This window comes from Pezoporus occidentalis, unplaced genomic scaffold (assembly GCF_034315485.1).
Source record: "Pezoporus occidentalis ecotype Australia unplaced genomic scaffold, CSIRO_AGI_Poc_V1 ctg11, whole genome shotgun sequence".
In the NCBI taxonomy this organism is placed as follows: Eukaryota; Metazoa; Chordata; class Aves; order Psittaciformes; family Psittacidae; genus Pezoporus; species Pezoporus occidentalis.
Window position 1 is genome coordinate 5,605,974 of NW_026912886.1, and position 72,089 is coordinate 5,678,062.

At 44.6% G+C, this 72,089-nt stretch overlaps 1 protein-coding gene and 1 long non-coding RNA gene across 4 annotated transcripts; both read right to left on the reverse strand.

The window, feature by feature from the left end:
* Positions 1–6,439: 6,439 nt before the first annotated feature.
* Positions 6,440–10,137, reverse strand: LOC134168583 (uncharacterized). Its single transcript, XR_009966595.1, has 2 exons — positions 9,657–10,137; positions 6,440–6,961 (listed from the first exon to the last, which is right to left on the reverse strand). It is a non-coding gene; the product is annotated as an uncharacterized LOC134168583 (long non-coding RNA).
* Positions 10,138–17,234: 7,097 nt separating this feature from the next.
* Positions 17,235–45,958, reverse strand: MAPK6 (mitogen-activated protein kinase 6). 3 transcript variants are annotated; one of them, XM_062628379.1, is made up of 7 exons: positions 45,750–45,958; positions 35,556–35,693; positions 24,286–25,495; positions 23,425–23,569; positions 21,016–21,180; positions 20,213–20,414; positions 17,235–19,612 (listed from the first exon to the last, which is right to left on the reverse strand). In XM_062628379.1, the coding sequence occupies exons 3-7, from the start codon at positions 24,838–24,840 to the stop codon at positions 18,514–18,516; spliced, it is 2,166 nt and encodes a 721-aa protein (XP_062484363.1). In that variant the 5' UTR covers positions 24,841–25,495; positions 35,556–35,693; positions 45,750–45,958; the 3' UTR covers positions 17,235–18,513. The 3 variants fall into 3 exon arrangements, with proteins under 3 accessions (XP_062484363.1, XP_062484373.1, XP_062484358.1); XM_062628389.1 differs by lacking the exon at positions 35,556–35,693; XM_062628374.1 differs by lacking the exons at positions 35,556–35,693; positions 45,750–45,958 and adding an exon at positions 31,490–31,642.
* Positions 45,959–72,089: the final 26,131 nt, after the last annotated feature.

The following is a 72,089-nucleotide window of genomic DNA, read 5'->3' on the forward strand; positions in this document are numbered from 1 at the left end:
AGGCTCAAAGATCATCTTACCCAGCTGCAGGGAGTTAATTATCCAAAGGCCTCTAGTGCTGTGTCTGGGTGCCTTTGGCTCTACCCATGCAGTCATGGCAGGTTGGTGTTTCTGCTTTGCCCTGCAGGATGGAGCCCACCTGCATTGCAAGCCGCAGCAGGAAGCTTTCTGGGGTGCTGGTCTCTGCAAAGCCAGACTTCACCCTCCGTCCTGAGCACGGTTTGCAGGCTGAGGTGTCTGAGCCTCTTGAAGGGGTGTGTGGATACCCACGGGCACAGGGCAGGAGCAAGCAGCGCCCTGACGCGGTTAGGTCTAATTGAACACTGACCTAACCAACGAGGCTCCTGTTTCCACGCACTTCCCATGTAGGTCAGCTCACTTCTCGGCCGCACCAGAGAACAACTGAAGCGTTGTGTTGGGTGTCGCGCCGCCAGCCGGGGCCGCTCGGTGGTGGCAGTGCCAGGCTAGAGACAGCGCGGCGGAGCTGCCGGACGCGGGTGGGAGCGGCAGCCGGGCTTCCCGGCAGCACGGCTTCCTGCAGGATGCGGCCGCCATCCCTGCCTCCATCCCTGCCTCCGCCCCTGCCTCCACCCCTGCCTCCATCCCTGCCTCCACCCCTGCCTCCATCCCTGCCTCCACCCCTGCCTCCATCCCTGCCTCCACCCCTGCCTCCATCCCTGCCTCCACCCCTGCCTCCACCCCTGCCTCCACCCCTGCCTCCATCCCTGCCTCCACCCCTGCCTCCATCCCTGCCTCCACCCCTGCCTCCATCCCTGCCTCCACCCCTGCCTCCCTCCATCCCACCCGCGGGGTTCAGCGTGGTGCGGGCAGCGGCTCCTCGCGATGGCTGCGGCGGTGCATCTGTGTGAGAGCAGGAGCCAGCGCCCGCAGCCGGCCCTGCCCTGGGAGGCATGTGAGACAACCTGTGTACACATGCACACATCGCTTATATAGACACACATATGTAGACACATGTATGTGTATAAATGCATCTATATATTGTGTGCATTCGTATGTAAAATCTATACATACATATTACACATAAATATACATAGGTATGTATATGCATACATAAGTGTATATGAATTATATACATATGAATACATATACGTGTATGCATATATACATAAATGTGTATATTTATATAGATTATATATACATATATACATATGTACCTCTACACACGTATGCGTTTATGTATATAAACTATACATATATACACCCGTATACATACACATGTACATATACATATGTATATATTAAATCATATACATATGCACACGCATGTATGTATATAAATTTGGTCATGCATATACACACATAAGTGTACACACATTTACATACATGTATATGCATATATATACACATGTGTTTATGTGTATAAATTATACACGTATGCATAGATGTGTATGTGTACATAAATTATATACATATGCATAAATGTTCATGAATATATATATCTACACATGCACGTATATCTATGCACATACATGCGTGTCTCTGTATGTGGTGTGAATACCGCACACATGCATTCCGGTTACACGTGCTGATGTATGTGTGTAAGTCCACATACGCCCGGCAGGTGTCGCTGTGCGCTGCTCCTGGGAAGCGCCGCTGGGGCTGGGGCTGGGGCTTCTGCTCTGAGCTGGGGTCCTTGGAAGAGTCGCGCTTGCATTGTGGCGGTAGGACAGACACCTCGCACTGCAGAGAAGGCCTGAGGGATGTTTAATACATCAGTCTCAATTTGTACCAGTCTATTCTCAGCCCTAAAAACACTACACTTTTTACTTAGGTCACTCCACGCTTTTGCTGAAGAGGTAATGGGATGGGCACGATGCCAGGTCAAGTATGGCTTTGAAAAGATTGATACTTAAAAATCTTGCGTGATTCAGCTTTAAAATATGTCCCGGGGAAATGGGAAGAAAATGCCTTCTGGAGAAGTACACAGTTTTCAAATTAATTTATCTCTTTTAGAAATGAGTTTTCACACAAACACATCTTGCATCCTATTAGAGTTGCTCTGCTTATGTTTTCATACCAGATAATACCCTAATAGCTTGTCAAATTGAAGCGATTTGGGAAAATTTTGCCGTGCCTCGTAGGAGTGAGTGGCTAAAGAACCACTGGTAAAGCAGAGGTTGTCCTGGCTTGGACTGGAACCCACACACAGGCTGGTGCAGAGTGGCACTAGGCTGGAGCAGCCTGGTGTGGTGGGCTTGGGCACGGGCACACAGCCCACAGTGCAGAGCAGCCCCTTGCTTGCCTCCTCCTAGGCTGGAGTTCTGGGCCCACTGAGGCAGAACACCTCTATCTGTGTCTGAATGGGTCTCAGGGTGGTGGTTTAGGTTGGTTTGGGTGAGTAGCTGCAGGGTAACATGGGTGATGCTTTGCAGGAAAATGAAAATAAATGCTTGGGTTTTGAGCTCATTCAAACTGAAACAAACAGAAAGAACCCCAACCACACAGAGCACAACACAGCAGCCATGGATTTATGCCTCCTGCTGATTTCACGGCACTGTACGAGCATGGGGAGACTGAAGGGGAAAACTGCTTCAGCTCTTTGAAGCACAGGGGCTGCGCTGGTGTGCAGGGCCACGGCATCGCCCCTGTTAGCAAACCCCCAGCAAACGCATACCCTCTCAAGTCACTTCAGCTAACACTCTACTCCTGAGAAAGGGCTAATCTTTACATGCCTCGGCCGTTCCCAACACATCCTGGTTCACAAGTTCTGCAGCTTCAAAGTTGCATCTGATCATTAACCCTGAGAGACCAGAGATTACTGGGGTTTTTAAACTGCGTGTTTGGGATGGCTGAGAGGCACAAAGTTCAGGCACAAATCTGTGTCCAAACACCGGGACAATCTTCCCAAAGTTCAAGAGGCAGAGGGAGGGTTTCAGCTCAGCTGCGCAATGCCCGAGCTTTGTGTAAGCTTGGGTCTTCATTTCTTTGTAAAGCTGCTCTCATGCAGCTGTTTCAAAAGTGGCCATGAATTTTGGGTGCTTCTGGACTTGTGGTCTGTGGTGAGCATGGCTGGGCTTATAGCTCCTGTGGACTTCAACCAGAGGGATGACACAGTCCAAGGAAAAGCCCTGCAAGTTACAATTCCTATATGCCAAAGACTACTAGAAAATTACTGTCTTATTGTGCATTTCTCTGTCACTTTTATGCCTGATGTGTACAAAATAAAATGCTGTTTGTGACCATGCTCTGCACAAAGCCAGAAGACAGAAGCTCTGAGAAGTTTTCAGTTTTATTTCCATGAGATGGCTTTTGGTATTAGAAAGCCATCCATGGGGATACTTAGGTTGGAAGATGCCTCTGTAGGCCCTTTGTCCCTCCCTCTTGCGCAGCTGCTCAGTGGCAAAGAGCCCCTTAAGCCTAAACAGTGTGAACCATGGCACTTTGATAGTGATTTCGGAAGGATCTGAACAAGCACTGAGGGGCAAAGACATTGGTATTCTCCTTGATGGGATTTAATCTTAATGCAGCTCATTAGCCTTCAGGGTGGAAGTCCTGAACCTGATGGTGCCAAAGGATTAATTTAAATCTAAATTCCATAGGTATAGCCTCAAAGAACTGGAGGTAAAGGTCATGTAAGTGAAGGAGGCCCATGAACACAACCCCTCTGTAGAGGTCCAGCCCTGCATGCCCCCAGGGCAAAGCTGGTAAAGGGATGAACCATTTGAGCCCTGCTGGTGCTGGTGCTCCTGGGAGGGTCAGCTCGAGGCAGTGTGGAGCCCACATTTCATCACCGAGGAGAAACTACCAATGCCTCAGTGTCAAGCACGAGCTGAGGTTGTTGCTGGTTATGGGTTTTACCTGTTTATATTGCTGCTACCCAATAGGCGCAGATCATCAGGTAAGGTTGGAGTCTGCAGCGAGATGCTCTGTTCAGAGCAGGCTGAGACCTCTACCTACTGATGGACACGCAAGTTGAGCTGGTCATGGGCAAGCAGCACCATTTGGCGAGTCAGAGATTATCCCATCTGCAAACCAAGGCACCATCTCCGTCATGCTATGCCCTGGGCTTGGGATGCCAGATGTCAGCCCCACAACAGCAGCAGGCTGCCAGACAGCCCCGAGAGCATAAGAGCATGGTGGCCAGGCTCCCAGCACACCAGATACAAAGCACGAGAGTGGAGCTGCTTTCATCTTCTGTCTTTCACCTCCTAAAATTGCCCCACGTTGCCTGAGCAAGCTGGCATATTTTCAGCACTGAAAACCAGATGTTGCCAAATTTCCAGTTGTTGTTCTTGGTGCTTTTTGTTGTTACTTTAACAGAAGTATGTGTCATGCCTCTTGCAAAAACAGGTAGGATTTACACTTTTAACAGGGGTCAGCCCTGTTTTCAGCTGCCTTGCCCTCCGCAGAGATGTCTGTCTATCTATTTAGCTCAGAAATGTTGCTGTCAGCTTTCTATAAGCATGAATTCATCAGCACCCTCCATAGCAACACACAGTCCTCTCCCAGCCACTTGCTACCTGCTCAGTTTGTGCCTGCAAAAGTACTTGCCTGGGTATTTGTGCCAGTAATATGACTTCTTTTTCCCATCTGCAGTTTTAGACATTAAGCCCAGAGTTTCATCACCAGCTCTGTGACTCCCACCTGGCTGCAAGTACTGCAAAATATGTATAGAGAGATAGATAGATAGATAGATACAGATAGATATATGTATATACAAAAATACACATATATGAGTATATGTATGTAAGTATACACAATATATTTGTATGTATATTATTTCTATATGTACACATAGGTGTATATAAACATTATGTATTTTTGTATATACAGACATATACCTATACATACATAATGTGTCTATATACCTGTATGTACAGATGTGGTGGAGAGACCAGCACCAATGGGTTAACTCCATAAGAAAGTAACATAAATGTGGGAAAAGCATAGGGCATTTAAAAATGTGCACAGCATTAAAAATGAGCTAATATAGCACTATAGGAAACGTGTGTTAGGTAACCTGTGCTGTCACCCCACAGTGCTCACACAGTGGCCAAATGAAGGCCTCTAGCAGTCTCCAAGATACCCAAAGCACCGGTGCAGACCCACACAGACCAAGGCTTGCCAAGGGCTGCTGCCAGAGCTGCTGCTTAGATTGGCTCCAGTTTTACTGAGCGTGGCTCATAGTCGAGTGCCCCATCACCCAGCTTCAAACCAGGAAAAATAAGCAAAATCCTTTGAGCAGTTTTCTTAGCATTTTTTATTTTTATACTTACTGGAAGAGTCAAGTGTCACGTTAATAACAGTCTTCTCAGAAACAGAGAAAAACAGTGCAAAGAGAAAGGTGGGGGTTTTGTGACAGCTTAGTTTTTGTGGGCCGCTCACTGGAACTGAAATTACTTAATGAATTGTAAGCACAAATACTGGTAGGAAAAGAGCTCACTACATCTTTGCACACATGAGGTATTGGGCTGCCTTTTAACCTTATTTTAATTGACCCTGGGAAAAGTGACAGCTACCTTTAGGAGAGTGACCAGGTATGTACTGCTGTATACTGGGGCATTTGGACTTGGACTTGGGAGACTGTGGGACAGTCAAGGCTGTAAGGTGGGAAATACACCATATTCCCTTGATTTGGCAGGGCAAACACAGTCACTACAGCAATGTGGAGCTCTGCAGCATGTCACCCAAGCACTGTGCTGAAAGTGCAGGGGCTTCCGACTGCCTTCACATGAGCATTAGTGCAAATGCAGCTTTATGTTGAATCAGAGGTACAGGGAATCACATTCCATTGCAAGGGCCCCGTGTTAACCATCACTACTGAACTCCTAAAAGAACAAGCACTGGCAATGTAAGAGCTTTGGGCCACTGCCTGGGTTGCCTGCTCTGCGTCTGTGTGTTTGTGTATGTATATATACTCACATATATGTATACAGGCACCTCACATATATATGTTTGTATGTATACACATATATGTATACATAGACATTATATATGCATATATGTATGTGTATATATGGGTGTAGAGACAGATGCACTTAAACACATGTATGTGTATATACACCTATGTACAGGTGTATATATATATACAGAATCATAGAATCATAGAATATATATACACACATATATACATGATTCTATATATACATATGTATGTATACATAGATATGTTATATATGTACATATAGTTATATACATACACATATATGGATAAACAGACATCATACATGTGCATATATACATATATGTGTATAGAGAGCTGTATAACGTCTATGTACATATATGCATATGTTATACATACATATATAGCAAGGTTATATACAGTTATATTGCATATAATGTTACATATTGCTTATATATGTATATATAATGTTATATATGTTATAGAACTATATTTGTTGTTGAGATCAAACCATCCCTAAGGAGCCTCAGGGGATGTAAGTGGTTTGCAGTCCTGTGTGCATCTGTGGGGAGTTTCATCCTGTTCTTCAGCCCCATCACTTTTGGCAGAAGGGTTGTGGTTGCTTCTATTCCCGTCTTCACACAGACATACCCTATATAGACACCTCCCATTCAAGCTCCCAAAAGCCTTCCATGTACTTATGACAGCCATTAATTTAAATATAAAAAGCTGCTGCACCCCAGCAACATTGCAGCACTTGAAGGTACACCTGAGGCTCGAGCACAGCCTCTGCAGCAGGGCTGCTCTCAGTGCTGGGAGGCATCAGACACTCTGTGGCCACTTTGTAGGTTTATCTTTTGTTTGGTTTTTTCTTTCTATCTGTGCATGACTTTAATGGATAAACTCTCAGGGGTCAGAAGCACTTGTACTACACATGCCTATTGATTTCCAAAAGGGAAGTGACTGATGAACTGCTGCAGGTCCAGCTCTAGAAGACACCCAAGTGCTGCTTGACCCAGTGTTCTCCGCACGCCTGCAGGCAGTGACTCCCCCAGCAGAGCAAGGGCAGCAGAGACAAAGATGAATGTCTCATCTTGCCTGTAATGCACAACAGAAACAGGCTTTCATGAAAAACAGAGTGCAGACCAAGACAGAAAAGGCAACAGTCATTTCCAAAGGTCACACATACTGTTTCTTTATGGCAAGTTTGCCTTCTATGACTGACAAAAGCAGGACCGATCAAGTGTCTTCCAACAGACCTGGATTAAAAATGAAGTCATGTTACTTGGAGAGCTGACAGTCCCACCAGAAATAATAGAAGCTGCTGACAGTTCTGGCTTCTCGATAAAAAGCATCTTCCCACATCATTGTCAAAATTGCTTCTCTGGTATGGGCATAAAATAAGGCATTATTTGAATGGAAATGTTAATGGCGAAGAGATACAAATCATACTGGTCTGTGGTAAAAATACACTGTAGCTGAAAAATGTGTTCTTGTTTCTCATATGCATGAAAATATATGTTTGTATAAACAAGATTTGCATATCTATTCATATCTCTATATATTTATGTATAACTCTACGCATGTGTTGTACATGTCAGTAGCTAAAAATACTTGGTAATCAGTCCTTCCTCTAAGAGCGAACGGTTGGCGTGATGCACCAAAGGCTGTTGTGCAGGATTTGACTATCTTTCCATACATAAAGGTTGTAACATAGCAACCATTGTTTTCTGCACATAAGACACTATTTCTAAGCTAATTGTCACTGCCTTTATTAGTTGCTGCTGTTACGCTCCTGAGCTGGATGAGGAGCACAGCGGCTTTGATCGACCACAGTTTTGATGAAGCTGGCCATGGAGAAGAGCCATTGCAAACAAGGTCTTACCCTCTGATGGCATTTCAGATGGCCTCGCTGAGATGGCAAGCTGTGCCTGGGCATTCAAGAGCCCACAGCCTGAGGACATGCTGCAAACCCTGAGCTGCAGGCAGTCAGCTCTTGTACTATGCCATGTGTATATATAAATATACACATGCAAACTATATATAGACACACAATCCCTGTGTGCACATTGGGATGAAGAATTCCAGCTCTCAATATTCAAAACAACTTTCTTGCTTTGCTTAAAGGACCAAAGAGGTTGACTCCAAGGGACTGTAGCTGTAGCATCCAGCTGCTGAGTCTGGATAATCAACACTATCACAGCACTGCTGGTGGAAAATGGGGGTGTCCACACAGGAGCTGACACCAGCGGGAATACCATGAGAGTATCCTGTGATTGCTTCCGTGAGAGAGGAGAAGGAAGGGAGTCGAACATAACAAGTACCAACCAAACGATGTCCCTTCAGCAGGCACCATCCCTGGAGAGGCACTGGCTGGCAGGTTGGGGATGGGATGGGGATTGGCCTGTGGCTGCAAAGGCCAGCACAGTCCCACAGCCATGGCCAGGCAGGCGTCTGAACAGGGCATTGGGGCACCACTGGGCTGGTGGCTGGCGGGGCTGGCGGGTGCAATGCAAACAAAGGGTTATATAAATGTAAAAGCATTTTATATAAGCCTATTTTATCTGCACATCACATATTTAGAACACCTATTTCTACTGGAAACACTAAAACCGTGTTACATAAGAGCTCATGTAAGTCCTTTGGCTTAAGGTTTGGGCAGGGGGAGGGGTTGGTTCAGGCTTGGTGCATTCAGGCTGTGTCTTATAATCAGAGCAGCCAAAAGGAGTCTTGAAATCCTTTTTGCTTTCACTCCACACTGCCCTGACAATAGCAGAATACTGCACCTGGGGGGAGTTTCCCTCAGTGCTGCCTTCGTATTCAGAAACATTCATTGGTAATGCTGTGGATGTGTTGCCAACATAGCAGAGGCAGCAGCTCACACTGCCTGGCCAGCATCCCGACATCCGGGCTGCAATAGCAGGCAGGAACACCACTGACATCACCCGAGCGACTGCGGCGTGTTCTCAGAAATTGAAAACCCCATTAACTGGAACTGACTATTTAGCAATATAAAATGACTTACGTTGGCATTTGTGCAATAGCGTTTTCTAATGAATTAATGATTCCCCAAGCCCACCTCTGAGGGAAAAGAGGGAAGGATGGTGATGATGGCCATAAAATACATGTACAACTGCACTGGAGGAAGCTGAGTCACTCTGGATGCATGGCCACCTTGGGCTAGCTCTGCTGTGGCTGTGAAAAGGTTTGTTTCCTGTCACATGCCAGAACAAACCTCTTTGGGTTGTGATAAAACTGCACTGTACTGTGCTGCTGGGCCATGGATGCGCATGGGCTCTGTACGTTACAGCTTCAGCAGGGCTTTACAGCAGGGCTCTTGGAGGAAGGCAGTCTCTGCCTGCACAGAGGTGCTGTGGTGGCCACTGCCAGCAATGTGTGGTGGGCTCCAGCACCGCCATGGCAAACAAGTCCTTAAGCAGTGGCTGGATGCTGGTCCCACCTCAGCTTCCCAGCCCTAGAAACTCCAAAAAGAGAGAAGTGGAAGATCCTACCTCACAGTGGTGATGCCATCCCTGAGACCTCTTCACTGGCCCAGGTCATGAATGCTACCTGTGCCATAGGGCGCTGCTCCCTGGCACACTTTGCTCTCCCAAAGGAGCAGCACTGAGCTCTCATCTGAATGCTACCTTCAATCACTACCACTGCTGCAATTCTCCCTGCAACTGCTCCATATTCAGATGACGTGGTTCATTAGTTTCTATAAATGGCCATGACATTGCATAGATTTTAGGGACAAAGTAAGATCTGAAGCTCTAAATGACTTTTTCCTTACCTTAAGGCTTCTTGCAAGGTGACTCAAACTCAAGCATCTGGTAGAGCCCAGGTGTTTCCACCCCAGCCAGCACCCTCCTCTGGCACCTTCCATTTTCCCTGCTGTAAAGTGGAAAAGCCAAGATACAAATTTCCTAGGAGGAAAGCAGTTAACACCTGAGCATGCTGCAAAGCCTTTTGAGCCTTTCCTTCCCTCACCAGGAAGCGAGGGTGGCTTAAACTGATTGAGAACAATCTCAGTCCCTTATTTCTGTGGGCTCTGCAATGGGAGTGGGGTGGTGTGCGGCAGCGAGATGGTGTCCCTGACACCCGGAGGCAAATGCCCTGATGGAAAACTACCCAAAGGCAAGAGCATTGGAGTCTCTGGCTTGTTTTTTACAACAGCTTCATGAGCATTTTAAGGAGAAGGCAGGGGAAGACCGGTGTGCTGTGCTGATGCCCTGCTGCCACTGTCCTCACAGGGTGCCTGTGCTGGCCAGCAGGAGCTTTCCCAAGCCCCCCTGGCTGCTCAGCACTGTGCTCCCAGGGGACAGGGGCAGTGCCCTGCCTGCATGCCCAGCTTCCCACAGCGGCACATCCCTGCTCCAATAGCTGAAGCAAAGTCTTCTCATCCTTCACTTGAGGCAGACACTGCAAATTGGATTAAAGTGGTGCCTGGAGAGATTTCTACCTCCGAACATTTGAAACTAACATGAACACGAAACTGACTCCCCTCTGGCATGCAGGGGGCTCCCCAGCTCTGGCTCCCCAGGTTTGAAGCCAGCTCTCCTGTGACACTACCAGCAGTTGACAAAATTCATGTCAAAACCTGCAATAGTGAAGAATTTCAGCTTACAAAGATGCCTTTTCAATCTCTGCTTTGACAAACATTGTACTGGGGCTGACTGTTAAAGGAGCTGGGCATCCTCCTGAGCTCTTGGGCCTGGCAAGCCACCAACTCCAGCTGATTATTTCACTTTAAGCACTCCATCATCTTCTGTTATTTCTCACCTGCCATAAAAGTCAAGCGACGTAGTGAACATCTGTGATGTTCATGGATGAGCATTTTGACAGTTTTATGGACCTGTAGAGCAAATCTGTCTCACTGAGCATGGAAGAATTGAAACCAAGGCAACAGGAAACACTAATCAGGCTGGCATCCTCAGGACCCAGATCATCTGCAACACTGATGAGGAAAGTAACCTGCAGGTACACCAGGGAAAGCCAGTGGAGCCCAGCTGCAAAGCCACAGGACCCGCATGGTGCTGGGCAGAGCTTTCCTTCCTCTGCTGAAAGGCTGCAGAGCATTACAGTGATGCCTGTCAAGCTGTGATCCAACTGGGAGACCACCAGATGACCGAGGAGAATTGCTCTGCGTTAACCAGCCCAGCAGATTAAAGCTGATGACACGGTCCTCATCCAGGGACCGTTTTGCATTCGATTCTGCATTGACAAACACCCATGACTGGTACAATGTACACAGCAGATTCAATTTGACCGTGGAAGGTTAAAAAGTGGATAGCAGTACGGACTCATGGAAAAGATTCAGTTTTATTGTATCTTAAGGAATAAACCAGTTTGGTTTAGCCTCAGAGATTTTATTACGCATTTTCTAATGGCTCAGTGAACTCATACATTAAGGAGTTAGGGCTGAGTTCATGCTTGCTTCTGAGCATGGCCTACATGTGCTGGAGAATGGGACTTTGTAATGTAAAGCTCTCTCATGAGCCCACCACATTCTCCCAGGCTGAAACCAGCCTCTGGCACCCAACCTTTCCCTGCTTGCAGAGGAGCAGAAATGCCTCAGTGATGGGTGTGTGAGGGTTTCAATGAGCTGCCAAGCACCCATCAGCAGCAAAACCTCTGGTGGTCACAAACCAGCTACTGGCACTGGGATCCAGCTCCTTGTCTGCAGAGACCTGCCAGCCCTGCCGTAAATCTGCACCAGTAACTGCTGCTGTCAGCCCCTGAAAGGAAGAGACAGTTAGCAAGAGAAAAACACTGTTTGGTTTTTACTTTGTCTGCGGCTGGAAGGGAGCCATGGATCACAGCTCGGAGAGCAGGAGAGAAATACAGCTCCCTGGTGACAGCCGAGCTGTGAAATAGAGCTGCCTCTTGCTGCTTGGCAGCGCCTGCGAGGTCATATCAATTAAATAAATGTGATGCCAGGTTGATGTGCTGCAGGGAATGGTTTATGACCTTCATCCGGTGAGAAAGGGAGAAGGCAGGTGTTGAGAGAAGGTGAGCGAACACATTGGAGTAAATAGCCATAATCAGTCATATTTTGGGAACACAAAACACCAGCCTGCTGCCAGCACAGTCACGCTGCCTCTGCCTCAGGGCTTTGGTGGGTCCTATAGGCACATGGAAACCGGGTGTTCACCCCCGGACAGCCCCCATGTGAGAACCTCCCAGCACCCTCTGCCCAGGCAGCCCTGCAGCCCCACTCTGACCAGTTTTCCAACATGTTTTCACTGGGGTTATTTTAATCTCCCTGTTTCCCATTGTGTTTTTCCTCCTGCCCATGCCAACACAGACTGATTCCTGGCAGGCAGGGTGGAAATCTCCTCCCCGGGCCACACCAGCATTCTTGAGGATGAGCTGGACCCTGCTCTGGTCACTCCTGGCTCCTCTCCATGCAGGCACTGGTACCTGCTGCTGGCCCCAAACCCCTACCATGGCCAAATGCCTGCTTCACATCAAGCCATTCTGTGTGTGTTCATCCAGCTACTAAATGGCTCAAGCAGCTCTGTGCTTCCATATTTTGCTCTGTGACAACTGAAGAACCAAAAAACCTGCTTTGCTGCTGACATAGTTTGCTTCTACTGGGACAAGAGAAGGGATGCAAGGTACTGATGAGCTATCCAAGAGTCATACACAAATGCTAGCAGTCAGTTTTTGGCAGCTGCAAAGTGTGAGCTGCTCAGTGGCTGCCCAGTTGTTACAGCTCCACTTTGGACTTCAGGGTTTGCTTCACTCCTGGATTTCCTCTGTCCTGGATGAAGAACCTCCTTGACCTGTATAGGTCCCTAAGCCAGCCACGGTGAGGTTTTGTATCTAGTCTCGCTAGAAACTGATGCTGCATGCTGGGTGATGTGGTTAGCAAGGCCAATGGAAATATGGACAGAAGTGCCAGAAATACCCAAAGAACATTCCTGTCCACTCTGCACTCCAACAGCTGCATAGACCTGCACCTTGCTGCTTCACAGGGCTATGTGTACAAAACTGAGAGACTCAAACAACTGAGAGTCTCTCTGCATAAAGCAAGAAAAACAAAATGATGGAAAAATCAGTGAAATATCATACGCAAGGGTGCAAAAGATAATGTATTACATGGAAGTAATGCAACCTTTCAATATGTGTCAACATCAAATTAACTAAGAGACTGTAGCATTAGCAGAAAAAGATCTGAGGCAGACATAACAAAAGAAAACACAAACCTATCTACTTTCTTAATCACAGGCTTTAAAAATGTCTCTGCTAGCTATCCAGCTATTTAAAGAGCTGTACCATTTAAATCTATATCCAAACACAGAAGTCACAATAAATCTGTCATGCAGTTATTCAGGTCTATGGCTTTAAATGATTAAAAACGATAAAATTCATGACAGATGTTAAATGGAAACACTGTTCCTCTACAGCCTCTAGCACTGAAGATTTAAGCTCTAATCCAGTCTGAACAGCACCCGGAAGAACAAGACAATGTCCTTTTATTGACAGAGTCTGGGTTTGGAGCATCAGTTTCTGAAGCCTGAGCTGCAAAGTAAAAGCGTGTCTAAGGATCAACCATTTGGTAAAGCAGAAATTCTGCCCTGGCTACACCTGCAGTACAGACACCTTGGGAAAGATGCTGTGGGGATGGTGGCATAGGAAAATGACTGGGTTTATACTGACCTTGCACCAGCCATGGTGGGATTGGGATGGCAAAAAAGCTTCCATGCTGCACAGCACCAGAGCCTTGGGGTATGGCTTGAGGAACAAACCAGGTATAAAGGAAAGCCTATATCACATCTATTCTGAAAGTGGCCAGCAACCTTTAACCAAGCAGGCAGGGGATCACCACATGCCTTGGGCTGCACTCAGCCATGAATGGTTACTACAAGTCTATGAGAAGTCTAAACCAGAAGTTACAATAAATCATGTAAGATCCAGAGCAGGAGCCTTGCTGCACTGCTGCAGCCCTGCAGGTAATCACAGCCCAGCACCTTTATTCCATCAGCAAGGGAACCAAAGCTGAGGAGGTGAGTGGGTTGTCAAAGGCAATAGTATCACTGGCTCTAAAGCCAGACAAGTCATAAGTTTCCTGTCCCACATGCAACTGCGAAAAGCAGACTTTTGTATTTCATACCACACATAACAGCCAGGCCGGGTGACATAAAGGTTAAGTGATTTTGGCTGCAGTAGACCAGCACACAGATTACAAGAGGAATTTTATTATCAGAGTTCTCTATAGAAGGGCTGCTTTGCAGTCAGGATGCAACAGACGGATTCCAGAGAAAAGCCAATGATGTTATATGTGCCTGCTGCTGCCTATTGAGACAGCTATTTGCAGAGCACGGCCATACGTGGCTATCACCATGTCCACATGGGCTACCAGGGCAGAGCTCCCCCTGCACATGGTGCATGCAAATCACCTTATCAGTGATGTTAATTCTCAGTCAAAAGAAGTCATTGAACTTTTCAACAGTCAATATTTTAAGGAGTTCTCAAATAGCACTTGGAGTAAGCAGATAACCACTTTAAATATAGAGACACGGGAATGGAAGCCCAAGAGTGCTAGTGATCTGGATTATTTGCTTGTTGCTAAATACCCTGCAGCATTACTTCCCAGGTTGTTCCGCTCACTGACGCAAACAGTGGCAGAACAACAAACAGGAATTTGCAGGATTTTGTAAGAATTGAGGTAACTCAAAAGAATAAGGAGCAAATTGGTACAGGGTTGCTTTGCTCAGGATTGCACCTTTGGAGGAAGGAGGACAGTTTACTGTTCAATTACATATAAACCCTAAGTGAAGGCTTGACAAGCACTTCTAAAAAACCTCAGCAACAGAAAAGCAACATGAGTATATATAAAGATGACTTGCGAGAGCAGATTTAGTTCAAGGATGCTTTTCCCCTCTATTGATACCCAGAAATAACATGCACCACAGCATGTCACCGAATTCCTCAGGACCCCACGTACAGTTCTCTGTGGTTTGTGGTATATGTGCCTGTAGAATAGGGAATGGAAGTCCACATATGGAAAAACTTGTTACCTCTGACTATCACAGAGTTTAGAAGGGACAGAAAAAGACAGCAAAGATAGCCCCAGAATAACATCAGTTCCATATGGAAGAAAAACTCTCCAGGAAGAAGCCTCCCCTCTGTAAAAAAAAGGTATTAAAAACCTGTTTGTAAATTAACACCTCCAGGCAATAAGCCAGACTGAAGCGAGAACTTCACAAGGCTTTAAATGTACCAGCCACGCTTCTAAGAACTGCTACAGCTTGGAAAAAGCAAGGGTAAGGTAATAGAAAAACAAAGTAAATCAAGGCATACAACATCAGCTGTAGGCAGCAGAGCTACTGCTGCAGGTCAATGCTGTCCTGCTGACCAGGGCCATGAAGGAAACTCATGCTGTACTCATACCACTAAGTCGCATGGGCAAAGTCTCATATAAATAGCTAAGGTTATATATAGCAACTCTCATTTAATTATAATTAAATACAATTGTGAGGAAGTGACCATGACTGACAACTCCTGATCAGAACAAACTGTTCAGCATTGTGCCACTCTGCAATTATTAGATCCCATGTGATGGCAGAGCACATGTAAAATGCTCTGTCCTGGTCTGTTCCGTAAGGGTAAACATCACCTCTTTTAGCTGAAGCTCTTGTTGGATATATTTTAAAATGCTGCCTTTCAACCAAAGACCACAGAGAGAAGAAAAGGTATTTTGAAGACATTTAGTATCCTCATTCCTTATTGCTTTTTTGTTAAATAAGGGTGTTCCATTTTACTTGGCAAGTACATTGGCATGGAACAGCAGCCCCTTTATCTAGCTCATAATTAAAGCCTCTTCCATAATTTGTTTTTAAAGACATATCAGCTGCTAGGTCATAGCCAAAGGGTTACACATGTAACTGGCCTAGGATGGGCACAACTGGTGAGTGTGGGACAAAAACCATCTTTCACCTGCTGGGAGCATTCCATGAAAACCTGCTCTTTCCCACAGACTGCTCTCCTAAGGCAGGACTCCTGTGCCTTGTCAAGGGAGAAACCAGCACCACGCTCAGTATCTTCACTTTCTAGCAGTAGATTTCACTTTGCCTTACAAAGCACTTTTACTCTGTTTAACCATCTCCACACAGGGAATTACTCCCAAGTCATAGGCCTGACTGCCTAGCTGAAACCGCCAACAACGAAACCCATCTAGGAGAGCAGGGTTTTCACCAAAGCAGCCAGCAGTGCCTGTACAGCATTGCTTCCCCAGTGCAAGTAGAAGTCCAAGGCAGTGAGAAGCACTGTGCTGGATTTAAGCCCCGTGCTAGCATCTCCCTTTTTGAGTTTAAAAATGTTCCCTTTCCACCATTAGAGACTTCTTAAGTTCCACTGAGTGTCACTGGTGTGCTTAAAAACTAAACTAATAAAAAAGATTCATTTGCCAAAGATGTGTTTTCAAGCTGAAATTTGTTTCCAGTTTCTAAGCACTTCCCACCCACTGCTTTCCATCTCTGTAAAACCTACCACAGTCCCCTGCCCAGGAGAAAAGGCAATGAGCTATTTCCTCCTCCCCGCAGCCCCATACATACAAACTGATGTACCTAAGCATTCACATGCCATACCCAAAGACATACTTTGGGGCCCATCTCCCCAGGTGACCACTGTCTGCCATGTTGAAGGGCAGCTCCTTGCTGTATGCAAATTGCATCTGTGCTACTTACCAGAGGAGGAGGGATGGAAAAATTGGAAGAACTAAGATACCATCATGGAAAAAGCTGCAGTTTGCCAAAAGATGTAGCTTTATTGTGTAGCTAATTAGCTCCCCCAGGAACAGCTCTGATGGGAGGAACTGGAAGAGAAATACATCTTAGGGCTTGCTGCAACAGAGACCTGATCTGCACATTTTGAAAACCCCATAGGAATTACCTGGTTATACTCCTTGTGCAAAGTGCTTGACAGACTCTTAGGTGAAGGACCTGCATCAACACCTTCACTCCATGTTGCCAACAACATGAAGATGCTTACAGCAGCTTTTCTGCTTTAACACTGTTATGTTTAAAAAGTTGATAGAACAGTAAAGCTCACTTACACCTGCAAGTCAGCTGTATGTTCAACAAAACATGGTTATTGATGCTATGCACACTCACACTCCCATAGTCACACCATTACACAAGGTTCTCTTCAACACAGGCCATGTGCACTGGGACAAAGTTATATTTCTGGAGGCTCCTTCCACTAGGGCGCTACACCCCCTGCAAGCAACACATCTAGGGCAGACTCCCAGGGAAGGCAATTCCTCATGTTTCCCTGAGCATCTTGTAGAGGGAGTGCTGCCTTTCACAACGCAACATGACAGCAGCAGCTCTTTATCTTACATTGCACAAAGCAACACCAGTCGTTTTTGCTGGCCATGTTTTTATTTGTTCTTTGTTTTAAACAGGGGAGCCAATGATACATCCAGTATTTCAAAAAATCAGAAGGTGAAACAAATTTTCAGAAGACTGAGATGCTACATGCTATATTTAACCTAATTTTAGTCATGCTTGCTTTTGAGGGGGGTTGGGAGCGGGACAGGAATCATTCAGTAAAAACATACAGTAAAAACAAAATGTCTCACCATATAGAACTTTAACCTACAGTAATGTTGTACCTTAATTATTTCCATGCACACAACTAACATTACAAAATCTTAAAAAATGAACACAATTAAGACTTCTAGGAGCATTTGATAATAAAGCAGTTCCTAATTTCTTTTGTTGAGATCAAGCACCTCCAATTACAAATTCCTATACACAGTGAGTGCTTTCATTGAAATGAAAACTAAGAAATAAAAATAAAAAGAATGTATTTGATAGCCTCAGAATAAGCCGATGTTAATATATATCCAGCTATGTAGGCAATAAAACCATAGTGCTAAACAGAAACTTTTATCTGAAAAGTAACTCAAAAATTAAGTTGACTTTCTATAATTACAGAAATATACTTATTTGCTAAAATAAATAAAAGTGCTGCATATTAACACTTCACTATAAAGAATGCATACCAGAACATTTATAAATATTGAATGATTTTCAATAAGAATAGCTACTACAATAATGCTGGCTAAATAGAAGTGCATAATGAGAAGCACTATGGGTGGTTAATGTTTTGCCACATACTGCTGTTACCTTGAGGTAGATAACACATGCGTACCAAATTCTGCATTCATTTCAGTTGCTGCTGGTATCATGTGTCTAAGAAATGTGTACAGTATGAAAAACTCTAAAATACGCATGAATGAAAAAATGTTTTGGGAAAAATAGATATTTTCATGCAGTTATGTACAGTCTCACTGTGTAAATTTCAAGGCAAGGTTCTTTTTCTGCAAAACATGGACACTGTTTTACTGAGAGAATGGTTTTTTTACTTGGTTTAGTGCATTTTTTTTGTTACCTCCTGCATTTTGCATTATTTTGCTCTATTCTTTAATTTTGTGTGCAAACGACATGCCAGTTTAAAAACAAAACTAACTTATGTATAGAAAGTAATTCTGGATTGTAAAAACAATGGTAAACAGAAAACTAATGAAATCCATACCAAAATTACACCGTCTGATTCAAGTAAAAAAATTACTTACACTAGTAATAAAAAAAGACAAACACATCTCATGAATATAAAAGAAATGTCTGCTGAGTGTTTTAATTTAGATGTTTCAGAATGCTGCTGTACGTTTTGTGGGGAATCTGGGGAGATGACTTCATAGCAGAAGGCGTTAATGTGGCCTGTATTGATTTCAGCGGCGAACCAACGGGGCTGTGAAACTGAGGAATACCTATAGCTTCAAGCTGCTTGTTGAAGAGGAGCTCTCCACTGTTACTGAGAAAGCTCTCTTCTCTTTCCTTCTCCCCAAGCTTCCCCTCTTCTACTGGCTCAGGTTCTAGCATTTCAGCATCTTCTTTCTTACTAAAAAATTTGTCCAAATAACTGGTGTAAGTATTTTCTTTTTCAACTTGTTCATCCTTCCTTACTTCGCAACAAAACTGGTCTATGAGGAAGCACTCCTCCCCACTACTTACAAACTGACTGTCCCAGGAGGTTTGGTACAGAGCTTCTAACTGTGCCAAATTAGCCATTCCTTTCTCCTGCTTCTCTCTGCTTACTGACTTTGATATTAATCCTTTCAACTCTATTTGAGACACTGAGCTATTCAAGTCATTTAATTTATCAACATCAGTAGACTCGTGCTGTAAACTAAGCTGAATGGTTTCTGCTATAAAGGAATCAAAGTCAAATCCTTGATTCTTCTCCCTTTCTTTTTCAACAAGTTGCTGTGATGCTTCCTCAAGCGCTATCTGAGCTTTCACCAACCCATTCTTTTCACATTTAGACTTGCCTTTCTTATCAGACTTTTCCTTGCTCTGTTCCTTCCAGTTTGAAAGATCTATAATAAGCTTGGGCTCATAGTAATGGTTAACTTCACTGTCTCGCCAAACTAAATTATCTAGGTATGAAGATGACCTCATTTTGTAATTACAAGTGTGACTACATTCCAGATCACAATACTTGTTTTCATGGTGATCTGAATACTGCCAGCAAGGCTCAGTAGAGAAGTGGGTGTCAAAGGCAGGATCCTCCAGATACTTTTCACGATCTCCATCCAAGTATTTGCGAGGATCTACTTGCACTTCTTCCTCGTCAGTAACATCAGAGAGAGCCCTTGGATCACGCTGAACTTCATCAGCTTCATAGTTATTATGAATAGGCCAGTCATGGTCTGAAAACTGACTTTCATGGTATCTGTAAAACAATTTCCTAAGTGTTAGCAGCTAAAAACCAGTCTTCTCACTCCCAAGACAGAGAGAGTTAAGTTTAGAAATTCTCTTACAGAATAATGACAATTTAACACAGATAAAATTTTTTCCTCAATTCACTGGGTACATCCTCCAGGCTTTTAAATTAATCTGGCATAAAGCAATCCTCATACACACATCTGAGAGATTTATATCCAGAATTATGTATGACAACTCACTTCATTTACAGAACTCTTCCTTAAAGTGTGTTAAGCTGACTTTCAATGACTATTGTCAATCTATTAACTATAACATGCACTAAGCATTGGATGAGACATTCACGCTTAAAACTGTTTTAGAGAAACATTTTTGGGGAAAAAAGTAATGGGGAGATTAGCTTTAGATTCTAGACTGCCGAGTGCATCTCAGGAACGCATCAGCATTGCCAAGTCACTCTCATGAATTATAAACCCAATGACAAGGCACTGCCTATAAGGGAAAAGTTTATTCTCAGGTCAACTTGACAAGAAACAAGCAGAAAAGGAAGTTATGCCCATGAAGCAGCATTACTTCGAGCACGTAACCATTCACTAAGTGATAAATTTACCTTTCCCAATTATAAATATGGCTGTGACTTTCATCCATCAGCAGAATATCATCAACTTCATCTTCAATGTGAAAAGGATGACTTGAAATAGGCTCATCCGTTGGAAAGGAATAAATACTCATATAAGGATGGGACAAAGCTTCTTCTGCTGTCAATCGATCCATGGGACTAAATGTCAAAATTTGCTCCAGAAAGTCCAGTGCTGCAGCAAAAAAGTTATAGTAAATAGAAGAGAAATGACATTTCAGACATCTAGAATTTAAGATTAAGGTCCAGAACTTTGCTCTAAAGGTGTGCATTTGCTTGAAAATAGCCACCTGTGAAGTATCAGCTCTTGACAGTTTACTGCAAAATATGCATTCTGTAGCCATAAGAAAGCTAGAAGAGCAGAGGTCAAACCTACGACCAACAACAATTTAACTTAAAGCAGGAAAATATACTAAGAGACGGAACGCTTCAAGCAGAATCAGTATCCACCTACAGCTACCAGGAAACACTGCTGTCAGTTCACTTGAGACACTTCTGGAAACATCTGAAAGACAGCTGTTTCATACTGACTCCATTCCAGTGCTCCCTCATATTTAGGAGGCCAGCGTCTCAAAATAGAGCAATTCCAGTGTAAACAGGTCCAGCAGAGATTCACATTTCCACTCCAAAGATGACCAAGTAGCTATCATGCAAGCAGATAATCCCGCTTCAGAGAACGTAGAGATTCTTCTCACTGACACTTGCTATTAACAATCACACACATTCACTATTTTATGATTTGGAAATACAGGAAGTACTTTTTTTTAATTACTTACCTTCAGGACTGATGCCTGGAAGCAACTGAGTTAAAGGTTTATGTGGCTCAGTCATATCGTTTCTAATGTAAACTGGAATTACATTGAGAAGCTCCTGACGGTCCTCCTCATGTACGACAGGAATTGATTCTAGAATCAACTGCATCTGTTCAAGTTCATGCGCACCTAAGCACCCAGAGAAAACACAAGCTGCTATTTCAACTTCAAACAATCCTGATCCCTGTATATGAAAAGCATGTTAAAATTTTGTGCTGAGTAGCTATTTTCAGCAGAAGACTATTATCTCCCACAACAGAGGAAAGGCTCGAGTTCTAAATTTGACTGATAAATGCTAAGAGCTCTCAAAAATGCAGTAGCATATGAAGAATTACAGCGCTGCTACACACAGATAAAATGACCCAACCTTAAGGTTTTGCAAGAACGTCTTCAAGACGCAGTACTCTACAGCAACAACCTATCTTTTTGTTATATACTATACTACTGCAATCCTCCTCTTTGAAGTGATCCACTTAATGGATTCAATATTTGACCTCACTTTGACTTTTATGTCCCTTATTAATAAAACCAGAGGTTTAGCTCAGCAAGAGATCTTACAGGACACAGCCATTTGTATTCATATACTGTGTTAGGACTGAAATTATAGCATACTTTTAGCATTACTGAAATCTCCTTGGGTAAGAACCACATAGCAGGTCAATTCCAAATAATGGACAGCATCTATATGCTGTACCAATGTAGCTGGAACACCCAGAAATACAGCTTGTCTACCTCAGTTTATTGTTCAGCTCAAAGAAGCACACAGCACCCTAGAAAGTCAACTAGCAGATTAAACTACATAGAATTATTTGATGCCAGTGTTTCTCTCCTTCACCAGGCAGCTCTGGGAGATCAGTTATACCGATGCATGTGACATTAAATGCAAAAATAAATGGAGATGGAGTCTATGCAGTTCACTTCAGCAATCTGCACTGGACATCCAACCAACACATCTGCCAGATGACTTAAAGAAAAGCCAAGACAAAGCCACTGCAGAAAACATGACCCCAAATGAATTTTGGTTACTAAGACCAAGTTGGAAAAACCCCAGAATTCTAGCTCACTGCACAGCTATTGAACCAATAAAAACTTTTGGCAAATACCAACACTACACAAAACCAAAAGCCAAAATGCTAGCAGCTGCAATCACTCTATGCTGAGCACTGAAATCTGCAGACTTTCTCTGTTTCACTATCCTCTAGCAGAACTGCTTGATGCAATGGAAACGTAATAAATCTCTTATCAGTTGAGCATTTAATACACTGAATTTTACTGCAACTGTTAGTAACTCAAAGTTAGCAACTCACTGCAAGTTAAGAAAAGCCTCTTTGCATATTAGTTGCTGATTTCTATCAGCAATTTATACAATTAATGATTAACCATTATCATGAATTTTAATTAATTAAAATAATGATTCCAAGGTGACAGAAATTCATTAATAGTACTTAATGGGAAAAGCTCTCAATTTCATTACCTTGACATACAAAGGTAAGAATTAATGCAGAGATGCGATTTTAGTCCACATGTACCTAAAGGAATGTGACCTTTAAAAGGTGAGCTCAGTTCTAAGGAGGTTTTTTCTGTATTACTCCAGTAATTTAGACCAAGAGAAGCAAATCCAAGAGTGAGCTTGAATAAGGCAGCCACTGTTGAGGCTCCAGGGTGCACAGAAAGTAAGCATGTCAGGGGTTTACTCTAGACTAGCTCATCTGCTTCCATGGACTGAATGCCTAACAGCAGGTGGAGCCTATGGGGTGATCTCCTACAATGCAAATGACAGTTTGATTTTATCTAAAAAGAGGTTACACATTTCCCTGGGATGCCACACTAAATTTTAAATCTTAAGTCTCCTTCCTAGACCACTGAAACAAAAGTCAGGCCGAACGAACCTGCAGATGACAAAAAAAATTGGGAATGGGGAAAAAAGGGTCACTCTTCTGTAATTTAACATAAAAAAGTGAGATGTGATTAGGCTGACTGTATTTTAAAAAAAAATCTTTATATAATGCTCAGGGCAGTCATAATCCTCAGACAGTCCCTGGATAAACCAGTTCACTAAAACACATGTATTTAGTACACTTCATAGGGATACAATAAATTTAGCTTAACCTAATTACAGACAGCTTTCCATACAGGAGTACTACGTCAAATTGCGATCTATATACACACTGGTATGAGTAACAAAAATTGAAACATCTTTTGCTTTACAAGTACATTGATTTTAATTTGCTTATATAAATGCATGATAATATAGCATATCCTGATAGTCAGTGACTAGTGCTATTACCCATGAGAAACAACCTTTCTGGAGGAAGATAATTATGCAGTACCACTCCTTGTAGCAATACATACACATATTTTTATTCTACCCACCTGCAAAGAGGGTTTTCCCAGTCAGCATTTCAGCAAAGATGCAACCTGCAGCCCACATGTCAATGGCTTTAGTGTAGTTGTTAGGAGAAAGCAAAAGACGGGGCGATCTGTACCATTTAGTAACCAATCCTTCAGAAAGATGGCCCTAAATTGATTAAAAAATGAAAAGAGGTTACTTAGATTTTTAAGAGTTATGGGGTTTTTAATTACTTGTTTTTATTTTTTAATACACAATTACAAGATGCTTTGGTCTCAAGGTCCTACCATGTGCCTCCTGCTGTGCCTTTCTGCCTTTTAAAATATAACAGCTGTATCTTTACAAGTGCACAGCAACAATGCTGAAATACCACACCATTTATTATGAGGTACTGCAAATGAGGTACTGCAGCAAAACTTTCTTATTCCCAGATGCCAAATAAACACAGAGATTATAACAAACTCTTCTGTGAAACATCTAAACCAGGAAGACAGTAACTCTAAATCAATCCCAGGAAGTAGCCCCACTTGTACACTATGAATGCACCACATAAACTTGCCTACGGCTTCTGGTAGTTATGCCTCTAAATGTTGCTCTTAATCTTGGGTCCTGTATTCATTGCTAAAAATCTGCTTTTCTGAACACAGATAGTAAAAAAAGAAGTTTTATGCTTGCACTAGTCCTGTCTGAGACAAAACATATCATCAGAAATAGATCTGCTTTACTTTATTCACAAGCATCCAGTTCTACTGTATGATTTCTAACATGATATCCCATCCGCTAACAAGACCTTCCACAGACTATCTACCTCTGTGAAAGGGAGAAAAACACTAAGAAGGCACAACTGTGAGTGCGTCACTTGAATATTCCCACTCTTCACATACCTTGTGGGAATAATGAGGATCCATGATTCGTGCAAGACCAAAGTCACCAATCTTCAGCACCAAGTCTTCAGTATTAATGAAAAGATTAGCCGGTTTGAGATCTCTATGCAGAACATTTGCAGAGTGAATATACTTGAGCCCACGTAGCAGCTGGTACATGAAAAGTCTAGCATGATCTTCCAGTAAAGGGCCTTGCTCTAGTAGATTAGCCAGATCTGTCTCCATGTATTCCTGAACAATGTAAACACAGTTCAATTCTGTAAGGGAGCCCACATCATCTGTTAACTGGCTTCCACTAGGACCAAGGATTTCAAATACTTTGACAATGTTATCGTGGTCAAGTCTTCTAATAATTTTGATCTCACGTAGAGCATGTTTAACACTCTGAGGATCTGTAAGGACAATTTTCTTGACAGCCACTCTTTTGTCACAGTCATTATCGACAGCAGAAAAAACTAAGCCATTTCCACCACAGCCTAGTGGTTTTAAGTCCATATACCGAGAGCCCAGATCAAATCCATGAATGTTCATGAGACTTTCAAATTTTTCTGCCATGTTTAAATTCTTTACTTTTCTCTTTTCTCAAACTACTAAGCTTCTGTAAACACGCGGAGACACTTCCACTGGTATCTGAAGGAAAGGTCTTACGGAAAGGGAGAAGAAACACTTGGCTTTGACTGCAAGATGGTTTCTTGACACTCTCATTTCATTATGAGCCAGCCAGGCCTGTTGTGTCCCCTTGAATTTAGAGCTCGTAAGCTCTAGAACTCAAACCGAGCATAAGATAGAAAGATTGCAGCATTCATAGTTCAAGAAAGGTGCAGCATTTCTGCAGACATTGAAGAAAATACTCACAAGAAACTCAAACGGAATGAAATGACATACTATGCACTCAGCTCTACTGGGCTAAACTGGTTAACATTTAACAAAAATGTGAATAAATATGCACATAATAGGCTTCTATTAACATCCTCCTCCTCACAGTGCAGATACATTCAGTGTTGGACTGGTCCTGAGCAGCATCATTCTATGGTGCTGGTAAGCACTACTTTTTCTCTTCTTCCTCCTTTTTCTCTCCTTTGTTTACAGTCTAGTTAAATGGGAAACTGGCAGCTCTTGATTTACAAAAGATGCCTTCTGTTAATGATCAGGTGGCTCCAGCTCACCACAATCACAATCAAAGCTACCATCCATTTTACTCCGTGACAACCTGAAAAGCAGAGAAAAAATACATCAGTATTCCAGCACATACACAAGTCTTCCTCTTCCCCCAACTACTTAAGTCTCCCTAAATATACAACTTCAGTGCTTAGCTACAAAATAAGGAATGATCATAAAAGCTGAACTAACCAGAAACAGCATAGGCTTTTCATACTCTGGGAGGAAAACCAATGATAATCACCAACCATCATTTATAAACAAGTATTGTGAAAGTTTTAGATATAATCTACTGAGAATATACAGCATACAACGAAAAATCTTACAGAATCTTAATAAAGAAGGGAATATCACAGAAAACTTGGTAATTCTCCAACATAGCTGTTAAGACAAGTGAGAAACACTCATATCCTGCACCTTAGTCACTAAATTCTGGAATAATTCTTTCCACTAAAGTTTTACTCAAAGCCAAAATCTGACTATTTCATCATAATAAGAGATTACTGGGTACCATTCACACAAAAAGGGTAATGGTTTGTGCACTCCTAGTATTTATTGACTTTCCAGAATATACAGCACACATCCAATGCCACTTATAAAGCTTAAATCCTTGTGGTTTTGGATTAAGTTTACTAACAAATCAAATCATAATTTGGCCCCTCTAAATTAACTGCTACAGGAATCGCAGGGGTAATTCCTACATATTAGACAAATATTACCTTATCAATTATCTGTCACTTATGCAACCTAGATTACAAAGAGAAACAGCAAGTACATTTTACACAATAACTGGTACATTCTATAACCATTTCTCCATACATATGTGCATTTTCGGAAATTATTTTTGAATAGTCTAATGAATGCACCTACTACTTATGAAAACAAAAGTGATAATTTCCTTGGTAAATGCCCTTATTTGCTGCAGCAGAATGCAGTCATAAAGACCACAGGTTGCATTTTGTGCACAACATCCTAATTTCTTTTAAAAGCTCAAAGATACCACAAAGAGTCAGAGGCATACCTTACACACTGTGGCAAGATTTGGGCAATTCCATTATAAGTCACTTGCATGTTCTTCCCCCACAACTATAGGTCACATCAAACCACTAAATGTCTTCTGTTCAACCTTAGATTAACTCATTTCAGCTCTTCATCCAGTTCTCTAAGCTCTCCAAACTACCCCAGTACTTTAGAATTTAATTGTACAAATGTTCTCCCTTAAAACCGTGCTGGCACTTCAGTGGGGCAAACCGGACCAAGCAAAACAAGTCTCCCCACTCTCAACCGGGCAGCAAGAGCAGCTGACAAATTATTAACATATTGGAAATAATGGCCTCAATTCACTAAAGTAATCAGAATTGCATGCAGGAAAAAAAAATAAAGGCAGGCACACTGGCAAGCAGAAACAAAACTGTTTCACGACATTTAAACATTACCATTCCTTAGGCTCAAGCCTGACTGCCACCAAGACACACAGCCCCAGTGCCCCAGCTCTCCCTCCCTCCTGCCCCACACCACCTGCCTGCAGGTGTTTGTACAGCCACATAGCAAACACAGCAAAGAAGGAGCAAACAGATGCTATCGCCTGCTGGGGTTTGCGTTTTTTTTTCAGTAAAGATCACCAAATAGAGTATCTCTAAATTGAAAAGCATTCAGCTGCGCTCCACTGATGTGGTACAGTACCCTGCCAGAAGGGTGATCTTCAAAGCTTTCTTTACTCAGCAAGTATAACTATTGCCTTGAGATTCCTTTCTCCGCATGCTGCCAAAAGCCCTAATTTTAGAGTTATTATAACCTTCACACAAACATAATGAGGTAACACTGTTACTTTCCCCAAAACTACCTTGAATTTGTATCAGCATTAAGAAACCAGCATAGGGACCCTTACAATATACACGCATCTTCTTAAAGAAAAAGGATGAAATTTACCCTAAAGAACTCTTTGTTCACAATCATAAAACCCAGAAGTCTAGCCTCTTGATTTTTCATTTTATTTCTTTAAACCTAAAAATACTTTCTCATTCACATACACCACTTTCAGGCTCTCATTCTGAGCTGCTGCCTGTAAAAGAGTTTACATCAACCCAGCCCATTTCCCTTTCATTGTCAAGCCCCTGCAAAAAAATGTTATGGAAATTCACTTTTGTAGCTCACACTAACACTTTAAATTCATGTTAACATGAATTGCATTAATGCAATGATATATATTATAGATTATATAATTACATTTATATAATGTTAGTATAACATATAATAATATAGTATCATGTTAACAGAAGTCCAAGGCCTCTGTTCAAATACCCTGCAATAAGCTGTGGTTTATATCCTGGGGACCATCTAAACCCAGTTGTATTCTTCCCCATAATTAGGCTTATTGTTTCACATTGCTGATGGCTTCAATATGCAGCCATACCAAAGAGGTCTGCACCAGCTGGGTCACACATCTGAAACCTCTCTTTTAGCTAGTTCCATAAAACAGCACAGGAACAGATTCAGAAAGATGCCTATGAGCAGCAAGGTGTAAGATCTGCCGACTGCTTCACTGTAATTCAGATTTTATCCCTGTTATGACTAAACAAAGGCAGCAGCAAAAGTGCAACACAAAAGCAGTAATGACATTACTGCTTTCAAGGAGAAAGGGAATTATGGCCCACTTGCTTACTGAAGAAGGAGTCCTAAAATTTTCATTCTGTATCTCTGAAATGATGCATTTTTAATCAGTTTATACTATATCCTTCCACTAGATGACCATTAATCCAGAAAGCACGTAATGATTTTCAGCATCAGTGATTTAGCTAAGAAAACAAATATTGACAACACAAGCAACCCATCACAGCCTTCAATTTGACCTGATCCTCCAACAAACTTCCTTGATCCTGCTACAAAACTTTCTACGCAACTCAGGAGCAAATTACTTAATCCCAAAGCCACAGAAAGCAGGGCCCAGCTATCATTCATAAAAGGATCTAGTCCTAGCAAGCTGACCAAGAGTACATCACACGAATAGGATGAGGACAACTGGAGATTGTCCTAGCAAAAATGCCCCACTACTAAAGCATATTAAGATTCAGTAATTGAGAATGATGTTTTGTTTACTGCCACTGAAAATTCTACTCTGGAAATGTAATAGATGACAGTGCTGTAGCAGGTTCATATATCCTTGTCTACACAGTAAAATCCTGCTTCTAAGCTAATGCCACACCTACACCCATCTTCTTCACATTAAAGACAACACGCTTCTTCCACTACACCCGTTGCATCTCTCACTTAGCACAGCCCTCTGCTCACATGCTTAGTTCCTTCGCTGCCATCACCCGTGACCTGGCCCCCCTGCCATGACTGCAGCTCCCAGAGCATTGCCTGTGCCAGGGGCCAGGGAAGCTGCTGAACTAGTTTCCCCATCATGAGTTAATAGCAAACAGACATTTAAGACAAACAGTCCTGGGGACCAGAAGCAGACAGGAGGGAGGGAAAATAAAAAGTTAACTCCAAACTTTCTTCCACTCTAAGATAATAGTTATTTAAAGGGTAATCAACCAGAAGGAATCAAGGCTTTCCTCAAGCCAAAAGTGAGCTCAAAATAACATATTCTCCTTTGGGTTTTACTGAGATTTTTCAACTTGGAAAATAATGAGGTGGTTTTTAAAAATGCTACTATTTACAAAGAGTGACACCAACACCTGTTCAGTTTATACACTTTCAGTTTCAATGAAAGTCATAACGGTCAGTCCAACTGTCTGTCTTGAAAATACACACTAAAACAAACATGACAAACTCCTCTTTAGTTGTGCTCTGACCACCTGGACTATAGTATCAAGAAAAAGAGGGATTTATAACCCCAATGCCTGCTGAACAGGCTATTCACACAGGCACTTCTGTTTCCATTTAGCCTAAACTGTCACCTTCCCAAGACTACCGTTTTGTGTAAGCAATACTTTCATTCCTTCCTCCCACAAAGTTTAAAGAGGGAAACACAAAGACACTAGTTTCTTAAGTGCTTTACAACTATGCTTTTAAAACTGGTTCTTGGGAGAAGGCAACTGAAGTGACCCACAGAAGGGCTGTCATCTTTGACATTATCCCTAGTGCTGGCAGACATCATCACACTCGACTGGCTTCATGCATTATGCAAACAGCCCCTTCAATTCGAGCTCAACTTCTGCACGTGGATTTATCACAGTTTTCAGGAAACAGGATGTACACTGAAACACAGTCAAGTATGAGGCGTTTACTTTTCCAGATACAAATAAGACAGACAGATACCAGTTAATCTGATTATGCAGACCACATAATGATCAAATCATTACTCACAAGACAAAGACCAAGAATGACTAATGACATATTATACAACCTGCCAAGTACTATCCCTTTGACTATAAAAATACGGGGTGCAGAAGTATTTTTTTAGATCAGCCACGTTGCAGTCAGTAGGCAGAGTGAGTCACCGTCCAACTCACCAAACTGCTGCTTTTCTACAGCCTCCTACTTGCTCCCCACACTGTTTAGGGAACTCTGTGCTGGCAGTCAGCAAATGTTACTATTAGTTTATAAATCTTCTGAGGGCTCTGTAAAAGCACACAAAAATCCACTGCGTTTTTCTGTATCAGAAATAAAAGTAGTTTGGTTCTGCCTTCGGATAATTCAATGAAAACTCACCACTGAAGAAGCCTATCATCAGCTAAGCACATCCTTCTGCACATCGGCAGATCTGCTACCGTGTGCTGTTCCACTGAACAGTTACCTAGTCAAGAGCAAATTAAGGATAACAACCACACTGCAAGGACTGAGCCTGAGAGAGGCTGAAATGAAAGTTCCTGCTTCAGCTTTACAGCACACGTTTTCTGCAGCTGATTACCAAACAAAAATCTACCTCTGCTGTAAGCCTGGAATTTGTAACTGGTTTATGAACTGTCACAGTGTTATTTTTACACATACACACATATATATATTCATACATACATAAAAAAAAAGCTTGTTGGCAAAAGCACTTTTATCAACGTTTGCATGAGCCGTACGATAACACGTCAACCACCGTTTCTTTTTCCATGACAGTTAACTTCACTATTGTCAGGCTGATCTAAAATGGCACTGAATTAACCAGATACTCATCATACAGAGCCAAAGCGTGTGCCTTTGCCTGCCTAGCCAAGGGTACCTGTTCTTCCAAACCCCGATACTCGAGCAGCCTCCCTTCAAGCTATTTTCATCGGGCGTTTCAAGCTACTTATGGGAAGTATTCAGTCCCTTTTTCCACAAAAGGCGCTGGAGGTTACAGGGAGCCTGCGGGCGCGCTGGCTGCAGGAGCCGGCGGTACCTGTCCCCATGCCTTCCGGCACGGCGGCTGCAGAACAGCGCCCAGTGCCCCGCGGGGAGCCGCCGGCGGCACCCAATTCAGCAGCAAAACTTCCGCAGACTTGGCAGAGCCGGGCCCGCCGCCAGCCCGCAGCCGTCCCGGCAGAGGACATCCTTCCTCCCGCCGCCCCTCCGGGACGGGACGGCTTCGCCCGCCAGCGCCGCTCCTCCGAACACCGGCGAATGCTCAGGCAGAGGGGACCCTCGCCCGGGGCCACGGCCGGGAAAAGGGAGCATCAGCCCGGCCCCAGCCGCACCGCCCTCGGCCAGCGGACCCGGCAGCCCGCCGCAGGCGGAGCCTTACCCCCTACCTTCAAACGCCCTTCAGGGCGCCGCCGCCGCCGGGCCCGCTCCGGCGGGAAACCGACCCTCAGGGCCCTCGGGGCCGCTGGCAGCGCCCCGCTCGCAGCATCGCGAGGCCGCCCCCGCCCGCCCTGCTTGCGGCCGCTCGTCCCCCTCAGCCCCGGGGCCGCCTCTGCCCCCGGGCGGCAGCCGCCGCAGTGCGGAGAGGCCGGGCCAGGCCCCGGCGGAGCAGGGGAAAGGGGGTGACGCGGACCGCAGCGGGCCGGGGGGCGCCGCCGTCCATCGGGAGGGAACAAAGCGCCTTTGTGCGGCGGGGCCGGGCCCGCGTGTGCAGCGGCCCGAAATCCCCCTCTCCCGCCGCCCACCTCGCCGCCCGCCCCGCCGCACTCACGGGCCTTCCCAGGCTCATCGGGGGCTGCGCTGCTCACACGGCCAGGCCCCGCGGCCCCACCACCGGCTCCCGCCCGGCGCCCGCCCGCCTCGCCGCAGTTGCCGCTGCCGCAGCCGCCGCCATGTAACCCGGCGCGGAGGGCAGGGAGGGGCGGCTCCGACGGCGGCTCCGCCTTCGAGGGGCGGGGAGCAGAGCGGCGGGGCGGGGGAAGCACTGAGAGCCCGGCGGGTCCGGCGCCGCACGCCTGTGCCGCTGTCGTCCTCGAGTCCTGGCCGCCCTATGGAGGCCGAAGGAGCACCCGACCCCTTCCCCGGTGCTTGTGCCCCAGGGCCACAGCAGGACACCCTCTCGCTGAGCAGTCACCTCAGAGCCTCGCCTGTCTTCATGGGACATGGCTGCTCCAAGCAGCCCCTGTGTCCAGTTAGAGGAATTCGGCACTTTCAAAGAGCAGTTGAGCCAACAACTTCAAAGAAAGGGGCCTAGTGGAGGGGTACGCGCTGCTGCTGGACTTAACATAAGTTAGAGGCTTACAGATGCTAATGGTGGCCCGTTAGTACTGCAGTGGTGCTCTAAAGCTTTAAGTACAGTTGCTGCTTCCTCCACCTATTTGATCTCTGCTGCCTCCTGACAGCTTTACCTAGGGTCAGGCCTGCGCTTTTGAACCCCCCAAGTCCATCCTGAGCCCAGGCAAGGCCACACTCAGCAAGGCCTAGGGCTTTGCCTCAGCGTTTCCCTTGGCCACAACACAGCATAGAATCATAGAATGGTTTGGATTGGAAAGGACCTTAAGATCATCCAGTTCCAACCTGCCTGCACTGGACATTGCCCCCACTAGCAGGAGAGGTGATACCTGATAAAACAGCGCTGTGCTGATAGCACACATGCAGAAGTCACTAACTAATCTAGCACTTTACAGCAGTTCGTAATTTATAGTCAGCTAACTGTGCTGCCAACAGCGAAGAAAAGTCAGAGACAAAGTTGCAGTTCTTCTGCCCACCCAGCAAAAGAGTTGGAAGATTACAGTACTGGCTGCTCCAGAAGGCTGTATTTAAATACAGCCTATAAAGAAAACAAAACTGCAGGAGTGCATATTTGGAAGAGGTAATGTTAGGACGGCAAGCAGAGCCAAGCCACAGAGGGGTATTTACTTGCATTAAAGAAAGAGATTTGGGACTCAAAAAAAGGCAGGAGCAGCAGTGGTTGTTTGTCTAAACCCAGAGCTATTTAGTTAATTAAAGAATCCTTCCACCCATACAAAGTATTTTCATTATGAGAGGCAAAAGAGCTGATCCTAGGGTACTGCAGTAAGAAAAAATTTATATATAACTTTGCAACAGCACCTAGAGAGCCCATCATCATATGCATCCATTGGGACTATTTGCCAGTTCCCACACTGCCATTTCAGTCAGGTGGAGAAGTTGCACATACATGGAGTTTGCCCTGCAGCAGCCCACACTGTTTAGAAAACATGGAGGAGCCTTGGAGGAAGTGGCACACTTTCTTGTCTGGGTAGCACATACTCACTCATAAATCTCACATAGTCCAGAAGTACCACCATTTGGGTGACTTCCTAATCAATAAATCAAGATCTACTTTCTTTTCTTCCCACCCCCCAGTTATTTTCTGCAATTCTAAGAGTCTGTGGTAGGATCCAGTGAATGAGATCCTTCGGATTTAGAGGAAAATCATGCAAAAAGGGGATGCAGCAATGTTACTTGTCTTCAGCCTCACTGTAGAATTACAATGCCTGTCAGAGTTGCTCAGAATTTAATTGTGTATCACATGGCAACATATAGCTATCTAATCCAACAAATTGCTAATCTGTTATCAGATTTTTAATATCCTATTGATTAGGCTATAAATTATTGCATCAGATTGTTTCCCCATTCCCCAAAAATGCCATTACGTAGCACATAGATGATATGCTATATGATACCAAGCCATTCTAAAGCATTTGCAGATACTAGCTCAATAAAGTGCAGAGTAAGAAAAGAGCTGGACTTTGAAGGTCATAAAGCCCAGCAGTTAAAAAATAATTAGAAGTGAAACAGTGATTCATTTATTGTATTAAAGTTGAAAAAGATCAAACAGTAAATTCCAACGTAATATTTCAGTCTTGTGTGTTACTTGTGTCTTAAAAGATAATGAAGTATTTTTAAGTGTCCACACCCATTATGATTGGCAAGGGAAGAAAGATTTGGAGGCTGTTTGAAAAGGTTGCCCAAGGTGACTTGGCAGCTCCAGGCTTTTTTTTTTTTTCTCAGTTTCACTGCTTTGCTGGGCTTTTCTGCGGGAACTCTTTGTTTTCTGGCATTATGCAGTTCTCTTTCATGATTCCAGGTATTTTCAGAAAAGGCTCAACTTAAGTGCATAGCTCACATCCAGCAGCCTCCACCTCCAGTGAAGATGAAGCTATCTAAGGTGACACCTGGTTCTTGGACTGTCCTGCAGGATCAGTCCCCTGAGCAGCTGAATTTGCTAAGACACAAAGGGGAAGACTGGCAGCAGACAGTACCCGGGATGCCTGCTGGACCACTCCTGCTTGACTTACATGTCCTCCCAGAGGAAGGGAGATGTATCCTAGGATACATTTTTAAGGACTGACCATGCTTCTTATCAAAGTCTAGGATTTTTTTTTGCATGGGTATAGGGATGATTTTAGACAGAAAATGCAACTTATTAAAGGGGATGGGCAGAGGTTCAAGTAACACTCAATTTCTGCTGCCTCCCTGGCCTGCGCATGCTTACCTGTGTTCTACAGGGTGATATGGGCCCTGAAGTACAATTTGGTTCTCCTGGCACAACGCCCAAGAGTCTGAATAGATTGGTTGAGTCTCTAACTGCTACCTTAACTGTGTTAGGCAGAGCCTTTACAAAGCACTTGCTCTTCCAGCTTACAGTTGCATAGTGCTGATGTTCACCACAAACAGATAAATTGGAGTTTCACTGACAGCCCAACTTCACTTCTTGTGCACCTCCAAATCCTGGACTATAGGACTATAACCTTCCATACTGGACATAGGGGGGTTTTATTTGTTCTTTTTGAAACTCAAGCACATTCTCCTAACAAATGCTCTCTGGGTTTGTAGACATTAAGGCTTTCCCAATAAATCTTAAAGCATGCTTCATACCAGCATTATTAGCAGGTAACCGCACAGAAGCTGACATCTTATAAATTTTGACATCTAAAAAATTTTGGGTTTGGTTTTTTAGTTGAAGTCTGCTTGATGGTAGCCAAAGCTACCTGGACACAGACAGCATGCTATCACCTCATTTGCACTCCCTTGGTGGAACTAGCTTTGTTCGAGCAAGATTTGTATCGTCTACATTCTGATCAGGAAAGAAGCTAGGACGATGTTAGGGGACTTAGAAGAAAGGAAAAGGCAAACCCTCAGATCTTCATCCCTGTGTGAAACAATAGGAAGACTGGAAAAGAACAGACCATTAACAGAGAGGAGTTCAAACCAAAAGCAGCAAAGTAGGAAGGGCAAATGAAGGTGGAAAAAGAAAGTAATAGAAGATATTCAACTTTGAGGTGAGAAATAAATGGATTCTGTGACATACTTTGGAAATTCTGTGAATCTGCAGGAAAAAAGTCATTAAATGCTTAAACCAGAACAAGTCATTCTTCCCCCCTTGGTAGATCATCAGCAAACTAGGACACTTTGGTGCAGCTAGCTGCATGCAGGCTCCCCACTTAATATCACACATCTTCATTAAGTCAGACAATTCCATTGCCTACATTTTCTATGTCTTAGCCAACATTTTGCACAGAAGACATAGCAACTGCCTAGAGCAGTAGTTTGCAAAGCCATAGCAATACTGGGAGAAGAGAAAAGCTTAGAAAACTTGCTTTGTAGGTGGGTCATCACTGAAAGCATCAGCCCTCTTTGTGAAATTCACTTGAAGGGCTGGAGCTCTCCCAGATTTCTCAGCTTTTCATTAAGTTCTCATTAGTTAACCTTGCACACAGATAGCTGTCAGTATTTCATGCACAGAATAGCAAACACATAGAAAAAGATTACCAGGGTAGGCAATTAAGGCAGTATGTGTTAGGTTTAATCACCTTTTAAAGCACGACTAGTACCAACGTTTTCACACTTGGGTTCTCCAAGTGACCTGAGTTGCTTCTAACTTCCCAGCGTGGGACACAGGAGGTGTGCTGGAACCAGGCTGTAGATCCAGTCAGTGGATGAATCTACAGCTGAAAAACATTCCACAGAAAGAGGAAAAGGGCTGTTGTGACAAGGCAAAGCATAGGATGAGTTGGAAACAAGAAGCACCAAATGTTTTTTCCCAGCACAACAGAATTTTGTGTGCAACAGTTATGCCCTGTTCAGACCTGCAGGAAGACACTGCTCTCATCCCCACCTCCAACAGACAAAATGAAGTACTTAGAACACATCTGCCCACTGAAGTGGCACCAGAGCAATTGTCTAAGGCACCTTTGTGCTAGTTATTGCATTGGCTGCAGTGCTGCTAGAGTTGTAAGGCAGCATATTACTGTACAGGTATTATTTAAGTATCTGTAATACCGTGAGTACTCCAATGTGGAGAGATGCCCTGGAAGCAGGGTGGGATGCTCTCAGCAAAAAGTGCATTTGATTTTGGATCCCTACTGGAACCTCTTGAACAGAAGTTATTAAGGCCCAATGATGGATTTATGTAGAACAATTATATGGTTTTGTAAAAGTGTTGCATTTAATGGCAGAACTATACATATTGCTATGTAGAACTGTTCTTGTTCATTCCTACAGAATGGTAAACCCTCCTACGTGCATCATTTTGACTTCTATTGCATTGCAGAGGTAAAACCTCTGCTGTGCAATTGTAAATACAGCTGGTGCTGCAGAGTTTGTCATTTACAGAGGAAAAAATAATTAAACTAGCATTCACTGACATTTTCACCAACACCAGGATCCTCTTGAAATACATTTATGGGGGCAAAACTAAATACGAATACATGGGCATCAGATAATTCATTGCTTTAACAGCCTGAGGCTACAAAACTTCTACGTTTCAAATAGCAACAAATGTTATCTACGATCTTACAAGGGGAGAAAGGAGGTGCAGTGAGTTAAGGCATTTCAAACACTTTCAAATATCATTTTGCAATAACCTACATATGGGCGGCATGGCTAGAAGTGAATCTTTGTCAGCCATCAAGAGGATGATGATCCGTTGCTGCCATGAGAAACTTAGGGTTGGAAAAGCAATACTAATTGGTTATAGTGGAAGAGTGTCAGACCTCTTCTGCTACTTAGATTTGTACCCTGTAGAGGCCTTCATGAGTGGAACATGGACTCCAATCATGCCTAGGCACCTGCAGGACTCTGGTACATCTTATAGCAGTTTGTGAAAACAGGATGAAACAGGCTGGACTGGGAGACACATTAGGAAATCTCATCTTTGTGACTGCTCAGGCAAAGGTCATCCTCCATTCACTTTACCCTGCACACAGTGGTCTCCAACACGCCAAAGCTCATGGATACAACAGTTTCACAAGCAAGCAGCATATTGGATGGCTAAAGATCAAGAGACAAGAAGCACGGTGACAGCAGGGTCAGGGCAGGCCAGTGGGAAGCCGATGTGAGCGCTGTTGCTCAGGGTGCGTTTTGTCTATGGCCAACATGCTTTTTCAGGATTCCCAAAATAGCACTTATCATAAACAGCAGATTCACTGGGGAGTGCACTGCTTCACTTAATGCCTCTTACTGTCCCTGTCAGGCTCCTACCCCAGTGAGTCTCCTGAAGCTAAAGAGATGGAAAACCTAAGAAATACCAAAAAGTAGAAACTTTTTATAGAACATCTACCATCAAATTACATGTCAAAAACTCAGCAGCACAGAAGCTGCCTTGAGTCACTTCTGTTATACCTTCAGACATCAAACCCCAAAGTTTTTGTTTTGTTAACAAACTTTGGAACCATCTCTTGTCCCTTAATGCTTTGTAACATTTTCTCAGCACATGTTGCACTATCTACTTATAAAGATTTTTCTACAAAGATATGGGATTATTAAATTCCCCATATTCCCCAACCCCATTATATCTTAGCTTTCATTAAGATTTTCTAGGACATTTCAGGTTTTCTCAACAGTTTTGGGACACTTGCTTGGAGGGAGTACATTTCCAAACTGTTTGTTTTCTCATGAAAACTGGGTTTTGCCTGTGTGCCAGAATCAGGAGACATTTTATAAATAGCTTTGGACAGATGACAGGAAATGATGCAAGATCTCAGGCCACTCCACAGAGGCCAACTGTCTGAAGTGCTCAGGAAAGAGGGACTTGCACCATTGACTACTACACAGGGAAGAAAAGAAGCACAGAAGCATCATTTACTACAGAGGGTATCAGGCTTATGAAACACAGGATCTCTCTATCGTATTACAGCTCAAGCAAAAAGCTTGCAACTACACTACAATGAAAACCAGGAAAATTGAATGTTCCTCTGAAGAGGAAAAACTGACCAGAATTGTCTAAACATGCTTTGTCTTTTACTCTCAAGGAGGAGCTTTCCCCTCCTAACACACTTATAAATGCTAACACATGCATTGGAGATTCTCCAGACACTGACTGGTGCCAGACACTGGGATCATCTTCTTACCTTGGCATTTCCCATCAGCTTCAGCAAAGGCCTTCCAACTCAAACTGCTTTAAATGGGCTCCAATAATAGCTCCAATAATAACTGTGTAGAAGTTAATCTGTGTCTATTCATCTGATCTCAAGAACTATCTGTTCGTATTCACAATAGTAATACAGAATTGAACATCAACTCACTGTCTCATTTTGTTTCTATCAGCTTCCATAAAGATAAAGCACAGTAATTTAACCTCAAATAACTGCTTTATTTGGAATAGGAGCAAACTCTCAGCATTCTTAAGTCCATGTCAAAATTCTCAACAGATTTAATTTAAATGCAGTGACTCTGGCCTTCTCCCCCATTACCAAGTTGCCTCCCTTCCTAACAGCAATAAGCACCTCTCAGCCCACTCCTTACCACACTTTCACACTGCTGACTGAACAGAGTGATATACATGTAAGACTACAAGTATTAGTGAGAAATAGATAGTGTACCTCCCCAGCAGATGTGCTTTTGAGTCATCCAGTCCAGAGTGTGATGCATTTAAATCCTCTATGTTCCCACACTGCAGTTAAGCATTGCGTGGGGCTAGAGGAGCTGGCCTCAAAGCAGCCACATTCATTGTCATAACCAGCCACAGTGCTTTCTCCCACAGACCCAGCATTGTGGAGGCTAGCCTGAGACTTCTGCTGAGATTTCACTTTAATAGACAATGGTATATCTGACCCTTCTCGTGACCTATACCTCAGAAATATCCTGCTCTCCAGAGTGGATGGTTTCTACCCATCATTTGTAAGCTACATGTTCCCATGGCAGACAGAAAAGCCTAGAAGCCTTCCTACCTGTGTAGGAGTAAATAATACACCACACATTTTTTGAGCTTTTGTACTAACTGATTTTACCCATGATCTACATCTTTGTAAGTCTAAAGAACTTATTTTTTTTTTCATTAAAGACATTAAATCTGATGACATCTTTGTTGTTTTAAAAACATAAGATTTATTACCTCTATTTTTATTACGTCTCTTAGAGGTACAACAGTGCTGAAACTGGGCCATCCCAAACTTTCTCGGCTAAAGGCTGTACAAACAGAAATGGAATACATCTGTCCATGCATACAGTGCAGGACATAAAAGCAAATCCACTTGTTAGCAGGTGTTCACACACTGCATGTGTGCAAGAGAGAAGGCTATAAGTGAATGTGAAGAAAGCCCCTGTAGAGCTCAACAAGAGCTCCAGTGCCTGAGATCCAGCTCTCCTTAATGACCACAAGCGTAAAACCTCCCAAAATTGTAAACACAGACTGCATTCTTTTCTGCACTTGGAAAGAGATCTTGTATATCTTTTTTGCTTCTTGACCTAAGAGAAAATGTGTCTCACATGCCTCTTACTGCACTGCTGTGTAGCTGCCTCCGCAGAGACACGCTCTTCTTGTCAAGGGCCCCTGCAGACTGCTTCTCAAAAGTAACTCCATAGATTACCCCGGTGCTGAGGAATCAGAGAAGCAGTCCTAAAACCAGAAAGTGATCTTGTAGAGGTAAACTGTATAGTTATGTCTAAAGGTTTTTTCCATTATTTGAAATGTGAGATTTACTTTGCAAGTGAGCTGGAATTAAGAAAGATAAAGAGGTAGAGAAACCTTCTGCTTTTCAGTGCATCAGCATTTTCTTATCTTCAGCATCTCTCTAAATTGTTTTCAATCGCATTCAGTGGAAAACTGTTCAAAGAAAACTTAAAGAGATTACATATACATATAAAGCTGTATTTTATGACAAGGGAAAGCTGTTACTCCCTCATTCTTTGTGGTTTATGAAGCCCTGGAGAACCATTTAAGCCTCAGTTAAAATAAAATCAATTCCTGGTAAGCCTATTTTAGTAAACACAAAAAGTTGCTAACCATTATCTCAAATTTCTCTGTATTGTTTAAACTGGACACTCCCAAAACAAAAGCAACCAGATGATTCAAAGAAAAGGAGTTTCAACCTTTAGATCAGCTCTAATTGCAATACTTGGTTCTCATGATTGCAGCAATTCAACAGACTCCAACATGATCATAGGGATCATGTATGCTCCATGACATTGCCCTATATGTGGTTCCTATCTGTAATCTGATGTATCCAGTGGCTCACAGCACCACAAGCCAACTGAACGACCATCCTGTTCCCTTGTATCCATTATCACAGAAGTTAGGTGCACAAATCCGTTCACTTGTGTTCAGTAGTGGGGGACTTTGTTACAAGGTGATGCTGCACAGTAGAGATCCCAGTCACCCAAATCAGTGGCTTTAGCCACTAGACAACAGTGGGCAAACCCTTCCTGGTAGCCTATGTCCTGAAATGGTGGCCTAGAGGGGCAAGACTGCAGCTCACAAACCTCTCAGCTTTTCCTTGCAATTAACTTTTCCAGGACAGACAGCCTCCCTGGCTACAAACTGCCTTGGAAAAGTTATATCCCAGAAATCCAGGAGGACATGAGTCTTAGCCCTCGCTTTCAGAGTCGAACCATCCTGCTGGGGCTGGACTAGGAGTCTCATTGCTGCTGCCCAAACCATCCTGCTCCAAGGGCAGCTCCAAGGAGGACTTAACACTCTCAAGCCTGTCTGTCAGAGATGCTTCACAAAGACTTCACAAGACAGCACAATATTCATCAAAACCAAGGTGGTGGTTTCCTCTCAATCCAGCAAAGGTTTCAAGATGTCAGCTACTTTTTTTTCCTGACAGACTACCCAAGCTGGTATTTCCACAGCTGCATGAACTGCCTAAATGCTTCCTAGAAGAACAGACGAAAGTAATATTATTATGGTTTGTGATAATTTTGCTGTTTAAATAATTAAGGCAATTCATTTGCTTGTAGATTCAAGGACTATGTACAATTTGAGATCAAAGTACTACCCTGTACCCCATGTTTATCATCCTAGGTCCAATGACATTTGTTAGTAAACAATACAAGTGTAATCATTGCTAGGCGATAGTAAATCAGTGGCAAGGCTTGAACAGGCTGTTGTCAAGTAGGAAAACTTCAACCAAGAACCTGCGGTGCCTGCTGTAATCAAGTGAAACAGCAGGGTAGTAATGGAAACTTTTGAACCTTTTCACACAGAGGAACAAGATTTATCTTCCTGATTGCCCTGATGTTTCAGATAGCAGGAGAACATGGGAATATGGGCCTTAATGTCAGTTTCTTTGACCTTTGAAGGGAACTCCATGTGACATGACAATCACAGTAATCAGAACAAGCTCTATCTGCTCTGATACAGCTTTACTGCATGAGCACATACTCCTTTTTCCACTTGCAAGTGCTCAGCCCTCTGCTTCATTCATTGCGCAAGACAAACAGTGCTCACCTGATTAGCAGTAATTGGATACCAGACAAAATAAAATCAGTGTACTGCCCTATGTCTTATTCGTCACATATTGCCCCAGTCTAAAGACAGAACCACCAGGGTTTAAGGGCTTTGCATATACCCATTAAATTAATTTCTACAATCTGCAAGAACATCAGGGTATTAGCATTTCCACTTTCCTGAACTGAGCCACAAAGATCAAGGTCGCAGTAGCCCTTAAGAGCAGATACATTAAACATTATTAGACTGAATTTTGCAAGGGATTGGTACTTTATTCCACTGTTCAACTTTCCAACCCACTTTTCAAAGTGATTGGTACTTCTTGCAATAAGTGCAGATCCCCAAAGCTCTGAATTCTCATTCTTTGCAAGTTATTCTAGGCTTTGTCTAGGCAGTTGTGATTTTCCCCATCACCAGAAGCCCTGAGTAGCTGTGCTTGTATACCCCAAGTAGCTGTGTTTGCAAACCCTCCATGCCAGCTTTGCCACTCCTAGTCATCTAGTTTATCCAAGTCTCCTTCCATTTCCCAATTTCTCTCTTTTTTTTTTCTCCTCCTCCTTTTTTCCCCCTCATTTTTTTACAAGCTTTTTCTCCCACCATATTCCTGAAAAATTTCCTATTTTGTCCTTGCTTCTATCAGGTAGCTACCTCCATCTTCCTAACTGGAGCCAACAGGAGCCGGTAAAGCAGTGCACAGGAGGAACAGTCCACTTCTATTCAATTAAGATGCACAAACCCAACACAGCCTGCAGTAGCCTCGGATGCAGTCACAGGAGAACTTCTATTCAGAAGTGGACTGGGCAGGAGCACACCCAGGAGCGACAACATGGGGATTTACCTGCTACCGCATTTATCCAGCCTGCAAAACGCGAGGTCTCCAGTTCGTAGACATCAAGAGATTTTCCACAAGGATAAAATGTGTGTCTTTGAGTGTGGATTTCAAGAGTGCTTTCCTTTTCTGCAATAGGCAAGGGCCATTTAAGAGCCTTTTTTTTGCCTGATTTTAGGTAGGATAAAATCAATGCTTTCCTTCATGCCAGTTCTCATAAAACAACAAAGTATTTGAGCTAAACATTCCAGTAAAGCTCAGATTTGGAAATACACCTGTCACAAAAATGTTTCCATCCAAAGAATTAGCCATCAGCAAGATCATGGTGTATCGAAACTGAGGCAAGCACTAAGACCAAGGCACACAAGAACTTCCCAGCCTTGCCCAAGTCACCAAGAGGTGTACTGCTCCCACTTGTACAGCCCCTCTCCATCATTGCTTCTCTTCCTGGGCAAAGGAATAGGGACATTCACACCCTCTCCACTCCCAGCAGGAGGTACCCAGAAAGCTAACATAGGCTGCATCACCTCTCTGGGCAGCCTTCTCCTGACATCCCTGGGGCTGGAAAACCACTAGCTGTCAGGGAAGATGGTGGTGAAAGGGTCTTCCTACACAGGAATGCACTGGGGGGGGAGGTGGACCAGCCAGCTTCTGAGAAAGATATGGTCCTATCAGTGTTCTCCCTGTGATGAGAGGTTTCTAGGAGGGCACAGGGAACCCCTACAGGGACACTTGCTGCTGAGCCCTGTTCCAGCTTCTTTTCACCTTTGCGAAGGTATTTTGGGAAAAGGGTCTCAGCACGGGAAAGCAGGGGGCTGGGCTGCTTCCTGTAAGGAAATATCCCACTCTCCAGGACAAGGCTTCTTCTATTATCTTACTCTGATGCACAGTCACACAGCCTCTCCTACCACCCAGGAGGCCTGCAGTTACATGGAGAGGCCCAAGATCAGGGGAATGCAACAGTGAAGGAGGTGAGGAGATAAGTACTTAAATAATCTCCACCATTAGCTTCTCTGTAATGTCAGTTTTTGGCTGGTTGGAGGGATGGACAGAAACCACATGTAACTGTGTGCAGGGGATGGGGACAACAGCAACATCAGCCTGAATTTCTGATGGTTACAGAGGCTGTAATTTATTTTTATTCTCACTGAATCCTGTGTGAAAAGCATTTCAATACCTGCCCTACCCCCAGATCCTGCCATGAAAAACTAGATCTCACAAAGCTGTTTCCCAGTGTGTCAAATTCAGGTTTCAAGGCTCTGTCTGACAGTTTCACGAAGACAGCATTAACTTCTGACTGAGCATAAGCAACCAGGTCACTGAACACCAGGAGTGCATGACAGTGCCCCAGTGCCTTGTCTGGGTCAGTTGTGCTTTTCAGAGCCCCCATCTGCAGAGCCTGTCCCACCCCTCCATCCTTCAGCAGCCAGCCATGGGGCACCCACTGCAGTGGGGTGCTTGCTCACCTGCAGCAGGCACAATCTAGTAACACATCCCAAATCCACCCTTCTGTTCTTTAAAGTAGACTTTTATTTATACTGCTGGTGGTGGCAGAAAATAGCCCAAGTCCCCACTGTACCTTCAGTTACATTTTACCATGTGCAGACCTGAAGCTCTGAGGCTCCTCTCCCTCTGCAGAGCGAACACAGCACTTGCAGGGCTAAAGCTATGCTTATATAAGCTCCCGAGAATGCCAAGTTGAACATCTGACAGAGGAAAAACTTCTGCTAAAACCCTATTTTTTGTCTTTTCGAGAGATCTAATCTATCGTCTGTGCATTCCTGACCTTCGGAAAGTATTTTCATCTCACACGTTAAGTATAACAATCCTCTTACCAAGGGAACATTTTGTTAGAGCTTTAAATTGGGTTACGTAAATTATTTGTAGTTCTGACAGCAGGTTTCTCTTCCGTCCACAGGGACAGTTACGAGATCGCTACAAGGTTCAGTCGTAATCACTGCAGATAATCATCTGAAGGGACTGTTTGAAATGAGATCTAATCTGGGGGATATGCTACAAGTTTACCAAGGCTTTTTATAAAAGCAGCGTTTTTGCCAAGTAATTTGCAATACAGTAACCTGCACCAGAACGAAAAACTCCTCAGTGTGGATGGTAAATTGAGGAAAAAAAACCCATCTCCCACAAACTTGAGAAGGAGCAGAACATAAAGGGGAGAAAACTACATATATACATGTATAAAGGTGGTACTGAGCATGTCTCAGTCCATGAGTTTCCTCTTGCTGACTACAGTGGGAACTGCAGACAGGATCAAGCTCTTTGTTTCCACTAAGTAATTGTACAGAAAAAGCAGAGTGGAAAAAATACTCAAGAAGCAACAGCAGTACTGTTAGCATTGCATCAGAGCAGTCAGTGACTGAGGAACACATTCTGTGCTCTCTTTTCACTTTTATGTCTCCCCAGCCCTTAACCAGGTGTGGTGTTAGGCACTGATTTTGAATGGAAAGAGTTCTCAGGCAGTAGAATTCTCCTGCATCACTTTCTCTTGTCACTGGTAAGACTGATCGGGAAAAAAAGTTTCTATGGATTTCTTCAGGAGTGGGAAAAGAAGGGAATAACTTATAAATTGTGATTTATTTTTTTAAGTTTCCCATTTTATTTATGAGCTATTTAAAAACCAAAAACAAAAACCAAACCCAAAGCAATAAACCAATAGTTTATTCAAATGGAAAGCATTTTGTTTGACTTTTTTTACTGATTTGTTAAACCAAAATATTAGAATGAAAATTTTCAAATAAAAATATGGACATTTAATTTTAAAATCTTTGTAAGAGCATTTCAGATTTTTTCCTGCCTAAGTAACAAGAGCAGTGAGTTTCATCCAGTGCTAAATATAAGCAATTGAGCAAATCCAGTAAACCTGATTTCTACATGCTCCTGCTGGCTTTAAGTCCTCCACAGAAATGGTCCAGAAACCAACAAACCCAGCTGCTCCTTCTGCAGCATGAAAGTACTCCAAGGAGGGACATTTTCAAGGAGAGAAAACCCACACACATGCACAAACACAAGAAGCATACAAAAGGTGCTCAGCAGAGGAGGACCTTTGCCCACAAAATTTAACATCTGCTAACATTTGCAAATCTGCAGGGACTGCTTTACATTGGTATTTCCAATTGTATCGAGCTCTCATGATGGTTTATCTTTCCTTCATATTCCCTCCTTTCTCTGTTTGATGCCAAATACTTACTTTCGGCAGTCTGTACAGAGTTGTTTTATGATTTTATTAGCAGTCTCTCTCACAGTACTTTATCTGCAGAGAATGCAATGCATTAGTACTTCTAGGTACAATGTTAGGTATTCCTCTGAATTATCTACAGACACTGACTAATATACAGTGATTTTATTTATATAAATATACTATTATTTTGTTAATTCTCAAAGAGAGAGGTGTTTTTAAGGGTTAGTTGGAAAGACTGATCTTAATCCTTTGTACTTCTTTCTCTAAACAAGCAGACCTCATAGGAGAATACACACAGATATTTAACTTACCATTACTGAAGCTATCTTTTGACTTCCTCAGTATCATTAATATTTAAGCAGAAAGAACAGAACAAACAATTATCTGAATGATACCACACCAGAACTAACAAAGTAACTTTGAAAAAGTCATCCAGAATAAGTGAGAAGGTCGACCAGAAAAGGCGAGTCAGGAATAGCTGTGCTCTGATGAGGAGGGGAAGGTTATGTTGCTGTGATATGAGTAGTGCACAGCTGTTACTCTAGTAATAATTCATCATATTAATATTTAAATGAGAGGAGGAGGAGAGCACGAGATTGTGTGTGACTCAATGGTCCCTCCCTGTCCTTAAGCAGAAAAATAGGCCACGAACACAGAAGGAGTATTAGGAGCTCTAGAGTGGGAAGGCTTGCTTTCATTACCTCATGAATAAAAGCAGGCAAACTGGTCCCTGAAGAAGTCTAGAAATTATCCTAGTTCTACTACTGCAAGTTAAATTCTGTTTCTACTCTCAGAAGCAGCCATTACCTAATGAACAAATCAATCCAGCAACCAGTGCTCCAGGTCTGTACATGGTGTTTCTTAGATTTCAGTGTATTTCCAGCAAGCTTCTATGCTTCCTGCAAAAAGCTGCCTGCGGGAGCCTGGCCTGGCAGTTCCTCACCAAGAATTGCTGAGTCGCTGCTGTACTTTGCCATTTATCTACAGACGTGTTGATAAAAAACATGTCTTTAATCAGGGCTCACTTACCTCCAGGCTTATTCCATCATCTTGGCCCATCGGGGTCCCTGACATGGGTAGGCTTAGGAGACCTGAGCAGGAGCAGGAGTGGCTGCCTGCAGGAGGAGGTATGAGGAGCAGAGCCTCAGCCCTGGGGAGCCTGGGGGAGCGCTTCAGGAGGTAGAGCAGCAGCATCCAGCAAGAGCAGGCTCAGCACAGGGTGGAGGGCTGGAGGAAACAGCTGATGCAGGCATAACCCAGACAGATGTGGGTGGCATCCCTGGCAGCAGAGGCAGCCTGACCACGCTTGGTTGCATGTAGGCTTGCACAACTTCATCCAACAATTCAATATAAACACACTTCTCACATGCTGGTTTTTTGAGGCTGGGTTTTTCTTTTTAATTCTGCACAACTCCTCCTTGTTAGCAGAGAGTGTTACTACGACACACCTGGTTGAGCACTGCCTTGTTGGCTATGTAATTCCATATAGGTAATAAACATCCATTTAACTAGAGATACGGGCACAAACTCCACAAATGTCCATGAGGCTAAGTAACTAACAGTTTGTAACAGAACACATCCACAGAGAAGCGTTCAGTTTAGTGCTCAGCATGAAAATACAAGGCACACAAAGTACAACCGTTAAGAGATGCCAAACTCATGCAATAACATTGGTTCTCAGCACACCAAGGCAAATTCTTCATCATAAATTTTCTATTTGTTTTGCATTCAAGCAAAGACATTCTCCCTCTTCATTTCTTTAGCTTAATCCTTCGAAATCAAGTTTGCAGACAGCCTGAGTTAATGCTGATACTGTTTTCCGCTGACTGATACGGAGGTTTTATTTGATGCATCCTGTGTAACAGGATTCACAATATTAATAAATTACAGAAACATCTCTCATCAGATCTCCCCATATCTGTTGTCAGTGTCCCCGCAGAGTGACCATTTAAAACTGGTCTTCAGAACTTGCTACAAAGTTTTGTACATAAAGCAATATCAGACCCCTGGGCACGTTGGAGAAATGGGATCAGTCTAGACTGCTCACGAGAGTAGATGACAAGGTCTACAGGAAAATACCCTCTCTCTGTATCTGTAATAGTGCAGGAGAGGTTAGGCTCTTCCTCCTTGGATTTTGGGAGTGCTGGAAGAACAGGCCTACCACACTGGCTTTAATTCCTGGCACCAGCTCCACCACCACTGCTGCCTCATGTGTAAGATGGATACACAAGGTTGGAATTAGCTGTCTACCCCATTAGCACTCCCAACTGGACTCATGTTCCCAGACACATGCAGAGGAAGAAGCCATCCACCAACCCCTTGAGCTTCTGTGTCAGCCTCTAGTGACAGTTCTGGCCCCAACAAGTGTCTGATTACTGCAGGTTGAAGACTATTTGGACTCCCAAGGCAACAGCCTCACTAGTATCTCAGTAGCCAGAGGGCTCAGTCTTCAGCCAGCTAGGGTGCTGAGTAGTGTCACTGGCCACAGAAGAAAAATGCTGGAAGAAGCAGAAAAGTCCCTCAAGCAGCAAACCTCTCTTTTTATGTGAAGGGATTTGGTCTGGTCCACTGGAATACAAAATATTTGCTGCTCCCTATACTAGTAGTGTCAAACATGATGTAAGTCAGACTCCCTTTGTCCTTGTACATCCTCCTCCACACTATATACACACATACTATTTCAGAACCAACGTCCTCCTTGTGCAAGCAGTTGTTCAGATTTCAAAGCATTTATGTACTATTGCTAAAAAATCTGCAGAGCAGCCTCCAATTTCCCCATTGGTTTTCAGCAGCCTGAAAAGGTTAGCAAGCCAAAGAGGTCTCATGACTATTCCCTCCTTCCCTTTAGTCTGCATTTTAAAAAGCAAGTACATGAAGCATAGTAATACCCATTAACAAGGAGAGAAGGCTAACATATCATTTCAAATCAGAAATAAAACTGTGGATGAAGGTTAAAAAGTCTTTGCAACCACTGAATTGTTACTAGACGGTGAATGTGTGATCAAAGATAAACGTTTTCAGGTACAGATTGGGTCAGCTGACAGTTAACAGCTTCCATAAAGCACCACATTGCAACAGCTTTTATACTGTCTTTATAGGCAAGCATCAATTTCCAGCTTGACAACCAGATCAATGTACGAAGTCTGGGGAGGCTCAGAAGCCACTGCTCAGATTTTCTCTTCTTGACTGAAGAAGTTGCTAGTTTAATCCAAAGCAATGATCTTGGTTCAGAAGAGGCTCCAGCCTCTGCTGTCAAGTACCTTTGAGGTCAAGGCTTTTCCAGGCGTTGTCCAATGTCTGCCCAAATGCCAACCACTCCAGCCTATGCTCCTTTTTCCTTCTAAAATACGATATAAACAAGGAAATAAATCCTGGCCAAGGAAACTACAGTTAATTTCTCGAGTGCCCTTGGGTGCACTTTTGCGCTGAAATTCCTCTCCTGTGGATTTGGGGGTAGCCTCTGTTCACCTTGGGGAAGTCATGTGCCAATTACAGCAGGATTGAATACCAACTTCAAAGGCTGGTCAGCAGAAGTTAGCTCTGTTGGTGTTTCATTTCAAGAGAAGTAACCTAACTCCTGACTCAGGAGGTAGCTATCATACCATTCATTTGTTCCTCTTATAACCGAGCGTCGGGCCTGGCTGCTGCACTTGCCCTGGGAACAGAAGGGTCAGTGTGATGGGCCATGCCCTCACTGCATGCAAATTCTAATTTAACTAGTATCACTAGAGTTTAAAGGTATGACCACCAGATGCAGACTGCTGGCCCGAACATATGGTCAAACACAGCATGCACCCATGCCCAACCTTTCCTTAACCGGATAGGCTCCATTGCACAATCTTTCTAGATGAAACCAGGCAGTTGTGCTTCCTGAAGGCCACACAAGTGGACAAACTCCCCTCTGGATCTGCAAAGGAGCACTTGAGGAGCGAACAAATGCTCTCAGAACTGCTGTCTCTTAGATTCCAAGTAACAGCAGCAAGGCTTACATCGTCAAAAAAGAAGGGCAGGCTTTTTATAGTCTAAACTTTATGAAGTGATAACAATCTATTAATCATCTAACACGAAGTTTATCTACAGACAAATAGAATTAAAAATAGAGCAGGTACTTTCGTCTCCTGTTTTTTTTTTTAATTGGAATGGAAACAAAAAGAAAGCTGACAGATGAGGAAGAAGAAGGCTGCTGAAGATGCTCAGCACAAGGCTACAGCTGAGAACTGCAGCATGAGCTTCCTCAGTTATTGCATCTCCCTGATGAGAGGCCAGGTCTTAGGTACTCTCAAGTGGCCCTTTTCTGTAATAAGGATCTCAGTATTTGGCCTATTCATATTTTTATTTCTCTGCACTCAGTCCAAGAAAGCACAAGGCTTGGCATCTTACCACTGGAATCGATGCAAAGACTTCTGCCTTTTAAGTGCTTGGCTCTGCCTCAGAGTTTTTTAATCTTTCCTTTCCTAAATGTAACTGATTGATGGGAGTGTGCATCCCTGGGTCAGTTTTCAGCTCTTGATCCAAATAGCTCCTCTTAACTTGGAAGAAATCCCAACAGTTTCCCAAAGAATTTTCCTTGGGACAGTCTGGAAAACCTCTTTGCCAATAAATAATTTCTACCAAGTGAAACACTGACAGAGCTACTCTGCTCAGCTAACTATACTGTGAAACATTAACCCCCTTCCCTGCCCGTGGTGGCAGAGACTGTGTTTTGCTGCTTCGTGACCCAGGACTCACCTCGCTGTGGACTCCTGTATTTTCAGCACACCTCTGGGATTGAGTTACATGGCGCCTACACTTACAGAAGTAGATGGGAAAAAATAGCTTTCATTTCTTCCTTGTCTGCTACCCATTATATGCAGTGCAAGGGGACAGATAATGCCAGGACTACCTGTTCCTCATCTGAGAATGCTTGGTTTCTCCAACACACACACATTCCATTGCCTGGCAGCGGAGCTACCTGATGTAAAGAGCTCTGGCTGCCATCTGGTGCCAGGGATCTTGCTACCCCAGCACACTCAGAAGAGCTGTTGCTATGAGGGCTGGGGAGGAAGAGGAAGAATATGCTGCCAAGGAGAGTGAGGGCAGATGCCTGCAGCAGAACCAGATGGCTATGGGACTGCAGGGGCCACACTGGTGACCTGACACATGTCCCTGACATTGCTCCCTGGACGCAGCCATGCCCAGCAGTTGGCAGCACAGTCGGACAGCACCAGCATGTCCAGTAGCACCACTGTCACCCCAGAGGTCCCTGAGGCTGAGGGACATGGGTGGCACATACTTGAATCCATTATGTGTTTGGCTGTGCCTGCAGCAAGATGGCACAAACTTGTACCCATTGCTGCTGGTCAGGAGCAGTGACACTGGAGACACCAGGGCTGATGTTCCATGGAGCTCCAGGACCATGTGATGAATTCCTGAAGGTTTCAGAAGATGAGATGCACTGAGAGACTCTTCCTAGGTCCAACAACCCCACCAGAGAGGGTTTGCCCAGAAGATCATGCATGATGCTGGAGCATCACATGGGCAGGAGCAACCTCACCAGTATCCTAATTGACACCTATGCCTCTGGATCTTCCCTATCCACTCCTTCCAACCTCACCCCTCCACTGAGTAGTTTCTCTACACCCACTCTTCTCCACACCCACAATTCTTACTCATTATATGCAGCCTGGCTGTGCTGACAAGCCCATGCCACACTGTTCACTCTTGCTAGCAAGCCCAGGAAAAGAAGCCTTGTTCAGGCCCCTACTTTCGGGGTACAAACCAAGCAGAACACCAGATCTCCCTTCCTGCTTCCTCTCCACAGGAGGTTTATGCCTGGTGTCATTGCTCTGCACAGGTATCCCATCTTAGGTGGGCTGCATGGCTGTGCCAAGCCTGGGCCAGCAGCCCTGAGCTATTCTGTAATTAAGATGCTTCACTCTAGCAAGGGAAATTCTTCAAAGAGGCAAGTGTAGAAGAGTGTTCTGGAAAGGGCTGGGTAAGGAGAGCAGGCCAGCTTCATGTTTCCACAAAGAGCACTGATCCAGAAAGGGAAAATATTTTCCTTTTCATTAAAAACCAAACCAAAACAGGACCCACTTCTCCTTCAGCGCGGGCAGACCGCACAGCCTCCCGCAGGAAGGCAGCTCCAGCCCTGCGAGCTGGCCCAGACTTGACAGTGCTGCACCAGGAGAAAGAAGGAGGCCAAATCAAACAAAAGCCCTGCTCTTACTCAGAAGCCAGCACTTTGCCTGCAGCCTGCACACACGAGTCACAGCACAGCCGGGACAGCCAAGGAGAGATTAGGTCAGCCTACGGGAACAAGCTCACACAGCTCAGAGTCCACAGCTCCCTGGCAGCCCCAAGCTTTCACCAGGGCTGGCCAAGCCTGGTCCCGCTTTCCCTCTGTGCCCCAGCTTCTCTTTGGAACTCGTGCTCCGAGGGGCCCTGGGCAGCTCCTAACGGTCACAGGGAACAAAGTTCCTGCCATGTCCTGGCCAAGCACTGCTGGGCACAGCGTACAAAGGGCCCTGAGGTGCCATCTGCTTCTGGACCAGAGACTCAGATGCTGGGCTGACCATTTATGTGCTCACCAAGAGGTCTCCAGTCCCAACCTGCAAGGCTCAGCAGAACTCCAAAGGAAAAGCCATACAGCCCTCGGCTGTCTTGATGTCCACTGAGCACCTCTGCTCATGAGAGCTGCCACTGCCAGGCCAAGTGCCCCTGGAGAGCCCACCTCCTGATGCTGTGGGTTTGGCATGTGGGCCTCATGCTGCCACCCGCATGGACTGCTGTGTGCTGGCACCTGGCGGGTCCTCAGCCGCCTGTTGGCTCAGCACGAAGGAGCTGGCAGAGGAGCTATCTATGGGTACGCTCTTGGCTGACCTCTCCCTCCAGAGCCCGTGGCTGAACTCTCACTGTTGTGCCTTCAGCACCAGCAGCTCTCATGCTTTCAACAGAGATACTAAAGCAGGCTGAGATACTGTTTGACTAGCCCGGCTCTCTGCTTTACCTGCTTTACCTGCTCAGCCTCCCTTGCAGCCCTTCCCTGGCCCAGCTAAAGTCGTTTCAGCAACTCGGTCTGTAAAACATTAAGCCTTAAGGTCACAGCTGGGAGGAAGCTGTAACAGGGCAGCATAGACACAACCATCCTTATACAGCCCTACAAGTTCTCTGAAGACAGGTGGTTGTACAATAAGAGATGGTGTTAGTGCCTGCTGTACAGCCCAACCATGAGAGGTAAATCGATAAGGAGCAATTCACACTGCTGCCTACTGACTTGGCCCAAGATGTTTGGATGTGTATATTCAGAGCCTAGAAGCATAATATCCTCAACAGATACACCACCCCAAACATAGAAATATTCCTGCTACATCCTCACTGTAGCTGGCTCAGTCTTGACCCTGTAAATGAGCAGTGCCTAATGCTGGTGAAAGTAGCAAAGCCTTTCTCAGGAGCTCAGACTCCAGAGCAAACAACTTTTATAAGGAGGGGGAACAGGGGAAAGAGGAAAGCGAAATAAGGAAGGTAAAAAATTCAACAGAGATTGTATTGTGCATGAAGATCAGGCAGCTTAAAGTGCCATAAAATCCTTTACACAAATGTTCTTGCAGTAAAATGAAATAGCAGCTATTCTCAGGGCACCTGTAGCTACCCTCAGTGATTATTACAATAGCCTGGATGCTGTGGTATTTTTTCATTTTTGAACCAAATGCTGTAAGTAGTGGTATGTACCTGTGTTAGAGAATACTTTAGATCAGCATGTAAAGTTCAAATGGAAACTGTTTAACACATTTATACACCCAGGTTGGATAAGGCTTTGTTCAATAACCGTTTCTCATGGTGCGATAAGGGACAGAAGTATATGCAGCCATTAACTGTCAAAGCACACTTCAGTTTATTCATGCCCCTCCATACCCCTGGGACAGGATAAACAGTTTAGATATCCCTCAGTTAGATCTCTCCAGGACCACCTAGTCACAGATTTGCTTTCAATATCCTACTTTTAAAGCTTTTGTCCCCAGATACGAAGTCCACTACTTGCTGTTTGTGCAGCAGTACACTTTATTTCAGTCCTTGCTTTTGCCATGAGGTTAGTCAGCACCTTGAGTCCTACCCTACTTGCTCAGACAAAATCTCATTGATTGCAAAGATGAATGGGGCTCATTTCCTCATTTTGTCCCATGGGACAAGAAACGTACTTTACAATGCTCCAGGTTACATATGGCTCGTATATACTGCCAGGGCCTTCCAGCGCTGCCTGTTCCGGAGCAGATTTCCTGTATCCCAGACAGCTTCCCATTTAAACAGGCACAAGCTTCCTTCCCACCATGCAGGTGGGACTGTAAGTACCTATGATCCTGCATTATTAAGCCCGTATCTTCTGAGCAGGTCACAAGGGCATACTGGAAGCAAAGAGGCAGTGTTTAAGCTGCCAAACAGCTATTCTTTCATCAGAGCAGCAGTGAAACCAGCACTGCACAGATCCAAAGAGGAAATTCTGCCATAACAAGCTTAAATCAGAGTCCAAAGTAGGTGGAAACATGCCAGTTAATGACTTCCAGCTCCGGCATGGAGAGCACACTGGGGGATGGCAAATGGAGCAATATCTGTTCTCAGCTTGAGAAGTCAGAGTTCCTTTCTTCTAGATGCTCCATTTGTGTATTTGGAGAGGGGGTGGCTTTAGGGATGGACACACACAGTGACAACTAGAAACATACCACACACTTGGACTTCAAATCAGGCAGGCTCCCCCAGCATTCTGTAGTATTAATAGTTGGCTCTTTGTTTAACCCATTACAGGACAGAGCTATTATGTGTATTCAGATGTCACACCAAGTCCTAGGACCAGTACTGCTTCTCCTTTGGGGCTGGGAAGGCAGAGAATAGAGGGAGGGCTGGGAGCCACCACCTGCACTTGGGTCCCATCTTTCCTTCCTCACAGATTTCAGCCCAGGTACTTCCAAAAGATACTGAACTTTTCATAGAAGAAAGGGCAAAGCCTCAACCTCACCCTGCACAGGACACAGAGAAACCCTCCAGCATGCAGCCAAGGCATCCACCCAGGACTAAAGGACAAGGGAAGGGAAAGAAAACTACCTCTTTGATTAGCATTGAATTAAAGATTGAGCTCAATGATACAGAGCACTCTCCAATTCTGGGCTTGACAGGAGCTCGAGCACTACCCACTCGCCAGGACCAGTAACCACCTGGGAACCAGCAACAGGCCCATAGCCAAAGAGAAGCAGGTCAAAAGTCTCTAAGGTTCAACCCTTATATTTAACACACACAACCAAAAAGCCTGCAGGTCTGTACACATAAGCAGCAGGACTGCTGCAGGCCATGCTACGACTCCATTTCATCATCCCCGCTAAAGTCAGTTCACTGTTCCATTGTTTCTCAGATGTTCACCTTTACCATTCATGGCTCCCACAGTCAGAGGGAAGTTTGGGACTGAAATCCCAGGCTGCCATCAATTTGCTCCCACAGCCATGCAGTTCCCCTGCTCTTCAGCAGGCTCCCAGATCTGAGCACCCGATGGGATCCCCCCTGCTCTGTCCTGCCTCTCTCCTCCACCACCCCTCCAGAGGCTGAGCGCAGGTCCCATCACCCTGTGAGAGCTGATAGTGAGTGCATTACCAGGCAGCCAGGCAGTGCATGCTGCAGGTCTCATTGCATGCACAGCAGACAAGAGGAGGGTGTCCTTTCTGGTGGAATGATCAGCCAGATGCCAGCCTGCAGATAAAACCACCTGCAGGTAAGGCTGGATAAGGATGAGAAGCAGAAGGATACTCACTGTCTCTGCTTTCACCAAGAGATACCTTTCTGCTCCAGCACTCTGGGAACCGAAGGGTGATTTGAAGCTGAATAAATCTGAAACTTGAACTTTCAGGAGTTTGTGTGAACACTTCTGCCTGGTTCTTTTGCAGCATGTGAACCTTGCTTTGGGTGCAGGTTTCCACCCAAAACTCAAAGCAAAAACTGCTGAAACCACAGGCTTTTACAGAATCTCCACCCAAAATAACTACCTTAGCTCAAAATATCTTTGTAGGCAGGGCAAGGGGTTTCAGGCTGATGAGGAAAACATCAGCTAGGGACTCCAGGTGCAGGACTAAGGCAGAGAGAGCAGGCAAGTCAGGAGCCCAGCCTGCTTGTCTGAGCAGCAGACAAGCTGCTCTGTGCAGCCCCGCAACCCTGTGTATCTATTGCTTGAACCTTCAAACCTGTTCCTGAGTTGTCAGCATTTCTGAGTGTAAATCCCTGTAAGTGATGACGAGGTTCTTTGCCTTAATTACCACATCTGTTTGCTGCCCACTGGGTATAAGGACCATAAACCTTTCCAACACTCACAGGCGCTTGACAAGCTACCTGCTATCCCCCACTTTGTAGCCACTCTGTGGGTTAAGCACCCCACGGTCTGCCCATGCTCCAGCCATGAGCTTGTGCCTTCCCTCTCTTGCAATCCAAGCTGGGAGCCTACTTCACTTACTCTTTTTAGCAGCCCATTCTCCTGATCAGTTATAAACTTAGCAATGCTAAAATTGTAGGACACGATAGCACTTGGATGGGATGTCCCATGTCAGGAATAGCTCCCCTGGCTCCCTGAGCAGGACTAAGGCTTGACAAACATCATCACAAGCCTTGGAGAATGTGAGAACAGCTCTTCCCTCCCGTGTGTTGGATCTGCTGCTCTCCTCCCTTCATAAAAGGCTGCTCTGTGCCTTCCAGGGCTGCCAGAACATCCAGAAGCTGCTCTCTGTTTTTTTTTTTTTTTGCCTATAAACCACAGACAGAAGAAAACCACAGAGAGGAAAAAAAAACCTTAAATCAGCACTGGAGATTTGGCTACTACACCTCAGTTCTCTCTTTTATTTTTTAACCAGGCAGATCTATAGCAGAGATAAGTGTATGCTTAAACAGTTTGCTGAATCAGAATCAAAAGAGTACTCCACTCGGTACTTGCTTTGATACCTCATCTGTGCTGTTCACTTAAGCAGTACATGTAAGTGAAATACATCTTTCTTTTTCCCATGCTTTTGATGGCAAGATTGTTGTACAAAGACTGTGTATCTCATTTCTAACAAAACTCATTCTTCACCAGCAAGATTGGCGCTGCTGCATGGCACAAGCAGGTGGTCACCTTGTCAGAAGTGACGCTGACAGTCAGTGGGCTTTGGTCCCCAGGAGTCAGGCTGCTAGAGTCAGTTTGGCAACTACCTGCTAGCCAAAGTACTCCTAAATCTCTGGTCTGAAGACACAGCCTAGACTAAAAAAAGCCTTTACATAACAGCCCTGTCTCTAACCCCAGATTTTCTCAGAGCAGTAAAAATGACAAACTTCCCTACTAAGGGTACTTCTGCTGGCAGAGCATCTCCCAGTTCAGTAAGTAAAATAACCTAAGCAGGAAAAAAGTTGTGTTGATTTAATTATACACCTACAATGGGATTTTAATGATACAGAAATGGCATAAAAGAAATCTTTTCTTTAATCAGCATTTCCTTAGTATCATAAGCTTCTAGTGTGGAGCTGGTTCTAAGGGGGACAAATTTAAGCTGCAAGTCACTTTATGCTGGAAAAATCTGCAGCCATTGTCCTTTTCAGATGCAGAAGGCAGTGTACCCTGCTACACAAAGCAAAATCACTTGCTTTGGGTTTTGTTTTCCAAGAGGTGACTGTTCACTCAGTTTTAATTTCCCCCCTTACAATAGAGAACTGCCCTGAGGAGTTTTGCAGCCAGCTTTTGAAAATAAACACCCAATGTCATGCTGCTGTGGGGAGGAGGGTGAGAACAAGCCCTGCTCCCAGGAGGGAGGAAGTGAGTGCTGGGGGGGGCAGGAAGCCCCCCAGTGAGGACAGCAGGTCCCTGGGAGCACCCAGTCCAGGGCTGGCTGCTCCCAGCCCCGTGCTCGCTGAATCAGTGCAGTGTCTCATGTCCCACTTCAAAGGCAGGCTTTGCGGTCCATTGCTGAAAAGCTTTGTATTAAGAAAAGCCCAACAACTAAACAAACCAAAGCAAGGCTTACCTCTGAAGTTACTTACCCATGGCTGCATGTTTTAAATGTTATCACAGGAAAGATAGCACTGTAGGATATGACCCACTTAGTTACACATACACTTCAGTGGACTGTAATCCAGCATTGTGTTGCACATCTATTTTTTATATATGTATGAACTGAGACCCTACATTAATTTCTATAGTTAATGACCAAGAGGTTAGTGAAGGAGCAAAAGAAGCCCTCATTCAGATAAATGCTTGCCTGAGTTTCAACACTGGTCAGATAGGAAGTTTGCAAAGTGGGCCTAAAGGAGTGATTAGAAGAGGTTGACCTCAGTGTTAAAGCATTGCATGTTCTCCTCAGAGGGCAGGTGATTGCATGCAAGCAAGTTGGAACAATTAAAACAAAATCACCATCCCAGCAGCTGAGAAGGACCACCCTGATCAGTTTAAGCTCCCTGCAGCAGGTGACTGAAGGTGTCCTATCTGATTATGCACTAGGAACACAACCAACACCAGTTCATGTGTCCTTGCTGAGGGAGCCAAGACATCCTTACAACCACCACTGGCTCACCTGTGATGGTCTGGCCATTCTTTCTGCTGTGGCATAGGGTCTTATAGGGGCCCTTATAGCAAAAGGCTATAAGGCTTTCAAAACTGGACAGGGAGGGATTGGCTTTCTGCTGTCCCCTGGGCTGTGCTCTGGCAGCAGTGCATTTGGCAGCAGTGCCAAGGCAAAGACTGACATGCTGTGCTGCAAGGAAGTGGGATTTCTGGGTGTCAGAATCGCCATTCCCAGCTACAACACAGTGCAGCAGTTGGGTCTGTTTCTAGGGAAAGCATCCCCTTTCCCATGCAGAGCAGCAGCAGCTTGGGAGTGCTTGATGGAAAGTGGGGCTGTCTTTCTCATACGTAGACTGTATTAAAACCAGTGAGCAGTTCACTCCAGCTAAGTTACTCCCAAAGTAACCAAATACCATCCTGCCCTGCTCATGGTTGTTTTGCTTCAGTCTCCTGCTTTTTTCCCTTGTTCTGAGAAGGAAAGGCCAGGGTGAAAAGAGGGAAAACATGTTTTCTGCCTTCTTTTGAGCAACAGAGGATTCTGCAATACACTGATCTGTGAAAGAGCAAATACCAGGAAGGGACAGAACAGTCTGAAACTCCTTTGGCCTCATGAAGCTGGCAAGAACTTTACCATTGGCCCTATAAATGTTGTATGGGTAAAGCCCAGCGACTGTTTATGCAACAGTGGGTATTTGATGGCTGAATGAGGGGTGTAATTAACATTGACCATGCCAGCTGTAGCAAAGATAACTTTTTCTTTCATTTATTTAATCAATTAAAAAACCACCTCTTCCCAAACTGTTAAATTCTATCAGAATAAACACCCATTTGGAGCCTATACTTAGTTTTAGAAGAGGGGGAGGAATCCATTTCCCCTGACATTTCTTCTACATAACCTTAATACAACGTAATAAACCTTTCAGTTATGCTGCCACCATTACTGAACCTAGCATCAAGATGTTGCCTTTCTAAGAGGGACAAATTGATGCATAAATTGTCAAGTGGTATCATCACAGTCGTATGCTGCTTCCCTCTGACAACACCGAGCCCTTTCCTCGACAGGAAGGCTAATGAGTCCCTTCAGAGAATGGCACTGCTTTTGGCTCATTTCCACAGAAATAGAAATAGAAAAGTCGTTGGCAAGGCCAAGTGGGTAGGAAAGGCTCCACACAGAGTAATCCTGTGAGATGCCAAGCTGCCCTGGGCAGGGGCTGAAGGCATGCAGCGCTGGGCAGAAAGGCTGTAGCATCCTGCAGGATCAAGCTGTTACTACCAAATTCCTTTCCTTTGCGCTCTGTCGGGGAACAGCTGTGCCAAAGTGGAAGAAAATCCGGGAAAGTTACTGAAACATTCTCACTATTACAGACCTCATGTTTCCACCGCAAACGGATAAAACTCCCAGAGAGGTTTCTGGTGCCTTTTAAGGTCAGTGTTTGCGGCATTAAAGAGTATCAGGCGTTCTGTGACGCTGTACTCATGGATTTGGGGAACATTTTTAAGTAAGACTAGGAAAAAAAACATAATTTGCTTGTTGTGATTTACAGCACTGCTTGCCTGTAAGCATACACAACACTGATTAACTGTCCTTTCTTGGTACTGATTTGCCCATGGGAGGGGGGGTGGAGCTAGATGACCTTAAGGTCCTTTCCAGCTGTAACTATTCTATGGTCTGACCCCTGTTTCCTTGTGTACATCCCTTCTGACTTCACCCCAGTTTGATCTAATAACAGGGGCTACTTTAAAGCAATCTTTCATTTCCTTTATTTGAATCCCTAATGAAAGAGACACCAGTGACATGGTATGGGACTGCACAGCACTCTGCTACCTTTGGCTGTAAGGATAAATATTCTGTTCCTCTTGTTCAAACTGGCAATCCCTAAAAGAAGGATTTAAAGAGAGGCATCACAGCAACCACTTCTCATCTTCCTTCATCTACACCAGTATCCCCACCAAGGTGGGGTAAAAGATTGCAGGCAGCAAAATTAGCCATGCTGTCTCTGAACTGCATTGCCTCATTCTTTCCATAATTGCTAGTATATAATACCCCCCTTGGGAAACAACCCCTTTTGCTAACAGAACTGAGGATCGCTTCAGACTGAAAGCATTTCCCCCCTTTTTCATCACTTTAGAAGTACACTCTGGATTGACAGATTTTAGCATCTCTCTTTGCCAAGGACAGATCAGACACTAAATGACATACCATGCAAGTGAGGACTCATTACTGTGAAACTGTTGTTTCTTGCCCAGCCAGTTAATTGGAGCCTATAAAATTTCCATTGTTCAAACCTAGATTCTCTCACAGGTATTTGCCTGGACAAGGAAAATCCCAAGCCCTCATCCACTGGACAGATACATGGGATCCCAAACATGCACAGGATGCAGAAGTAACCCAAGACTGTGCCATTTGAGCAGGTTCTATCCAGGGATCTCCAGCAGAAATTTTAATCCTATCTGTGGAGGCAAAGACACAGAAAGGTGAAGTCACTTGCCTTGAGGCATGCAACAATTTAGTTGCAGAGCTGGAAATAAAACTGAGGAATATGAACAAGCTGGACCATGCTATAATCAGCAGATGCTATTGCTTCCAAGTTCTAATTAAAGAGCTGTCATTACACAAAAAGCATTTGTAGTTTGCAGAAAACTGATAAAGCTCAATAGTTTGGAGTACTGGAGAGGAGGCATATGCTTTTTAAATATCCCGAAGATGATAATAGAGCTTTTTTATTAAAGCCTGCCTCAGCCTCTGCAGCTAGCTGATCCTAGCTATGAGGTCTCTCTCTGCTCTAACAAACCTAGGATCCTGCCAGTACAAATTGAGTAATGTTTAAAATATATAATCTACACCACACTTGCCTACTTGAGACCATTTGTGTGAAAGTAACTGCACTGTAACACTTTCATGAAATAGAATAGAGAACCAGTGGGAAAAATAACAAGTCTGGGAGAGAACAGAAGTGGTTGATGTGCTGCAGCCATCATTAACACAGCTGGCAATATTTAAATGCATCAAAATAGGTGGTAATAATACAAATATAAATGAACCAATTAGATGCCTTGGCCATGCAAGTGCACACACAAACACACAAATACACACGCATTTCTCTGCAAAGGGAGCTCCTGCTTCCAGCTAACGCTGTGCCTAGCACTGCTCCAGCAGATGCTTGGCATTGGGTGCAGCCCCAGTGCTAAGGGTTTGATTGCCTTAGCGCTGGAGCAGTTGCTGGATTTTCATCCCCAGCTCTGTGAGGCAGGCAGGGTCTCAGCTCTGCTGCTCCTGCTCGGAGGTACCTCACATGGGCTGGGAGCCGGTGGCACCCCAGGGTTGGTGGTACCCCAGGGCCAGTGGCAGGGCTCTGGTCGTGGCACCCCAGGGCCAACCTGCATGTAGGCAGTGTGCTTGGCGTGGGGGGGGGAATGTGTGCCCAGGGTTGCTTAATGCCAATGCCTCCGGCTGAATGAGGAGCAACAGAAACTGCCCCTCCAGAGTCCTGTACAGCCCTGCTCCTTCATGCAGACAGCACCTTAACACAGGCCATTGCAAAAGGTGAAAGGCTGGGGCAAGTGCACTTCTGTTTCCCACAGAAATGAAATACCTCAAAGATATTCCTACAATCCAGTGATTACTTGGGTTTCTTACCTGGTAGGCACATATGGCTCTGAATACCAGGGTAAGGCAAGTGCAATCACTGCTGGGAGCACAAAGAAACTTCATTTGCAGCCAAAGACCGGATGTATCTGTGTGAGCTGCATCCAGCCAAGAGTGACTGACAGCTGGCATGTCCCACAGCTTCCTCACAGCACCAGTTGTGCTAGGGGAAAAATGAAAGGTGTCAAAATGAGGCCTTCAATTGAGAAATAGAAAATGAGAGCCAGCAGTGCCACACTGTGTGGCACTGGCAAACAGGACCACCACATTCCCCCTCTGCAGATGGCTGTCAGATGTCTGTGGTTGCAGTCTAGAGCCCGGCAGTGTCTCAGCTGCAGAAAAGCCGTTTTCTGTCCTCCACCTCTGATTTTTGGTTATTTGATCAAGTTTGACAGAGGCTGTGCAGGAAGCAGGTTTTAACGGTGACTCAAGCACACGTCAGCTCTACAGAGGTGCAGCACAGGCTTGTAGGCACTGGGGCAGCGTGCAGGTCAAAACCAACAAGCCCAGCATCGCTGGAAGCATGGTTACTCACAGCTTAAATCCTTCTACCTCCACCTTACTTGGGATTTTGTTATGGATGTTGCTGGAGCACAGGGAAAGACATCTTGGAAGGGGTTCAGCCAGTGCTTCAGCAGAGCTCTACCAATGTCTACCATAAAAAGAGAGAAAGAGGAAATACCTTGAAATAACACAACCAGAATTAGCTGTTAGGTGGCCTGCGATAAAGGTGGTGTCCTAAGAACAAGGGGTGCATCAAAGTCTCTAGGAGATAAAGGGGAGGAAAAAAACCCCAAAACCAAACAACCAAAAAGCCCCCAACAAACCAGGTGCAGTTGAGGTCCTCGGCACAAAATAGGAGATGAGATAAAGGCTTGTGTAATTGCTCTTTAAACAACAAACCAGAGGGCAGGTTTCAGGAAATAAGAGAGAAAAGCCAATTCTGTTGTTGTGCCTCAGAGGCGAGACATGGGGTCTTTGCCCTCTGGGGCCATTGGCTCCCATGACTTTGCTCTGTTCACAGAAGCTGGAGGTGACCAGTTGGCAGGTCAGAGCATTCTCTGGAAAGGAGCAAGGTACTTGCAATACACGTGCAATTAGTGCGGCACTGTGAGCACCAGTTCTGAGAGCATCTACTCCCAGTTAGATCTAGCGTAGCGGCTATTCCATCTACCCTTGGTCAGAAACCATCTTTGAACTGCTAGTTCCATGGCTCTTTCTGATTCAGAATTGATCATAAGCATCTATCTGGTTGGGTTGCAGCTACTGGATTTCTCAGACTGTTGTGGATCTCTCAGCTGTGTCACTGCCTGCTGCAGCTGCTGGGAAGGTGGCTCATACTTCTCTTGTACTTTCCCTACATGCAAGAGTAACACTCCATACACATATCTGTGAACAAGTTGAGGCTGCCTGTAGGAAAGTTCATGCTTGGTAAAGAGAATTGCAAATTTGATTCCAACAGCACTAAGCAAACTGCCTAATCAGATTGAGGGGGTCACACAAATTACCAAAGGATCAAAAAGAGAAGTTCCTGACCTTCACCCTAACCAGAATTATTCAGGGTATTTTGTTAAGATGTGTTTTAGTCCCAACAGGGTGAAAAACAGGTACTGTATTTGGGCTGGCAAACCATGTGCCATGTGCCATGCACAGCCCAATCCAGTCCGCCTGCTCCTGCCTTCCCAAGCACAGCTCACCCTGGGGAAGGGCAGGATTGCAGGACCCCTAACACCTTGCACACCTTCTGCACGACCAAAAGCAGAGCATCTATACAGTCTGCACCGCAAAAGAGGCTCTCAGAAAAGAAAGGGCTTTTTCCCCTGCCTGCTCAGAAATGAGGAGATCAAGTGAGAAATCCTGACTCCAGTAAAACGAGCAGGACTTTGCCACTGATTTCAACAGGCCCAGCTTTTCACCCCAAGAGTCTGCTCTGCTGTTGAGTAAGGAGATAAGCTGCCAGCAGCAACATTCTGGCCTCGGAAATCTGGAGGGGTTTGTTGGCTGATTGCAGAAGCAGTAAATGCACAGCTCACCCACGGTGCAGATGTAACTTGCATGCCTCCCACTTTCAGAAAAGCTGAGGGCTCCGTGTTTATTGTGCAATGGGAAGACATTAATAATCATGCCTGATGATGTTTAAGAATGGAGATAAAATTCTCTATTATCACAGATTATCAGTTTGTCAAAGGGGATGCTGGCAGACAGAAGCTTTACTGGGATGAGGTTTGCATTTCAATGAGCAATCTGCATGAACAGCTTTCAGCTCCTCCATGCATCAGATCCAGGCAGAAGCAGATCTGTGCTGAAGCATCCTTCCAAGATGCCCTGCAGTGCTTAGAGAGGTCTGACTACAGCCAGGTCACGGTCAAGGCTGTCAAAGCTAGAAATTATAGACAGCCTTAACTGCAGAAGATGCTGGGCTCACTGCAGGGTGAGTAATGAGGGCTTTAGAAAAGCACACTGAGAATGACCACATTTTCTGCTATTTATAAAATCTTGCTAAAGTACAAAATGGAGGCACTGGCACAATGCTCCCAGCGCTCCCTCAGACCCAAGGTTCTCAGATCCTCTCATGAAGAGACTGGTAGAAACAATCATCCAGGCACCTTGAAAGGACTTCAGAGGCTTTGCTGGGAACTGGAGCCAAGCTCAAGCATCCAAAGACATGTAAGACATCCAAGAACATGTAAGAGCAGCATCTCACCTCGTGGGGACTGTGCTGAGCCCCACACAGACAAGCCTTGCTGCAAGCATGCTGCTGGTTGTCTAAACCAGTGGTGACTATAAGGGAACCCAGAGTGGCATTTCTGTCCCTCCCAACCTCTTCCCAGCACCATCCTTCTCCCATCACACTTCTCTAGTCTGCAGCCAACCTGCGTGGCAGGTAAAGCACCTTCCACAGCTTGCTGGACAAGCCTAACAAAGGGCTCTTCTAGCAGTCATTTCCTTGCTGTTCATTAGTCTTGCACAATGCCTGGGAGTGGAATACTCTGAATTAGGGGCTTTTAAGAGGCAGTAGTACCAGTACAAAACTTTGTACAGACCTGAACTTAAAACCAATGCTCAGCATGAAAAAAAGGTTATGACCCCTTTGCATTTTTAAGTCTCTGCAAGCACTGGAGCTGGAAACATCCCTTCTTCCTCATTGCCCTTTAAAAAATACTTCAGTTTCTCTGAAATACTGTGTATTCAGCAGCTGTCTCTTTGTCAAGCTACCAAGTATCTTGGGACTCACAATGGAGTTTCAAGAGCTGATAAAGCTCTCTGTGCTTGTGGTTGAGAAGGCTCTGGGAGATGAAAGGCAAGCCTCATCCCTACTTTCAACCTTATTTCTACCATCCACAAGAATCACACCAGAGACAATATTGGCTGCATAAATTCTCATGGCTCCGAGGACCTCAGCGCAGGAGTCCACTGCCAGCAAAATCAGATTCTTCCTGAATGCAGCACAACCCTCTGCCGTGCTTTAAAACAGATCTGAGAACGCTAGCAGCCACACGGATACAGTCACAAGGCAAAACACCGGCTGCTCCCCATTTGCTCTGCAGGATGCAGTCAGCAGGCTTGTGCGGCTGTAGGTACAGGGAGCATCTGCTGTGTGTGCAGGAGTGCCAGTGGCTTGCATACACACACATACACCCCTCGTGTGTGCACATGCTCATCAGCTACAGCCTTACACCATAAACACAAGCTGCTACTCAAGTGCAATGCTTGGCTGAGCTCCCTTACACCTCTAAAGCACTCGAGCAGTTCAGAAACAAGCTGATTGCTGGGATCAAAGCAACCAGATAATATTTCTTCTGCTGCAGACCTGCTCCTGCAGGTTTCATACCTGACATTTGCATAGCACTCTTTCCCATAGGGCCCCACGTATGATAAAGACATACACGCAAGGAGGGAGGCATCATCCCTAATTTTCAGGTAAAACAACTCAATGTTTTGCACATTGATCAGATCCTCTGCAGCAGAAAGGCAGGAGTCTGACCCCAGGCTCCTGCCTCACAATGACCCTTCTCACTGCAGGCTCAGCCCACTTCTTCTTGTGTCATCCACCATACACCTGGGGAGCAGGTCCTTTAGTATGGTACTGACTTCACATTTAAACCCTAATTTTCCCCTCTTTAATTCTTTGTAGTTTAGGCTGGATAACCCTTATTTCAATTGTTCCATATGGAATATATTGCAGGGGAGTAGTGCTGCTGTTACTTTTGCTGCTCTTTTCTAGTGTGATCCACCACTTTCATCAACTAGAGCACCCAAAACCCAGACCCAGAATTACAGCTGTAGCCACATCTCTGCTGAACATGGCCCAAGAATCACTTGTCTGGGTCTTACTGGCTACACTGCCATTTACCTCAGCCAGTGTGCATAGTCCCCTGCTATGTGACGTGAATGCGCAGGTTCACTGCATCTAGGCAAGGAAAAGTCAATTGAGAACTCTGGGAGGCAAGTGCAAGGGGGGCTCCCTGATTGCAAATCTGTTTTTCTGTGTCCATTTCTACATGGGAGGGAAGGAGGAGGTTTGAAAAGCATCTCCCTTTGCAAGCCACAAGATCCTGAAGGTCCCCGGTCAAGTAGAGCTCCAGCACCCAGTTGCCTCCATCAAACAAAGGGCAGCAATGGCTGTGGCTGCAGCCCACATGCATTTGACAGACAAAACCTTAATGGACTAAGCATGCAGAGTGGGTTGGCAGAGCTGCCTCTCTCTTTGCTGTCTCTGCTCTCCACAGAAAGCCTGTGCTTTGCTGCTCAGGGCACAGGACATGCACTGCTGTCTAGGCTGTTCACCTTCCCTCTCCTCAGCTCTGCCACCCCAGAGCAAATGGTACAGGTTTAACCTGCCCCTCTCCACCTCCCCTCTGCCCAGGGGCTGGGCTCACCCTCGCAGTGAGCACCCATCACCAGTGCTGGTCTTACACCACTGGTACGTAGCCAGCCTTCACAGATGGCCATGGCGTGGAGTTTTCAATGCATGAAGCAGTTGAAACAACAAAAGTGCTGCTGAGGCTGATTTAGCTCGTGAACCTGCATCCCATTAAACCAGTCATCTTTTCCAGTTGTTCGGCACAGGAACCGCGTGGCTGTGCACAGCTTCCCAGGCAGTGGTTGCACTGAATCACATCTCCCAGCCGGACTGCCTGCAGACAGCTTACTCCAAACTGGACCAAAGTGGCTCTTTCTACACTAGAAAACAGCTTACTCCAAACTGGACCAAAGTGGCTCTTTCTACACAAGTGGAAACAAACCCTTGTGACAAGGACTTCCAGCCAATTTTATACTGGCAATCCAGCATCTTGCACCCACTATCAGCCCTCTCAAGGGCACACTTCTGCATTTGGAGAGAATGATTCTGGCCGATGGGGACTGGCCCAATGCAAAAAGAAGGGAGTCATCTGGGAGCCATCCCCATCTGGCACCTCCCAGAATCTCACAGGTACCACTCCATGGTCTGGAAAACAATGGAGGTGGCTGTGATGCTTTGTGGAGTACGAGGGGCAGCACTGCTCCCGGGGAGCTGCGAGGAGGCAGGCACCAGCTGCGGCTCTTGCACACAGACCGTTACAATCCAGAGCCATGGCAGACAGATTATGCCTACCTTTGTATCGTGTCCCAGACTTACAGTGCCTCACAGACAGCTTCACACAAATCTTGTCCCTTTGAGACATCCAAACTCGGAGTACAAACAGATTCTCAAACCCTAGTAGAGCCTTCAGTGGGTGGTACTGTTCTACAACTGTTTTTCTGCTTGACCGCTGCTGGGTTTTCTGCTACTCATGAAGTGATGCAGTTTCCAGACAGGATGTGGTCTGTGCTGTTCTGTGTGCTATCCACAGAAGATGCTAGACTGCAACAGTCATCAGCTAGGAGATTTCAAGCAGGACTTAAAAAATAAAATTAAAACGGGTGGATATCCACAGGGACTCACAAAGATCCCATTATAAATTAGGAATGAAAATCCCACCCGAAAGCATAAGTGATAGGAACTGAATGTAACTGCATCTTTCAGGGATTGGCTGCCTTTGGAAACATGTCCTTTAGTCATTTAGCTCAAGCCACAGTTGCTTTTCATTTAGCTTGGGAGGCTCTAACTCAAGGAGCAACTTGTAATTACTACTGACATATATACTGCTCTCTAAAGTAAGACACACTGAACTGTGAGCTTTAGTAACAATAAGACAAATATTAACTGGCTAACCATTTTGCAATTATCAAGCAAAGTCTAGAGGTATGGGAGTTTGCCTGACAAAACAGTTCAGAGGAGTTTGCCATAGCCCTGAACATACCTTCAAGTAAAAGTCATAACCACGTTGTGCTGGAATCACATGAAGAAGGTGATGGTAGAATCATCTGTTTGAAGATTTGACTACTGGAGCAGACTGATGAATGTTTTTGGATTGAAAATGAAGGCTCTTATCCACTGTGCAAACACCTACTTGTTGGAAACATGAGGAGTCATGTAGCTGATAACACCGAATCCGATAGTGATCATGGAGCTGATCCAGAGACACATACACATGCAGGATGCTTTCTGTGCTCTGACAGTTTCAGATGTTGACCATGAAGCTTTGGATGACCCTTGGGTGTTTCACCAACTACTAACCTTTAGAGAAGACCCAAACATGCTGCTCACTTTCATGGAGCTCAGCCTCTATACTTAGATATTTCTGCTGCTTTTTTTTCTGTTTTCTTCTATATTTGACAGTTTTGAAAAGATGATATGTATTTACCAGTGTGAAGCAGTGAGCACCCACGTAATGAATGTTACAGGCATTTCTGTACTGCTCGCAGGCAGAGTTCCCCCCTAAAGCACCATCAACAGCCTGGTGCTGCGCTCATGTTCACTTGTTGCCTTCCCTGACAGTGTCCATGCCACAGCATGGCATTGCGCCTTAGCTCCTCATTAAACACTGTGTTTGGCTGCATTTTGTTTATGCCAGATTACAGTGTTTTGAACTTGGATGAATGAGTATCACATTGCAGGATGGTGTCTGATCTAGATAATCTGAAGCCAAAGCAGCGCTAATCTTGCACTGAATCCGTGTCAACACGCTTACTCATGTCTCCTGGGTTAGGGAATGCAGCACTTTCCCTTCAGCCTGAGGTTGGACCAAAAATACCAAAGAGACTCTGGCAGAAACTGTAATTATAAATGAAGACATCACAAAACCAGCCCTGCATGAAGCTGAGATCATGCTCCAGCCTTGAGCTGGCTGCTGCGTTAAAGCTACAGAGTGAAACAAGTACAGAAATTGTCAGTATCCCAGGAAAGCACTCCCTTTGTTTCATACCCCTACCACCAACCACTATAATGAAGCTAAAAAGTGTGCAAGCCATGCACACCCAGGACTTTTTTTTTTCTAGAAATGGAAAGCTTGGCTTTACCAATTTCCTGGTACAGGATAGGAGGGGGTTAGCCCACAGTTTCATAAGCCATGAACTACATAATATTTAAACACTGACATAAAAATTGAATCACCTCAGATATTTTTCTTCCTTTGGGCTAAGTATGTATTTTGGAGACAGTCCACTGGCTATCCGGTAAACAGTATACCTCACTAAATGACCCGTTTCCTCCCCGTGTGGCCAGACCATTTAAAGAGATGTTCATTTGCTTCCTGTAAGTAACACTTGTGGAAGAATTTTCCACTGTGAAGCGGGTCAAGAGCCAGCAAACAGCCCTGTGCAAAACCCACTTGGTGGAGCAAGTCAGGGAAAGCCCACACCGAAGCAGCAGAGATGGGAATGCTGGAATGGAGTGGTAGTGCCTGCCCAGCATCAGCTGGATACATTTTGCTAGACAGGAGGCTGTAGGAAAAGTGTAAGGAAAAGGTATTAAGAAATTATGTTTCTTCCTAAAGCCCATGGGCACCAGACTGTATAAGTGCACAGTACCTCCTACAGCAGCAGGCGTTGAGACCCAAATCCTGAAAGTACACAGTGTGTGGTGCCTGGTACAGTTATGCCAGGCAAACTCTTGCTCCTGCTGATCTCTCTTCCCAGCAGTCCTCCAAGTCCTGTTTACCCTGTGGGGCCATTTGCACCCATTAGTTTCTGTAGGGTTGGCTTCACATTAAAGAAGAAAACCAAACTCAAATCATTCCAGCTTTCACGTGTGTTACAATACTAACAAGTGAGGACTTCCAGCACACAAGCAAAGGCTATGGTTTTAACAGCACTCTTTAAGGAGGAGAGAACCACCATAGTGGGTCAGACCGGATCAGACCAACAGTCACTCTAGCCTAACCCTGTTTCTGACTCTGGCCAATACAAGGCCATTAAGGAAAGAGTAGGAAAAGAGGATGAAATCAGGAGGAATTCAGTGGCAGGTTTCATCATTCCCTTGGAGATGGTGAATAAGACCAGGGCTGGCCCAGAGATGAAGGTACGCAATAGAAAAACAGTATCTGTGAAGGAAGCCAAACCCTTCATTTTCACCTTGCCTGTAGCCAGCACTCATTGTCACAGACAGCCATCTCACTTTCCTTGTCTCTAAGGCATAACTGTCTCAAAGCACCAACGTGTTTGAGAGGTACCCAACCTGCTCAGAACACACTTGCACAGACTGCAAATGCCTGACACACCAAATGCGTCAGACAGATTAATACCTGTAGCCTTTCTCTGTCAGAAAGCTACAAGAGGTCCAAATCAGCCAGTAAACACTGAAACCCAGGTAAGCACTTGCACAGCCTGGATTTCCAGACATGCAGGAATCCCAACAAATGTGCAAAACATCCAGCTTTCCCTCGGATAAAACTTGTAGGACATGTCTAAAGGGAAGTCTCCTGCTTAACGCAGAAGTGCAATCTTATTATTAGACCTGACTGAAAAATGCCCAGCAGCCATTGAACAATATGGCTTTGTACCTCTCTGCCCATCTGTGGGAATGTTTGGACAAAATGATGAAATGACCCAAGACTTCAAGCCTTCCCAAGGTACTGGGAAGAGTGACAAGTGGGTGCTATTGTGAGACAGCTTAGCAGTACTGTGAAATCCAACCGTACTCCTAAATGGCAGATGGAATTGGACAATTATGGCTTTCTACTTTCAACCAAGGACACCACACCTTATCTTAAAGCTCTTCAGAATGCTTTCTTCTGTCCTTGAGAATGCTCTTTGCCTGCCTGCCATGGCAGCTGGTTTTCCTCCATGAGCTGATCTCATGCAAGCTGTAGCCTCACTGGGGGTGTGATGTGGTCAAACATAATGAAGAACAGCCACAGCTATCTCTCACTGTGATCCTAACTGGCATTTGGGCACAGATCTCCATACCAGTTCAGCTAGTGGCTGATGGGATGGTAAGAAGTAACGCAGCTTCTGGAGCCACTGATGTGAGAAGGAGCCAGTAGGTACTTCTACAACATTTTGAAGAGATGAATGCTGGCTATTAAAGTCAAACTTTTCTGAGGAAACATAATGTAAATAAAGATAAGCAGTCATGTAATAAAAGACAAAGCAGCAGTCTTAAAAACTACTTGTATTCAACTGTAGTGATTGTTAAATATCAGAGCTCTTTTGCAGCTTTGCTGTGTCAACCCCAAAGAGGTAAATAGTGTGTTGTGCCATAGCTGTTTGTTCTTTAGGACAAACATGGGATATCATATTTTCATTTAAAGATATAATCTTGAATGCTTATGAGGTGTTACTCACAAGGAGAAAGCATGCAGAGTAGAGCAAGCCATATGTTACAGACAATAAATAAAGGAAATATAGCTGAAGTGTTAGCATTACTGCAGGAAAAAGGGCTTAAATCTTGAAGTCATTTCCAAAAGACTCTTAGAAGCATGCATACAGACAAATGCCTCTGATCATTCACAAATACTATTCCTAGGCTGTTTCACTGGATTTGGTTCCTAACCCTCTCTTCACTGCCTTTACCACATATAATCTTTTCCTATGTAAAGTGTCTTCTGAGCAGCACCCCTCTAGATGTCTTTAAAAATAAACATCAAGTAACCACTCAAAGCCTCTGAAATATGAACGCTTTTGGAGATAATCCAGCTTTTCTGATTTAGGTAAAAATTAATCAACCTTATATTCACTGCACAGAGTTTTATCACTTGTTCCATTTAGACCACTGTTGCCTAGCTTATTCGCTCACATTGCCTTCTGGAAGAAGACTGATCTGGAATATTCTTACAAAAATACAGTGTTTACACAGGGCTTCTTGAACCCCCATAATCCAGCTGGATTCTGCTGTTGGTGACATTTGCCATACGTAGTTTTAGAGGCTAACATCAATAAAAGTAACCTACAGCTCTCAGCACCTCGCACGGCCCTAGCTAAGTTGGAGGGCTTTGTCAGCTGGCATAGCTTCAAAGCGCTGCTAGAACAGCTTTATACCAAAACAAGCTAATTATCACAGCCTGCTTCCAAGATGGGCTCTCATATATTATTATATTGTCAAGAAAAAAACTGTGGCCTCCCTAAAGATCTGAAGAAATTCCCAAACTAATCACTGTTGTATATACC

Coding starts and splice junctions, on each gene's coding strand:
- MAPK6 (XM_062628389.1), bottom strand. CDS start 24,840: ATGGCAGAAAAATTTGAAAGTCTCATGAACATTCATGGATTTGATCTG. Junction 21,181..23,424: donor TGGGAAAACCCTCTTTGCAG/GTGGGTAGAATA, acceptor CTGGGTGCTTAG/GTGCGCATGAACTTGAACAG. Junction 19,613..20,212: donor CATATTTATAATTGGGAAAG/GTAAATTTATCA, acceptor ATTGTTTTACAG/ATACCATGAAAGTCAGTTTT.